Raw genomic sequence first — 72,089 nt, forward strand, 5'->3', positions numbered from 1 at the left:
TTAACCTCTGTTCATATGGCAAGTGTCCAAGGCTCCTAACCATCTTCGTAGCCCGCTTTTGGACTTTCTCCAATACGTCGATATCTTTAGCAAGACTGGAGCTCCATATAGATGCACAGTATTCCAAGCGCGGCCTAACATATGTCTTATAAAGAAACAGAAATAGGTCTTTTGAAATGTTGACAAATGTCCTTCTAATCATGGAAAGAATTAACTCTCATGGCAGATGCCACTGCCTTAGAGCAATGCAGCAGAGATGATTTAAGGTCACTGGTAATCCAGACCCCAAGATCTTTCTCTTGGTCAACTTCTGTCAGCTTAACATGTTCACCAGAATTGTCACACAGAACATATTCAGCAACAATGTGAGAATACCCCACGTGCATAACTTTACATTTCAGTAAATTTACTCTTAATAACCATATATGACACCAGTTTTGAATATATTACGTAGTTGTGTATTAGGGATCATATACAAATTTATAATCTGCTACTAATACCTTCGGACAAGCATAACTCGATGATAGCAAGAGTTTGCAACTAAAGCTACAGGTTTGATTTTTCACTGCAGTACATACAGTACATGCATCCTGGACTTACCCATTTTATTTACATGCTGCACAAAGTGTTGATTTGTGGTAGTGCATTATGGCTTCTCTGTGGCTGTGCTGAAGGCATGTATTAATTGCAGAGACATTTCTTATGCTGTTCTTTGCTCGTATATAACAGGCTGAACATAACTGAAAATGAAACATAATGGCCTCTTAACTTCTCAGTAATTGATGGTTGAGACACCTTTTCAGATGCTAAATTAATTTTATAGCATGGCTAACAACTATATACTAACTAACATTGATTCCTCAAAAGTGAATTAAAGGAGAACAAGATCAGTTTTTTTTAATCTGAGAAGTATCTTTGTGCAGGCCTCGTGCTTTTTGGTGAAACCTTGTCACTGCAGAGATGATTAGGGTAGCACTGAAAGATAATCTAATAGAGCAGTCAGATGTTTTCTAATAGAGCAGTCAATACTACTCTAATAGAGCATTCATAATATTCAGAAATTATACAGCTAACTAAATGTAAGACTGACTTGGAATTTAAACTAAGCTAAATCTTGAACTTTTCATTTCAATTTGGATCACTACAATATCTGACCAGCCATAAACATTTAGGACTTGAAGGGAACCAAGCATAGCTATATTGTACTATATCCATGAAATCATAAATCTTGAAGCATTTTAATGTTCAAAATCTATCAGCAGCAGGAACCCCAAACTCTTGTCCATTACCAAACATTGGTGGAAAAAATCGAAAGCTTCGTGTGCCCATAAATTTAAATAATGCATGCAGTTATTCATTATTAATATGTTATATGACTGTTTAGCATCATTATTCATCCTCCATTAACTGATGGTGGTTGTTATGGTTGGTGTACAGGATCCCAAAGTTATCTTTGTGACCATCATATCACTTATGGACTAAGTCTAAAGGATTTGGAGAATCCTAAGTTGAACTAAACAACTAGATTTTTCACTTTTCATAAATAATAAATAATGTTCTCGAAAACTACGAGGTCTAGAGGCATGAACTAACCGGGGATAGATTCGCCTGTGAATGAAGGCACAAACGTATAATCGTCGTTCCTGTTCGTGCTGATGACTTGACCATACATGTAATCAAGACACACGGTAGTGTGTCGTGCGGCCCAAGAAGCCGGCGCGCCACACCGTGAGTATATTTACAGGAAGAAAGAAAACGTCATTTTCATACCTTTGTATCTCGGTGGTCCCTTATCCGATTGGAACCATATTTTCAACAGAGTTGCCCGCCAGCCAGGGGAGTCTACATTCCAAATTGGAAGGAAATCGCTCCAGCCGTTTCCGAGATACGAGCTGCCAAAGTTTCGATTTTTTTTCTTCGTTTTTTTTCTTCTTCGTGTTTTCGCACACTTGCAAAAATTGCTATAAAACGCAAACGCGTACTTCGATCGCCTTGAAATTTGGCACACAGAAAGGGAATCCAAATGCGAATCCTAGCATCAAATTTGGTGCAAATCCGATGAATGATTCAGGAGTTATGACCGATTATTCGCGTAAAACAAGATCGATATGTTGTCACGCCTACAGGGTAAACCGCTTCATGCAATGAGTTGAAAATTGCTATGTAGATGGAGTAACCATCGTAGGAGTGCCTTTTGGTGGTTTGAAAGAAATCGAGATAAAGACCATGGAGATATGACACAAACCCCAACCTGTGTCACAATTACGCGATCGATTTTTATGAATAAAAAAGTATTAGTTATTACGCCTACTAGGTAAACCGCTTAGAGCAATGAGCTGAAAATCGGTCCATAGCTGGAATAATCTTCATAGAAAGTCCTTGCAGTAGTACAGAAGAATCGGAGTACAAACCACTGAGTTATGATTCGAAAGCCAACTCCGTGTAGCAAATGCGAGATCGAGATACTCTAATAGTACAGTCACCCTAATAGAGCATTCGGCTAATTTGTTTACTCCATTATAGAATTCTATTACATTACAAGTTATTCTGTAGGGAGTTCAGCTGCAAACAGTTAATCTTATAGACAGTTCAGCAAGAAGCAAGTCACCCTGTGGGGAGGTAAGCTACAAATATATCACTGTAGAGATTCAGAACATTACAAGTCACACTGAAGAGAGTTCAGCTATAAACAAGTCATGCACCCTGTAGAGAATTCAGCTACAATTAAGTCACTCTCTAGAGAATACAGCTACACACAAGTCACTGTGGAGAGAGTTCAGCTACAAACAAATTACCCTGTAGAGAGATCAGCTACAAACAAAACACTTTGCAGAGAGTTCAGCAACAAACAAATCAACTTGTAGAGAGATCAGCTAGAAACAAGTCAACCTGCAGAGAGATCAGCTACAAACAAATCAGCTTGTAGAAAGATAAGTTACACAAATCAACCTGTAGAGAGATAAGCTAGAAACAAATAACCCTGTAGAGAGTTCAGCTACAAAAAATCACCCTGTAGAGACATCAGCTAGAAACTAGACACAATGCAAGGAGTTCAGCTACAAGCAATCACCCTGTAGAGAGTTCAGCTAAAAACAAATCACCCTGAAGAGAGGTCAGCTACAAAAAATCACCCTGTAGAGAGATCAGCTAGAAACAAATCACCCTGAAGAGAGGTCAGCTACAAAAAATCACATTGTAGAGAGATCAACTACAAACAAAACACTTTGCAGCGAGTTCAGCTACAAACAAATCAACCTTTAGAGCGATCAGCAACAGACAAATCAACTTGTAGAGAGATTATTTAGAAACAAATCAACCTGCAGAGAGATCAGCTACAAACAAATCAGCTTGTAGAGAGATAAGCTAGAAACAAATAACCCTGTAGAAAGTTCAGCTACAAAAAATCACCCTGTAGAGACATCAGCTAGAAACTAGACACAATGTAAGGAGTTCAGCTACAAGCAAATCACCCTGTAGAGAGTTCAGCTAAAACAAATCAACCTGCAGAGAGATCAGCTACAAACAAATCACCTTATAGAGAGTTCAGCTACAAACAAATTACCCTGTAGAGAGATTGGCTACAAATAAATCAACCTGCAGAGAGATCAGCTACACACAAATCAACTTGTAGAGAGATCAGCTACAAACAAATCACCCTGTAGAGAGATCAGCTAGAAACTAGACACAATGCAAGGAGTTCAGCTACAAGCAAATCACCCTTTAGTGAGTTCAGCTACAAACAAATCAACCTGCAGTGAGATCACCTACAAAAATGCACCTTGTACAGAGTTCAGTTACAAACAAATTACCCTGTAGAGAGATCAGGTAGAAGGATTCACCTTGTAGAGAGTTCAGCAACAAAGAAACCACCATGTAGAGAGTTCAGCTACAAACAAATCACCCTGTAGAAAATTCAGTTACAAACAAATCACCCAGTAGAAAGATCAGCTAGAAGAAGTTACCTTGTAGAGAGTTCAGCAACAAAGAAACCATCATGTAGAGAGTTCAGCTACAAACAAATCACCCTGTAGAAAATTCAGTTACAAACAAATCACCCAGTAGAAAGATCAGCTAGAAGAAGTCACCTTGTAAAGAGTTCAGCTACAAAGAAACCATTATGTAGAGAGTTCAGCCTCACCCTGTAGAGAATTTAACTACCACAAATCACCCTGTAGAGAAGAAGTTACCTTGTAGAGAGTTCAGCTACAAAGAAACCATCATGTAGAGAGTTCAGCTACAAAGAAACCACCATGTAGAGAGTTTAGCTGCAAACAAATCACCTGTAGAGAGTTCAGCTAGAAACAAATCACCCCATAGAGAGATCAGCTGGAAGAAGTCACTTTGTAGAGACAGCTACAAAGAAATTATCATGTAGAGAGTTTAGCTGCAAACAAATCACCCTGTAGAGAGTTCAGCTACAAAAAAATCACCCTGTAGAGAGTTTAGCTAGACGAAGTCACCTTATAGAGAGTTCAGCTACAAAGAAACCATCATGTAGAGAGTTCAGCTACAAAGAAACCACCATGTAGAGAGTTTAGCTGCAAACAAATCACCTGTAGAGAGTTCAGCTAGAAACAAATCACCCTGTAGAGAGACCAGCTAGAAGAGGTCACCTTGTAGAGAGTTCAGCTACAAAGAAACCATCCTGTATATAGTTCAGCTACATTTCAAGTCACCCAGTAGACTGAGAGATCAGCTGCAAAAAAATATCCTGTGGGGAATAATGGTCATGTAATAAATATATGTGTATAATTTGTATAATTATTAATAAAATCAAAAATAATTGAAGTATTAAAAATCTTCTTTAAGTTCTTTTCTTCTTCCTGTGGTAAAGAAAAAAAAACACATGGGTTAAAAAAGCCCCAAAGCCAGCCATAGGCCGGCTTTGCAGTATACAAATACAAAAAGAAGTGATATCTAAGGCCACTCCAATTGGTAATTATGCTTCTGGTCCACCGCCCGCATCCTTTTTGGAGAATGTGAAATTTCAGAAATACATGGGAAAAATGCCCGCATCAGATTTTTAAAAAAGCCAGATTTCAGAAACAAATATTGGGCTGGAACAAAGATGCTAAATCAAACTGTTTAAGTATCATAATTTTCCTTTTATCACTGAAAACCTGCAAGAAATGGGCATAGTGCATAGTACAGATCGATATACTCTAATAGAACAGTCAGTAAATCATAAAAATAAAACTCTAATTGAGCAGTCACTTCATTGTTGCTTTGTTGCTGAATTCCGCCCGCCCGCACCTAAAACTAAACTTCAAATGACCAGAAACATAAAAACAAATTGGAGTGGCCTAATCAAAAACTCTTGGCACAAAATTCACCTGAATTGTCGTTATTAAAATTTAACCATTAACCTACCATCACAGCCATTTCTTGGCAGCCACTTTGGATTTCACATCTTTTTTTCACCATGGCCTTTTTGGGGGCCGCACCTTTTTTTACAGCTTGGCTGATTTTGATTAGATTCTATATAACGCCCAGTACCACACCCTTCCTTAATTATTTACAGATTGCGCGAAGGAGAAGATTAGCGATGTCCGTGCAGGAGAGCCAGACGCCACTTTACGTATAAAGAGGAAGATTACAAGTAATTTTTTATGTTTGTAACATCTCAAGTCTCCATGCCAGCTGCCAGTGGATTCATTCGCGTAAATAACAAGAAAACATTAAAACATATGCCACGCTCTTTACAATACAAGTAAACAATTTTGTCTTGTGCAGCTGGCATGGCGAACTTCCTTTGTGTTGGTGTCAGGTAATTCAATACGTGCTTGATCTTTTTGCCTTCACCTGGCTTAGCTACTAGACTCTGGCTGGCTTGGCTGGCTTTATCTGGTTCATCTGGCTTGCATACTCCTACAGTATTGTGTAGCTATCTCCTGCAAGTTGTGTATACATAATTATAGTGTGTCACCCATCACTGTGCCATTGCTACACCACTGATGAACCCTATGTAGCTCTAGTTGATGTTGATATACTTTGGCTAATATTTTTTATCTGGTGATGTTGCCTATAATATATTGCTGCATACAATACTGCAATAATGTATAGTTCTCTCCTGTATGTTTTGTATACATATACTTTGTACACATCACTGTGCCATTACCACACCAATGATGTGCTGGCACTTAGCTACTGGTGGCCTTTAGTTGCGGTGCCACTATTGTGTTATATCTGTCACTACTGTGACATATTGAGATGATTTGGGGATCGTACCTTCACCACCTAATAGCCTCACCGGGGGGCTGTCACGTTGGTGTATGTACTTGGTTGTATGTGACGCGGTCCTAGTAATAATAATAATAATAATATAGAGAGAAATGTGACAATGCTTTTGATGATGTTATAGCAGAAAACTACAGGGTGTGGCAGTTGTAGTTATCACATGATATAGTGGCTGCACCTTTTACCACACTATTGCAGTCTCACTGGTAATGGAGGTTTAACATATTTATTTATTTGTTTGTAGCTTTATAGCATGCTTGCATAAATCACAATCAATGTTGAAGGCATGCCAGCAACTGCCGTCTCATGCTGGCATGCATGAGTGCATGACTAAACACAATGACAAGTATTAAAGTTGGTCGGAATGGGTTAGCCGCAGCAGCAGTAGCATGGGCACAAAACGTGAAATGTACGGGATTGAAATTGTTAGTAAAGTGATTCCATAAGGCCATGCATGTATTGTTAATTTTATGTTTCAGATCCCCCACAGCACTGCTATGTCTCACCACCTAAATTCATGTAGTTTTGACCATGTTAATGTTAAAACCCAAAGCTGGACAGTTTTGAGTTAATAGTTAATCTGTTCTAGATGTACTATACTCTGTATGGCTGCCTTTAAAACATTGCCATCTTGCATATGCACTTAAACCATCATTCAGTAAAGATCTGAATTTTGTTCTACAGGATATAAAATAAAGAAGTATTATCCCTCTGCCAATATCATATGCAACCAGAGAGTTAAGACATAGCACACCATGGTTTTTAAGGTAATGGAAAACAGGTCCACTTTATCAAAGATACTTTTGCATGAAAATTTTGATGCATAGCTGCAGTAAGGACTCTCAAGTACAGTAAGCCATATATAGCTGCAGTGATGTTGATAGGTATACCAGTATAGTCAAAACTATATACTCAAGTTCCATATGGGACCTGATTGTGTCACAAATTAGTGCATGCATGAGGGCATGTATAACTATATACTATCTGCATGGTTATATATACATATATCTTCTGGGTATCATAGTCTAATAGCATACATGCAGCTGTAGTTTATATGCATTGAAGCTTTCAGATGTCACCTCTTGAAGTACTACAACAATGTGTAGTTATAAGTCACTAACATCAGTAAACACTTAATCTATAATCAAGTAGATATATAGGTATATAGTGCCTAAAAATTAAGTAGCTATATAAAAGTATACACAATTTATATTATTTAATACCTATGAGAATATATACATGCAGTAAATATATTTGCTATTAGCTATAATATGCCTGCTTGGTTGTCACAAGTTACAAAGTTATCACTGAGCTGCACAGTTGAGAGGACGTATTTTCATTTCTATCCAACTTGGGTTATAATAACTGCCTCCAAAGCTGATTAATCCATACCGAGCAGGATTATACTGAGAGTTGAGATTGATGTTCCGACATTGGTTATACCACCATCCTCCATTACCAGTAGCATTACCAACTTTCATTGCACAGTTCTCTTTCTATCTGTCATTGTCATTATCATATGTGTTGAACTTCATCCCATTGAGATGATGAAGTGTTGAGAATGGATCAGTAGGAGTTTCACCAGTAAACCCACCAATAGTCAGTGGGTATTCTTCACTGACACTTCCTACTCTAAATAGATTGTAGTGAAGGTAGGATTTGGTCCTGTTGGAAAATTCAAAATCAACTCTTAGTTCCCATTGGCCAGTTTGGGTAAGACAGTTCATAGCCTTGAGCCCATACCAAAATTCACCATTCAGGTCTCCAAATCCTTTCTCATAGTCAGCCCATGATCGGTTAAAATTCTCAGATCCATCTTTCCTCCTCTGTATAACTGTCCATCCTCCATTTGCTGTTATAGTGTCACAGTACATACCAACTATTGACAGTCTCTTACTACACCAGCTGTTCATTTTGTATACACCAGATGGAGATTGGTCAAAATGATCCTCCTTAAAACTACAGCAGTTGTCTGAAGGTGGAAAACCTTGGTGTTTTTCTGTATTTCTCTTGATTTCATTTATTTGTTGGTCACAGTATGTACTAGCAATTATTCCAGTAGTGAACAATGAGATGAGGATAATGTAAAGTGTTGTTACCATTGTGTATAGATTTATCTGTAGAATAATAGGATTCACATGTATAGCTTATCTTCTGTGGTACCATTTCTGTATTATGCAGTCAGCTATATTATAGTTGAGCTCAGTATTCAACACTATAATAGTTTACAAACTGTTGAGTTATACTGATACCAATGGACAAAGCAAGTATCTGTATCAGCTGCATGCTAAGCCATGCATTAAACACTTTTTTCCTGATGCATGCAATGCTGGTGGGCAATTTAAAACTTTTCCTCAAGAGATATGACATACCATGAATGTAAGGCATCAAGCTATACCAACCCAAACCTGGCGAGGCTGCTTTTTTTCTTTGTGTATGGATGGGGAGGAGCCCACACAAAGGAAAAAGTGATATAAGACTAACAAGTACACACCCTAATTCCCTTATCATCATCAGTAGCTATGCTGCAGCCAGTTATATATCAAACTTGATAGGGTGTCAAACTCACAGATGAATGGTTGGTATATATAACTTTTATTATTTGATATGCATATCTGTGTGCTACTACCGGGTGCTTCTTAGCAGGAATAACACTACACACAAAGTAGTGTAAAGGAGTATGATGCCATTGGTTCCAATTATTTTTTTCACTAAACCTCCCAATCCATATAGTTAGCTGTATAATAACTCAAACCTTCTGGTTTATTACATCATAGCAAGGTACACAACTCAATAGACCCTTAAACTTTATAAACAGAGCCTCTTAGATACAGTATTAATCTCTGTGTAGCTGCTAACATGCACCTGCTGGCTTTAACCAGCAGTTACTGTTATACAGGCTATATAGTACATTTACTGAACAATCTAACAACTGTTGGAACATATCTCAAGTGTATATACATGTATGTATGTCTTACTCTTTTTGTAAGATACTGTGGTAGCTTTATTATCCTATATAACTATATATTACATCAACTCACAGATGCTGACAGAAAAGTTGCTGGGATAAGTTTTAGTAGATATGTAGATGAGTGTAGTCCAGTTGACTATTAATGACAATACTGCACTATTTATAGGTGTATAAGGTTTATCTTATGGTGACCTTATAGAAAACTGAGGCCTTGCCCTATACGCATGTCCGACTGCCCATTGTCATTTTGGTGACCTTACAATATGGTGTATTGTATTGGCAATCAAATGAAGTTTCAATTTACAGTCTTATTGATACACATTCAGTAAGGGGTCGTTCTCATAGTTATAACCTTTAACATCATGAGATACGTAGTCGGGGAGGAAATGAATACATGGGGAGTATACTAGGAAATGAACACTTTTATTCACAGAATGTGAGTAACTAGTCACAGCAGATACAATAAACATATGAGAGTAAATTTTAGAGGGAAAGTTTTTGCCAAATAACAAAGAATATAGCTATGTGAACTGGTTTGTGTAGTGTAAGAGTGTACACTAGATGGCCACTGAACATAGTCATATCATGTTGCTTTTAAAGAGCCAAGAGTGCTGCATTAAAGGCATGCCATGCATATGTACATCTCAGTAGCTAATGTGCTTATTGAATTAGCTAAAAGATGCTCATGTGTGTCAGTACAGAACCAGTATTTGGTATATTGTGGAATGTATTGGAGACAACCCCACAATGCATGGTCTTTGAAATCTGCACTAGGTAGCTATACTGAAAACCTTCTCTTGTTACAGATGATCATACAGGGTATGATGGTGTGGTATAGGTATAAGCTTTGGTCAATGATATAGTTCCACAACACATCGTAGTTTATCATATGACATCATCTGTAATGACATACAAACTGTTAATGTAGCCTATAAAGCAACAATTAATGTGTAAAAATCTTCATCTTCCTGATCAGTTCTTGATGCTAACCTGTTACATAATCCCTTTCATGTTTATTTTTTTATCATATACAATAATAGTTATCTCTGAGCTGTGTGATGAAAAGCATTATAATTTGACAATGATAAAATGTTAAATGGAATATTGTTCCAGATAAATGTTGTATTGCCCAAAAAAGAATACCAGAGTGGTGGACTGCAGTGGGAGAATGGAAAGTGAATGCCATATTGTACAAGAGGACACAAATGAACAAAAATCACTAAATTTAACAGCATTTTTTTGTTAATAATATCATAAAAGAGGTTGACTGAGAGATTAGAGTTACAAAGAATTAATTTAGGATGTAGCAAGGGTGAATGTATAGAACATGGCTGAATGATTAAGATTCAATGTTACAAGTTCATTAATAATTGTAGTTAGTTGCATCAACATAAATTTTATTATTGACTGCTTCAGATATCAGTTGTTTTGGTTGCCAGTTACTTTTATTCACCTGTTTTACACAGCCAAGCCTGAGGAATTCTTGTATGGATTTGGTAAAACTTTTGATAATCATAGTTAATTGTAGTAACATTGATTCTTGGCCGCTCCAGATATCAGCGCTTTCAGTTGCCAGTTAATTTCATAGCCGGAGTCTTTTTCTATACAGCTGAGCTGCTTTTACATTGGGTTATAGGAACTTGTAGTTTCTTGGGCACACTTTTTTTTATAGCAAAGGTGTTTTGGGGGGATAATATATACACACTCCTCTGTTGTATGTGATAAGGAGATGATAATTTAGCCATAATGTGAACTATACCACTGATCACATACCCCACAGAAAGAAACATGTTTTTTTTAGCTAATTACTCTGTATACATTCTTTTGCTATTAAATAGCTGACTTTAAAATTACTAACTTTGGTATTATTCCACAGTCCTATAGAATGATTTGCTGGAAATCATAATGGTATATACCATACTTTAGATTGCCAGCTATCTACAATCATGCAGAGGCTGATCCGGTACATGGGGTGGATTGGGTGGCTAGGCATGGCCTTGCAGCCACTCATACATGCAATACTATATATGTTGAAATAATTTCTATAATGCTAACCACAAATAACATCAGATAATGGCAGTATTAGCTACTACTAAGTCTATGGACAAATCACACTTTCTTCTCTTCCAGCAAGCTTTCTGGTGCATAATATTAGCACAACTTCAATATTATTGCAACATCATGCATGTACAAATTTTTAAAATTCAAATTAATTACTGGGCAGGCAGTGTTTTGGCCAGGGAACCAGCATGAACAAAATATTTATACATATACATGCATGCATAAATTTGTGATAATCAAAATCATAGATAATATATACCTATTATCTATGTCAAAATTAAGTTACAATTCTATGCAGGGAATTTGATTTAACGATTCCGAGAACGATTCTGATAAAGAGATTGTTGCAATCATGGATTGGAGTGAACAAGGAAAGTAACTGAATTTGTGAATGATTTTCAACAGATTGTATATAGTGTAGATAACTATAAAGAGCAAAGAGTAATGCTATAACTGATTTTCATTGGCACTTCATCAAATATTTCATCATATTCCTTAAAAGAGACAGTATTCTCTAGGAACAGGTGGATCTCAGATAAATTATTTACAAACACCTTTCTGGCATTTTTGGTTGAGGTTTGCACATGTACAGGTTACAACATATGACTGTCTTTAGCTAGTGTAGACTTGACCTCTTGATAGTGGCATACGTGTATTGCTGATTCTTTTGAAACAGTAAGAGGCATTTAACACTCACCATTAAATAGAATATTCAGGTATAACACCAAATAATGGCATAAATCAGAGAAAGCCAAAAACTGATGTGGCAGGAGACCAGAAACAGGATTACCACTTGGAATGGCCTAATAAAGCAGTCACTCTATTCAAAGCAGCAGTGTAGCAAACTATGCAGTTATAAGTACTTTAACAGAGAGTTGGTGGAGGGATCAGTGCCATTGTAAACAGGCGGTTACCTTTTTTCAGCCCTGAGAGTCTAGATACGTCACTGCACATGTGTTACTTTAAATGCTTGCAATGCTTGTTACCTTAAATTTTTGCATTCTGAGATTGATTTTTTTGCCAAAAAACTTTAAAGCTGACATTTTAAACATATGTTAGGAATTTTTTGCTATAAACTGTTTATATGCTTGCTTCTGCTGGTATCAGGAACAGACTATATAAAGTGTTAAGAGGTGGAGCTAAGTGAAGTACAACATATACATGGGTGCCATTCTGAATACCTAATTTCTTCATTATACTTTTTCTTAATACTCGTCATTTTGGAACACTTAATTTCTAGCAACAGCTTTATTCACAAAACTCACACTGTGTCATAAAGTACAAACATATAGTAGAACTCAAATATCTACCAAACCTTGTTGAACCTCTTCATTGATACTTTTGTACAATAACCATTGGCTCGTGTGAAATATTTTCCAGCATTGCTAAAGTGAATTGCATAATGTATATCCCCCTCTTAGAAAGGGGAGGTAGGACAAGCCCACTTTAATAAAAGGTATTGTTACTATCTGGCTAATATATTGAAGAAAAAAACGAAATATAATATATATATATTTTGTGTGGGTGCCAAATTGCCAATGATTATGCTATCTAGCTAAGTTTATCTCGTGTTGTGTTTGTTTTGCTATGACCAAGTTGTTTTGTATTCGAAAACAGGATGATGCTCATGAGTTTTTGCAATATTGACTCAATGTTGAAAGATCTCCCTACAAAGTATGTCTGTGTAGTGTATGTGCATGTGTGCATAGAGTTTGGGTGTGTGTGTGTGTGTGTGTGTGTGTGTGTGTGTGTGTGTGTGTGTGTGTGTGTGTGTGTGTGTGTGTGTGTGTCACTGTGTGTGTCACTGTGTGTGTCACTGTGTGTGTCACCGTGTGTGTCACTGTGTGTGTCACTGTGTGTCTGTGTGTGTGTCACTCTGTGTGTGTGTGTGGTGTGTGTGTACGTGTGTGCTCACTATATGCATTCACATTTCAACTGGGTCCTCTTCTTGTATGTGTACACTCAATCACTGCACACACCAACTCCTTTCTATTGAACTTCTAGGCTTGATCAATACTCAAAGGTGACTACTCTAGCTCATCAGTTGTTTGGAGGTAACTTTTGTAGTCAAGGTGAGGATAATCCTCATGTAAACATAAGTACATTTATGGACTGAAAGTAAACTTGTTTATACAATGCAACATTTCTAATAAATATCACACTAGCATGCTAATGTGTGATCTAGGTATGAAACAGTACAGGTAACACTATATTGTGTGTTGTCTTTAAAAGTACTACAATCTGTTATTGCATTTTGAATTGAATGGTATACTTGCAGACAGTGATACAGAAAGTGACAATGATAATTACCAAATATATTAAGTAGACTAGTACCACAATTTCCAAATGCCTTAGATGATAAATTCATTGCATGCTATTTGAATCTTGCATATACATGATGTTTAGCTTAGTTCATAGCTAGTTAGTTGTTCTAAAGAGTTTTGGAAGCATGTATCAGGGGCAGATCCAGGAGCTGGCAAGGGGAAGGAAATTGTATTGCTGCCCACTTTGGTTGAGGACTCTGCTCAGGTCTTCCTGCAAGTGCTGATAGAAATGGTGGTGCTGAAAAAAAAATGGTTGAGAGGCTGTAGTCAGCTTGCCCAGAAATTGAGACACAGTATGACCCTGTACTTTGACATTTGCTGTAGTCTTATTGCTCCTGCCCAAATATACATGCCCTGGAAGGTTGATCTGCATGGTTGTTGAGTCTACCATTAAACCCAGGAATTCTAGTCTCTGGAGCGGAGTGATGATTGACTCTTCTCCATGTTCAATGCAAACTCCAGGTTCTCCAGTATGAATTGGAGGGCCTTCACATATTCATTCAGTTGTATTGGACTGTGGACTGTCTGCTGTCAGCTATGAGCATGTCATCTATATAAATTACAATGTGATTCCTTTGTGCCTGAGAAATACCCATAACTGGCTTCATGGGTTTTGTGAAGGCCATGGGACACAAGCCAGTCTAAAAGGCAGGCACATCTTTATTTTAATTTATATATAAAGCTGAAAAGCTGTCTGTATGTCTATTTGTCTGTCTGCTTTGTAATGCCGCTAATTTGACAACCAAAGCACATATCAAGACACGGGACTTTAACGAAATTAAGTACTTATTATCTAGCAACTCCAAGTTTGTTGTTATAAATCACTACCTGCTTCCGTTCATTCTCTATAAAGCGGTGAAGTAGAGGAAAACTTAGTTACATTCCAGTCAAAACCATGTACGAACAAATAGTGATGTTATGTGTTTTTGCTTTGTTTTTGTATTATTTATTGTGGATTGTAAATGTGTATGTATTTATACCTCTGGCAGGGAAGAACAGCTATTGCCAACTGTTTGGAGTTTAAATCATAAATCAAAATCAAACAGCCCGCAGAGCATTTGCGCATATAACTGTTACCCAAAGGTCCAGGGTTTGATCCCTGCCTATGACAACTTGATTTTCTTCTCAATCCCACCTTTTAGTGACATACTTTTTCATATGTCATGCTTACTCACCAATTTGTGCACATATCAACACAATTCACACACTAAATAAAATGCTCATCATCTGGCTTTGTCACAAAGTTTATTGCAAGCTTCTACACACTTTCTTTTGTCTGCTACAGCACGTTGAAGTTTATGATGCAGAGAAAACTTTAGCTACATTCCATAGCAACTACAGGACAAACAGTTCTGCACTTGGTCTAACACCTCCCTTGGCTCCCTGAAGTTGTTGTGGGTGTAGGCTGCGGGTTTGAATGCACAACTTTTCCATTTTATCTATATTTTTGGCACTTAATTTCCTAACTTAACTTTTTTTGCTCATATTAGTTTATAGCATCCTGGTATTGCCTAATACATGATTTGTTAGTGTGGAATGTGAAATGGTCCTGCATGAAGAGCAGGTACCAATGCTAGTAACTGGTAATTGGCTCCCTGTACTGAGAATTTTTAGGTACTGTTGGTGTTTTTGGCACACTGGGACCATGAAGTATGCATCCTTCAGGTACACTATTGCTATCCAAGTGCGTCCTGCAGTAGAAGTTCTGGAGAGAGTGAATTCCCTCCATTTTGAGTGATCACCCTGCTGTTGTTCAGTTTATAATTGGCCTTTTTCTCCCATCTTTCTTTGAAATCAGGAACAGGGAATAGAATCCTCCTCTCCTTCTGACTGCATCTTTGCCATTCATATATAGCTAGAGCGGGCGTAGTAGGGAGTCTCACTGCTGGCTTGTCAATGGAGCCCTTTACTGTCTCCCAAACCCATTGGTCCCCCATTATTTCAATAAACTTCCTGCCAGGGAACTCCACTCCCAGTAGCATTGGGAATAATTCTCAGCTTGTATATATGATATATCATTTTTCAAGTACATAAATGAGTACAAGGAGTACTTTTTGGTCAACTCTTTGGCTTTGTCTTCCAGTTGTTACCTCCTTTTCCAGTCTGGAAACTGTGTCCCCCTCTGCCATTGTAAGGAGAGTGCCTCCTGTGTAAGAAGTAGTTGTTTAGACCCCTTCCCCCCAGCCCTGTTGTGTCACTTGAGGAGGGCTTGGAAAATCCCTGACTGTTTGGAGCTTTAACCTTCCTGAGTTCAAGGGGCTTCTCTTTGATTTCTGCTCCAAGCAGATCAGGAGCTTCAGCCTGTTAGGTTTTGGTGAAGCTTTGACCAAAATACATGAGGCCCTTGTAGAAGTTTTGCACAACCTTCAGCCTTGTGGGCATTAATACTGGCTTGAAGCATTTTCTGGTACAGAAAGAGTTGCCTTAGCATGCTTCTCCGCATCATCCATGGACAATAGCTGGCCTATGTTGATGGTCTTTGTAATTCCATAATGGGCCCTAGTATAAGGGTTGCCTTGTAACAACTGCTGGTCGTGGGACATTACGCCCTTGTAGCATTCTGTCTCCCACACTTTATCAAGCCTTGGAGTCAGGAGATCTTCTGCATTATTAGTCAGTACCTTGAATGTCCCTTTCAAGAACACCTCTGTGGGGGCCGACACAGTAATGAGGCAAACTCTGTCACGATTGTTTGATGATACCTTAGTAGCACTCTGCATCCTCCATCCCAGTTGAAATCATCTGTTTTGCTGGGGTTAATCTGCTACTGTTAAGACACTGTTATTCTGCCATGTTTCACTGTCTTGCTCAATACTCTGTACCACCTTAGGGTTTTGTTGGTATGATCTGAGAATGCCTTCACCAGAGTATTCACATTGGCCCATACCAAGTTTACTTGCTTCTGCTACATTAGAGAAGGTCAGCCAGTACTGACCTTCTCTAACATAGCTTCAGGCATTACAATGGTGAATGTGAGATGCTACAATAGAGCAGTCAGTAATTCCACTATATAGAACAGGACGCACAATTATACTACTTTATTAGAGCAGTCACATAGAATAATGAAATGCTCTAATATAGCAACCAGTATTAAATAATAGACTATTTGAAGCAGAAATATCAATGTAAATAGCCTAATGCACTATTTAGCTAATGCTCAATTATGAGCAAAATAGTCTTATGCCTAACGTGTTGCAGAGTTACAAGGAATTCACAGAATTACTTACATACGTATTTCATTTTGAAGACCCTATTATCAGAAGGCAACAGAACATGTACTTAATATTGAAGTACAGTTGTCTTTCAGTAAACGAATACAAACAAGCAAGGGTCTTTTGTACAACTTTATTGTGTACATGTACCACACTTTAGCTCATGTAGTAAAGCCAGCCAGGAAAATCTACTCCAATCCTGTTATGTATAATAAGATGGTCTAACCTAACCTCATTATCATATATACCACAGTTGGAATAAAAGTTGGATCATGCTACCATACTGTATATTAGGGATCATGGTGTTTTCTTTCCCTTCAAAATCACCTGAAAAACAGTATCAGGTTTAGCCTGGCAATATTGTATAAACATAACTCAGCCCAACAATACCAGAACAATCCCAAATCTTTCCAGCAAGTTTCTATGGAAATTTTTAAATTCTTATTGTATTGAATTTCTAAAGCCAAGCATAACTAAACAATGCATAAAGAAAGCTACACTGTTTGATGTTGCTTTGATTTTGACCTGAGACATGCCTTTCATCAACAGCAATACATACGTACCGGGGATTTCAGTTCCATTTAAAAAACAGACATTTTGTGTGATGATGTAACCACGTTGTTTTAAACTTGTTGACGCCATCACACAAAGAGTACAATTTTCAATGGAACTGAAATTCCCAGTACAATCAATTGCAGAATTCTTGAAAAACATATGCTGTACTGTGAGTGTTTCTGTAAAGTTACTTGTGAGTAAATTTTGTTGACCTCGTCATGGATTCAACAGCAATTGAACCACACTAATCTTTTTCCTCAGTTTAGCTGATCTGGTGTCACTACAAATAGTTTTCCACCCACGGAATGCTTATGGTATGGGTCTTAGTCTTCAATTTGTGTTTGACTTGCTTTGGTGAAGTTGCTTCATTAAAATCTATTCAAGTATGATAAGGCCTTTATGTAGTGACCTGGTTTCATTATGCTTTTGCTAGGCAATTAAAGGACGTATTATTTAATTAATTGTTTTGTAACTCTTGCATCCCCATTTAATCTATTACAGTTCAATGCCAGAAATGTTTCAATACATCAGACACTTATGATCCACTGCTGGACATCAGTGTCATGGAGACCAAAACTGCCCCACACTTTTATTATTATTATTCTTTACAGTGACCAGCACTGAAAGTCTAACAGCAACATGTGCTGCAGCCTTCGGATTACCTAACCTAATTTCAAGGACTTAGACTTAATGACTTGACTTAATGACTGATTTAATGACTGATAAGGTGTAACAGAAGAGGGGCCAAAGTAAGGAAAAAAATCCCTCTAACCCCAGGATTCGAACTGCAGGTCACCCAATATCTAGTAGGGGCCACACTCAGTCTTCCTCCAGGAGGGATGGATTTTCTTCCTTAAATCTAAAGTATTTATTATTATTATAACACTACAGTGACCAGCACTGAAGGTCTGACAGCAACATATGCTGCAGCCTTAAGATAACCTAACCTAATTGGTAAGGCTCCGAAGAAGATCACCAAATCAGACATGCTTGATAGGGACTCCTGCCCCAAGTGAGCTGTGTAGTGTTTCATCATAAAAGGCATGCATGCTTATTTATTGGTAGTGCTTACTGCTAGGATGTACTGTTATTGTGTGTGCAGTATCACCGTTCTGTTTAATGTTTATGCTGGGAGTGCATGCTCAGTGTTACAAATTTATAGGCTGTCTGATTGTTTGTTTGTTAATATTTGGATTCACCATTAGTAAAGGGTTGCGGTACAAAAAAAAATTATAATAAGAGTACTGAATAAATGAACTTAGCTGTATTTGTAAATATAGTGCACACTATATACAGATTAGTCCCTTGTATCACTGCTTTAATGGCATGATTATATTCTTACCAGTATTCAAGTTTTTATTACACTCCCATTTAAAGAGTTACTACTGAAACTAATAACAAGTAGATAGTTTAGAAGTTATATTCGGAGGATTTTTAATTTCAGACTACTTTGTGATGTTTTTGTTCAGTAATTTGACCCCTAATGTTGTCTAACACTGCAGTATTCCCCATTGATATATATGACTGAATTTGACAAAACCCGGTTTCGACGCACAAAGCTTCGTTAGGAGATATGGCGATTTTCAGTAATCATTGTGTAATAACTTCCCAGTCAGTGCCTACAGCTGTGCAAACACAATTTGCACCAAGTATGCATCTATTTACTAGCTATCACTGAGTGGGTGTATACATTTCTGATACTCAAAATTAGCCCTGTTTTGGGCAGCTTTTCTCGAGCGGGTAATAATATCACAGGTAGTAGTAATATAGGGGTATAAAATGAAGCAAGAAGGCGATTGGAATCCAGAGGCCAAGTTTGGGCTCTCCATGGCCCTCCATGGCCCTCCATGGCCCTCAAATCACTCCAAATTGACTGAGAACACTATTGGCGAGCTCTCTGAAGTCCCAGCTCACTACACACCATTATCACAAAGCCATGGCCATTCAATGGCACCAATCTCCCACTCATGGCTTTGACAGGGTCGGAAGAAAGCTGCCACAGAAACCAGACTTGCCAGTCCTGAAGGAAGTACAGTGTGGAATATGATAGTGTATTAGGCCAGCAATCCATTTCTGGTAAAAACGTAAGTTTGATTTTGTGTGTGTGGAAGCCTTGTTATGTGAAATCCGGTCACAATTGAATATTAAGAGAGGCATCACGTGAGATCACGTGATCTAACAATAATACAGATTGCTTGTTTGGCTGCCTCTTGTTATTCCTTGTGTTCCATGGGTTGGTAATAAAGTGTGGGCCTGTTTTCAAGCGTCAATTGGTAAGTTACACTTTATATGGGCTATAATGTATTCATGACTATGTACACATGTAGTGATGTCATTGTTGTTATTTTTCAGGTGTAAAATAATGAAGGTGGCTCAGAAGAAGTTTACCCTTCACTCTCTCCCCATGGTACTGATCATTCAATTGAAGAGGTAGTCACTTTCATCAAGAGTAAATAAAGGAGATAATAACTCCTCCATTATTTACTCTTGCTGTCATGTAGCAGGGAAATTTTGATGGTGTTAAATTTCTGAGAAAATTGCAAGTGGCTTTAGAATACAACTTAGTGCATACATTGTAGAGAATAGAAGAAACTCCCATAGTAATGTCAAAGTTTCATGGGGTATATGTAACCTCTTAAATGAAAGAGCCTCTACAAGTCTATTAGAGGTTCCTTTGTCAGATGATTGTTTATAATTACACTATACATTAAACTTGAACTTAAGCACCTTCATACTCACTCAACAGTTAAAAATTGGTCTTATTTATTATGTGCTACTTCTTCCTCCAGGTTCAACTATAACAACTTCTATTGCACAAAGATCAGCAAACATGTGTCCTATCCTGAGTATATCAATCATCATCCTTATATGAGTGAAACACAGGTAAGAGCTGGATAGTAGTTTGGTTTGCTGGTTGTTAACATGTGCTGTGACTGCAGTCATGTTATATTGCATGTGTGTAATGCATGCAGTGTAATGTGTGTGTGTGGTGTGTGTGCATGCGTGCGAGCTTGTGTGCGTGTGTATGATGTGTGTATGATGTGGGTATGTCGTGCAATATAATGCACATATGTCATGTGCGTTAGTATCTTGATGTTTATAACGCATGCATGTTTACTCAGTCATGTACACCAATAAATGTGTATTTTGCTACATGAGATGTTTACACAACATAGTGAAGATCGACCAACCAATCATTAATGGTATTCATGTTCTGTAACATCAACACTGATTCCTGTGGCTATTATCTGTGGCCATATATGTAATCCTAATCTGGGGAAACCTGTATCCGTTCCCAATCCTCAAGTTTGACAAAAAATCATTTGATGACATTGTACCATCTCACTGTGGTATGCAACATTTTTAAGCTTACTGATTTTCAAAATGCTAAAGTGTGTACCCTATCCACAACACTAGGCACGTGTGATAAGTTGTGCTAATTGGATTGATGCAAGCCACATCACATAATCAGTCAGTTGACCACTTTGTGTTAGTTCATGTACAAATTTGGTTGGTAACAAAAATTTCTGTGAGTGCCATGAAAATATTTTACCACAAAATTTTGTTAGCTACTTCAGTCCAGGTGTAAAATTCATTGTGTTGGTTTGGGAAGGTTCTCTGTACTACATCAAAGAGATACTTGCAGTGCCTGAAAGAAGTACCCTGACATATTGTCAGAACAGCATGTTGAGACTTTTCAACTTTGGTCAGTCATCATCAGAATCTCACATGGGAGTACTTGTTGCTACACATACAGTCACTATTCACTGTTACACAGTATGGAATGCAGTTTTATTTTTATAGCACGCTACATTTTTTGTTCTGCCATACCATGATCTCACCTTATCTTTCAACTGGAATTTTAGGGTAAAATGTTTTGTGGCACAGTTTAGCTGGTATGTCAGATCAAAATGGGACTTGGTTCAAACAAATTGTCTGGTGTATTCCTGTAATACAGGCTCTACACTTGCTGCGTGTTTCTTGCTCAGTACATGCATACTTAAACTTGAAACTTGTATAACTTTGTTGTTTAAAAAAAGGAAAATGACAAAATTGAAATGTACATGTAAGAGTAATATAATCTATCAAACTGTATCTGTAATGTAATACTTTGAAATCACTCACACAAATAAGTACCAATGCTATTTACAATGTAGGAACATAGTTCTTGTATGCAAACACACTAGAAGAATATATAATACTTTCTTACTATCATAAATGTCAGACTTTCTAGTGAAGACAGTTGTCATTACAGTAGGCACTTAAAGGGACGGATTTTCATCTCTATCCACCTGGGGTTGTAGTAAATGCCTCCAAAGTCAATAGATCCGAATTGAGCAGGATTGTACTGAGAGTTGAGATTGATACTCCAACATTGATTATACCACCATCCTCCATTACCAGTAGCATTGCCAACTTTCATTGCACAGTTTCCTGTCCTCCATCTATCATTGTCATTATCATATGTGCTGAATTTTATGCCATTGAGGTAGTTTTGTGTTGAGAATGGATCAGTAGGAGTTTCACCAGTAAACCCACCAATAGTCAGTGGGTATTCTTCACTGTCACTTCCTACTCTAAACAGATTGTAGTGAAGGTAGGATCTGGTCTTGTTGGGAAATTCAAAATCAACTCTTAGTTCCCATTGGCCAGTTTGTGTAAGACAGTTCATAGCCTTGAGCCCATACCAGAATTCACCATTCAGGTATCCAAATCCTTTCTCATAGTCAGCCCATGATCGGTTAAAATTCTCAGATCCATCTTTCCTCCTCTGTATCACTGTCCATCCTCCATTTACTGTTGTAGTGTCACAGTACATACTAACTACTGACGGTCTCCCACTACACCAGTTATTCATTTTGTATACACCAGATGGAGATTGGTCAAAATGATTTTCTTTGAAAACACAACAATTGTCAGAAGGTGGTAACCCACAGGGATATAGATGTTTTTCTGTATTTCTCTTAATTTCATTTATTTGTTTGTCACAGTATGTACTAGCAACTATCCCAGTAACAAACAGCGATATGATAATGACATGAGGTATTATCATTGTAAATAGATTTGTCTGCGAGTACACAATTACATGTAAATTTACCATAAGGCTACTATTTTAATGATTTTCTGTTTTTCATCAGCACCCGCCTGTATTGGATTTCCCCATTATTAAAGATTTAACTATTATTTCATCTGATTAACCAAATACTGAGGATATGCAGTTCAGTTTTCGAGATTGCTGCACTAATACAGTAGACATTGTAGCTAAGCGAATGTGAAAGATTGGTGCAATGAAGTTTACAAGTAAGAAGTTGATCCTTGAGTGGAACTGATCACGTGACAAAGGATGTAACTATGTAGCTACATCTAAAGAGGATAGCTGCGAAACTAGCTGCTAAGTTAGCGAATTGCAGAGAGTATTAGGCCCAGGAGAGTATAGAAGTATGAAAACAAGTCTAGCTAGCTATATGGTGGCAGGTACTAGGAATAATGGTAGCCCGTACTCTACATTTGGAATTTTCTGATGAAAAACAGAAAATCACCCCTAATACTATTATTGCACAATATCATGGGATATGTTATACTGCATGTAATAGCTACCTGTTTAGTGTATGATGTGACATGCAATTTAAACATAACAGCTGAACCTTAAATAAGTGTACTAGGGATAGAGGCTGTATAGATAACGTGTATTCAGGCAGATAAGCTTCAGACTTTCTTTCTATGTTATCTTTGCTCAGTGTCCATATAGTTAAAACAACCAGAAATTATGTAGAAAATAGCTTATTGTGGTCCCAAGAAACAAAAGGGTTTAAACTGTAAAGCAAGCCAGGGCTTCCCAGAGAAATTAAGGGGCCCGGGGCAAAAAGTTAAAGTGGGGCCCCAAGGTTTCCACTCTGAATCACATGCTGTAAATCGAAGACCAAAAAAAAAAAAAAAAATGGCTGTTACATACTGATAATGACAATAGCTACCCCTCACCAACCATATCTCCTTATTTATAAGCTTGCTACGCTGCTTCTCTGAAGAATACTGTGACTGCTCTATTAGAGTATCTAGATCTGATTGCTCTATTAGAGTATATCAATCTTTTATTCAAGGGGCTGGCCTCCTGGAGCCCCTTTCAGGCTGGGGCCTGGGACAAAATGCCCCAGTTGCCCCCCCCATCCTGTGGGTGGCCCTGAAGCAAGCTTGATATTATACTTGTCTAAGGTTATCAGTCATTCTCATTCAACATCTTTGAAGTCTAAAGTGATAGTCATTATGTGCGTCAACCTCACACTAATTGCAAAAAAAGCAAACTCAACAGATTTTCTTTCCTTATTATGTCCTTACTGACAGAGAAAAAGTCCTAAGGAATCTTCGTGGGGGAACAGTGTGAAAATCACTGAAATAAAAATCCACTTTTTTGATTTGATGTTTTTACAGTATTTATAGTCATATCTCAGCTAGGATACTACTTATATCAAAACTTATTATACCATTAAAAAGTTCTTGTAAAGACGAATCTTTTGGTACTAAATTTATCACTTTAGGAAAATGTGTTAATAAATTATAATCAAATATAATTAATAATATACAGCGCTATCAAAGACTGTAGCAAATGCCTTGTATGACTACTCAAGTGTGTCAATGCCATTGTTGTGAGATGTGTTTGTGCAGCCATGTCCCTTGCAGTTACCACAAGCGGAAGTGCACTCAACATTGTGCTTCTTGCATGAGCATCTTAGTGTACTGCAGTCAGTCTGGCAGTTGCATCTGATCACCCAAAGCAGATGTTCAGGACCACGAGGTATATAGTGATGTTTGAAGTGGCACAAACCCCTCTTCACACTCTTGCCATCCCCAGTCTCTGGGATGAAATTCTGCAGCTGATCCTTTCCATTCTTGAATTTGAAGGCACATGTGAAGGATGTGGTACTTTGCTGCTGCTGAAGTTGGTGGTATATAAGCATTGTGGGATGTTTTTGAAGCCACATTTTCACAGAATCATTTATGTTGGAGGGAATCTAGTGTGTCAGTAACATTCTATTGTAGACTAGTACTAGAGCTTTCTCTCCTGCATCTATCACATCACGTGTGGAGGTTGAATCAGAATGGAACACCTTTGCCTACTCACGGAACATACTGCTTGCTTTGAACTTGCTAAGGGATGTCCCTTTTCCAATCACATAGAGATGTGATGTTCCCAAGAATAGCGTGGATGAAGAGGATGTTGTTGCAGATGTCTTGACCAAGCTTTTCTTTTGTGGCTCTGATATTCCAGATGCAGAGCTTCTTTGGCTCAAGATGAAAGAAGATGTCATGGGAGTCGAGACTTGTGTGGTAGCAGAGCAGAACAATACAGTGTCTTTACCAACTAGCACAGTGGTACTGGTGGTAGCAGATTGAACAGCCTTCTGAATAATCAAAAGATCAGCATCTCCTGGTGCATCGTGAGTTTTGTAGTTACTCTTGTATTCAGCATGAAAACAAATTGCTGCTCATTTGTTTGGTTGGACAAAAAAACTGTTCCTTCTTCATTGTGGTAGTCATGTTAGCAGCAACTGTCACGGTTGCACCAGCCTTTCCTTTTTGATTGCCTCTGATGTGTCATATCTTTTGTGTTCATATTCTCATAGCTATCAAATGCAACTATGGCATCCTTGTACTTTCTTGCTACATATTCTGTGTACTGGTGGCAGTGTATCCATATGTAGAACCACAAGGCCATGCATGGGATGCATTGTAGAAGTGTTCCACCATCCAGGATATACTGAATGCCATCATCTGGGATATCTGCTAGGACACCACTTTCACAAATCTTCTATATTGCATCAGCAAGTCTGCTTCATAGAGCAAAAGAGAGGAATCAAAGAAAGCAGGTGGATAACTGCACAGCTCATGCTTGAAGGCTAACTCCAGATCATCTGATGATTGCATGATAGTAGTAAGTCTCTGATCTGAAAGAGGAGCAGTGGATCAACCTGAATCCCTCCGAAGATGACCAAAAATCTCTCCTCAGATGACAAAACTACAGGTCTGCCATTGCTTGATGTGCTTGGCATTGGCTCCTCTTGGTTGGTGTCTTTCACTATTTGATGTGGGATGCAGTATTTGCGGCAACATTGCTGATATCTACTTCCCAGGCATAGTACAAATGCTGTTGTTACTGGCAATACTGACCTGGTTGATGGTTGAGCTACCCTTTGCTGTTAGAGTAGAAGATGGGACATCTGTGTCTGTAGAAATCTTGCGGATGGCACAGAATACAGGTTGTACATCCATTGCTGGAAGAAGAATTGAGAATATTTAAGTGAGCTGGAATACTGAATGATCAACTTACCTTTATCTAAAGGTCCCTGGTTCATTCTCGGGTTTCAGCACCTAATGTCAAGATTGTACAAAGTTTTCCCTGGCTTGTTCAGTTAGTTAGTAAGTACTCTTCTCATGCTATCACCAGCATTAAAAACCACTACAACTACTCTGCGTTATATGCCATACGATGTTGGGCCTGATCATTCTCATTGGTAGATGCGATATTTTGCATATCCACAACATAACCTTTCTCCTGCCAGTTGAAAACTCTCAAGCTCACTATAGTACTTAGTATGCATGCAAAAACATGCATAAAGGCATTACTACAGTAGTTACAGTTGCAAAACATGTACATTTACAAAGAGTTAGCAAATCCAGGATATAACTCATTAACACATTTTCCTAAAGTGATAATTTTAGTACCAAAAGATTCATCTTTGCAAAAGATTTTTAATGGTATAATAAGTTTTGATATAAGTAGTAACCTAGTTGAGATATGACTATAAACACCGTATAAACATCAAACCGTTAAGGAGCAAAAAAGTGGGTTTTTTTATTTCAGTAATTTTCACACTGTTCCCCCATGAGGATTACTTAGGACTTTTTTCTGTCATTGAGGACATAAAAAGAAAGCAAAGTCTGTTGAGTTTGCTTTTGTTGCAATTAGTGTGAGGTTGACCCAATATTCTTGGTAAAATGCCTGTACTATGACGTTTGGACATCAGTTTACCTATCGAATTCACATCGTAATGTTTTTGTGAATATGCTTTATAGTACAAATGATACCATGTCTGTTATTTGTACAGCTGTGTTATAGCATTCCATCTGCATCTCTTTAGTAGAGCAAAGAACAGTAACAAGAAAACACAATGGACTGACAACAGTGTATAATATTATGTATATGCAATCTGTGCATTAATTAGAATAACACCACTAAAAATAGCTAACAATGTCTAAGAATTATCCTGCCTGTATAAATATACACTTTACTTACCCTTTATTCTGGAATCTTTTTTATCATACAGCACAAGTCTACACTGAACTGTAATGCTATAGTTGATGCTATGTGTGTGTTTCTAAAAATTATGACCTTATTTGTGTAACAAAGGAAAGTGTGGTGTCTGCCTTATTCATGTTGTTACCATAAGAAGTTGAAACTTTATATGAATGTAATTATAGTAAAACATGATGGTTGTGAATGCCATTATTAATGACTTGGTCTTTTAGGCTAAAAATAAATGAAAACAGCAGCAACCATGACAGCAATAGTGTTAATACAAAAATGTAGAGGGTCCTTTAAGAGAAGCTCCAGTGTAGTAGTAGAGCAAGCATTCTCACCAACTCCAAAAGATGATGAGTATCCTGCCTCTTACAGTTAAACAAATTCTATATCCTTGCAGGTATTGTTTATTTCTTTCCCATAATAGAGCTCCTCTGAGTTCTCATCACTATTCTACGTATGTGTGTTCCTTGTTTTACTATATCAAGTTTCCAAAATTCCAAAGATATGGGTGCTGCTATATAAGGTGGCATTTTCTAATAATTCAGTTGTAATTACTTAAACATGCATGGGAGTTTACAGATATTAAAGTAAGTCCCTGTCAAGATTTCATCCAGATTGTGTGAAGATTTAACTTCATAGCTACCAGAGAAACACTACTGACACACTATATACTGGCTATAAACTATGGAGATCTTTATTTCCCAGCTGGTGGTGTCGGTGACTAGTTAAATGTTTCACTACATTATCTTGTCGATGTCCATCCCACTTCTTGGATCTGCCCTCCCATCTATCTGAACTGCTGTCATGTTCATATTTATCAGAACTGCTATTTTGTCGATCTGACCCACTAACATGCCTGTGTAACCTAGCCTCAGTCATTTCAGAGTTACTTCTAGGACAGTCAGAATTACTTTCATGTCTTCTGTGGCTATCACATCAGCCCTCATGTTTATCTTCTTGTTTACTTGAAATACTGTCACGTTTCTTTGAAGGTTTGATTATTTGTCTACTATGATCAAAGCTACTGTCTCGTCTGATGCTGCTCTCTTTATGAGTAGTAGATTTCTTGTATCGAGCTACTAATGAGAATAGTGAACAAGGGTCACTGAGAGAGGATGTGTTTTCATTCCAATCCACCTGAGATTGTATCAAACACTTCAACAAATCTGTAGTGTATTGGTAGGGTTGACCAGCAATTTAACTGTTACTCTTACTGTATTTAAGTTTGATATAGTGGCCGCACCTTTTACCACTCTGGTGCAGTCTCACTGGTAATGGGGGTTGAGTGTTGTATAGCATACATTTATTTATTTATTTGTAGTTTATACAGCATGCTTGTATAAATGTTGAAGGCATGCCAGCAACTGCCGTCTGGTACTGGCATCCATGAGTGCATGACAATGACAAGAATTAAAGTTGGTGGGAATGAGTTAACTGGAGCAGTGGTAGCATGGGCACAGAACGTGAAATGAAATTGTTAGTAAAGTGATTCCATAAGACTATTGTTAACTTTATGTTCAGATATACCACCGCACTGCTATGTCTCACCACCTAGTTTTGAGCACTATGTTAATGTTAAAATCCAAAGCTGAACAGTTTGATAAATAATTAATGTACTTTGCATGGCTGCCGTTAAAACAATGCTATTGTGCATATACACTTAAACCATCATCCAATAAAGAATCTGAATTTTGTTCCACAGGATGAGAAATAAAGAAGCATTATCCCTCCATTAATATTATATACAACCATAGAGTTTTGTTAAGACATAACACACCATGGCATGATTTAAGGAATGGAAAACAGGTTCACTATATCAAAGATAAGGTAAATTAATACTTTTGCATAAAAATTTAGTATATAGCTGCAGTGAGCACTCTCAAGTGTACAGTAAACCACACAGCTGCAATGATGTTGCAATTGGTACGTAGGTAGACAAAACTGTATTATACTCAAGTCATTATATTTCCATATGGGACCTAATTGGCTTGTGCAAATTAGTGCATGAGGACATGTATAATTATATACTATCTGCATGGCTATAAAAAATATGCATTTATCTTCTGGGTATTATAGTCCAAACTAGTTGCATGCATGCAGCTATTGTTCATGTGCATTGTATCTGCAAGCTTCAGATGTCACCTCTTGAGGTACTACAACAATGTGTATAATAGGTATAGGTCATTGATATCAATTTATTTTGTTAAACACTTAATCTATGCAAGTAGCTATATATAGATAAATAAATTGAAAAAAAATTATATGAACTAGCTTGGTATATAGTACAGCCTAAAAGTCAGGTAGCTATATATATAAAAGTATACTTATTTAATACCTACTTAATGCAATACATGCTGTATATATATTTGCTATTATATGTAATATGCCTGCCTGGTTGTCACAAGTTTAAAGTACAGTTATCACTGAGTTGCACAGTTGAGAGGACGTATTTTCATTTCTATCCATCTGGGGTTATAGTAATTGCCTCCAAAGCCAATTAATCCATATTGAGCAGGATTGTACTGAGAGTTGAGATTGATGTACCAACAGTTGCTATACCACCATCCTCCATTACCAGTAGCATTGCCAACTTTCATTGCACAGTTTCCTGTCCTCCATCTATCATTGTCATTATCATATGTGCTGAACTTCATGCCATTGAGATACTGAAGTGTTGAGAATGGATCAGTAGAAGTTTGACCAGTAAACCCACCAATAGTCAGTGGGTATTCTTCACTGTCACTTCCTACCCTAAACAGATTGTAGTGAAGGTATGATCTGGTCTTGTTGGAAAATTCAAAATCAACTCTTAGTTCCCATTGGCCAGTTTGTGTAAGACAGTTTATCGCCTTGAGCCCATACCAGAATTCACCATTCAGGTCTCCAAATCCTTTCTCATAGTCAGCCCATGATCGGTTAAAATTCTCAGATCCATCTTTCCTCCTCTGTATTACTGTCCACCCTCCATTTGTTGTTGTAGTGTCACAGTACATACCAACTACTGACAGTCTCCCACTACACCAGTTGTTCATTTTGTATACACCAGATGGAGATTGGTCAAAATGATTCTCCTTAAAACTACAGCAGTTGTCAGAAGGTGGCAAACCACAAGGATATTGATGTTTTTCTGTATTTCTCTTAATTTTATTTATTTGTTGGTCACAGTATGCACTGGTATTTATTTCAGTAGCAAACAATGAGATGAGGATAATGTAAAGTGTTGTTACCATTGTGTATAGATTTATCTGTAGAATATAGAAATATCACATGTATAACTTATCTTCTGTGGTACCATTTCTATTATGCAGTCAGCTATATTATAGTTGGGCTATTCAACACTCTATATAGTTTATAAACTGTTGAGTTATACCAATGGACAAAGCAAGTATCTGTATCAGCTGCATGCTAAGCCATGTGTTAAACACTTTTTTCCTGATACATGCAATATTGTTGGATAGTCTAATCTAAAACTTTTCCTCAAGAGGTATAATGTATCCATCTAGACCCATGAATGTAAGTGTACTTCATGCATCAAGTTGCTTTTTTTCTTTGTGCATGGATAGGGAAGAGCCCACACAAAAGAAAAAGTAGTCTAGACACTTGAGACTAACAAGCTATTTCCCTTATCTTCAGTAGTGATGTTGCAGCCAGTTAATACTACTAATTATCAAACTTGTTAAATGGTACTCACATGATGGTTGGTATAACTAGCTCTTATTATTTGATATCTGTGTGCTACTACTTCTACACTAGGTACGTATATACCACTTAGTAGGAATAACACTGCACACAATGTGGTGTAAAAAAGTGTGATATAAACTATTTTTTCATTAAACCTCAAATTCCGTACGGTTAGCTGTAATAACTCCTTCTGGTTTATAATATCTTTTAGTTAAGAGCAAAGCATACAACTCAATAGACCCTTAAGAGCCTGATACAGTATTAATCTGGTGTAGCTGCTAACATGTACCTGCTGGCATAACCAGCAGTTACTGTTATAGCCTATATAGTACATTTGCTGAACAATCTATAGTGACTGTTGGAACATATCTCAAATGTATATACATATCTTGCAAGATCTTGCTCTTGTATGGTATTGTACCTACCCTATATAGCTATTGCATTAACTCACAGATGCTGACAGAAAAGTTGCCAGAATAAGTTCTAGTAGATAAGTAAATAAATTATTTTAAAAGTAGTCCAGTTGACTAGTAATGATAATACTGCACTATATTTATAGGTGTATAAAGGTTTACCTTATGGTGACCTTATAGAAGATTGAGGACTTGCCCTATACATACATCAGACTGCCTATCGTCATTTTGGTGACCCCTTAATGCTACACAATAGTAGTGTATTGTATTGGTAATCAAATTCAGTTTCAGTTTATAGTCTTGTTTACATACATTCAGTAAGCTGTCAACATCAAGAGATAGTTAGGGGAGGAAATGAAGACATGAGGAGTATACTTCTTGGAAATGAACACTTTTATTCACAGAATGTGAGTAACTAGTCACAGCAGATACATTAAAACCTTAGCATAATGTATGAGAGTAAATTTTATAGGGAAAGTTTTTGTTGAATAACATAAAGAGAGGGGCCATGTAGCTATGTGGACTGGACTAAACATCTAGTGTTTGTATAGTGTAAGAGTGTACATTAGGTGGCCACTGAACATATTAAAGCATTAATGAATAAACTAGTGTCCATTTGGTTCTACTTGGGGTACTTTGAGATAATGAGTTACTCTCTAGAATTCCTATGGATATAGTTACATGAAAATAACAAGGAGAAAACATCCTGACCACCTGGTAGACTCCTGTAAGTGTTCGAGTGTAAAGCGGATGGCTGCAGGTTCGAGGCTACCTAGGTCCAGTCATAGATTTTTTCTCCTTTCTCCAACTTTTCAAACACACCTTAGGTATATAGCTAAAGTCTTTGAGCAGGCTGTAGGACCAGGTGCCCTACAGACCTTCAGCACTTGTGCTGTAAAGCATTAATAAAAGAAAATAAATAAATAGACATCTCATGTTGCTGTATATACTATTTTAAGAACCAACAGTGCACTTCTGCATATAGGCATGTCATACGTATGTATACATCTCAGTAGCTAATGTCTTATTGTGCTTATTGAATTAGCTTAAATATGCCATATGTACACAGAGCCAGTATTTGCTGTGATGTGGAATGTCATTATTGGAAGCAACTAGTATAACTATCCAAAAACCTTTCTTGTTGTAGTGATCATGCAGGCATGATGGCGGGCTATAGGTAAGCTTCAGTCAATGATAGTGCCACAACACATTCACTCTATATGAAACCAATGATACAGTGTCATCCGTAGTGTCATACAAACAGTTCAATGTGTATAAAATCTTTCTTTTCCTAATCAGTTCTTGTTGATCACCTGTTGTATTATCCCTTTCATGTTTATCTTTCTATCATAAACAATAGGTTATCTCTGCATGGTGCAATATCCCAAGTATCTTCAAACAAAAGGTCCATATCAACTATGCAGCTATTCATATAAACATGGTATTGGCTAACTGCTATACCTAAGATCACTAAAAGACTAGTTAAAGTACCCAACTATGTGTCCAATTCATGGCCACAAAGGTGTTGTCTATTTATTTATTTATCGATTGATTGATTGATTGATTGACTGACTGACTGACTGACTGACTGAATGATTGATGCTGAGCAGTCAGCACTACTGGTATACTCAGGAAAAAAACACACGCATGTTCATTGCAAATTCAGAGGCGTCAGAGTAAGTGATAATGATAAGTCCTAATGCTGCCAAAGGCAACTAGTCTAGGGATCTGAGGGCATGTTCCCCCTTAGAAAATTTCTCACTTTGAGATGCTATCTGGAGACAAGTTTAGACCATAATATTGTGTGCAAGTTGCTAGCTGTCTGACAAGTGTGTGTTCAATGTTAGAGATAGACACTAAACATAAAATCACCTCTGTAATACTGTTAAAATGTCTCCCAAGTAGCCACAAAGAAAAACAAAGCCAAAGCTGAATCAATAATTATTTTAGAGGTGCTTAATATGGACAGAGTGGACATAAAGCTGTTCTGGGTGAAAGCATAGATAACAGAAAGGGGCACAAAATGCATACGATCTGCTTCTATCAGTTGTTGCACATGCTAAATACTGCATGTTCACTATACTACTATAGTTTTGCTTAGTTTGCTTCACATCAAGTTTGACAGCTATTTTTTTGTTTCACCTAAAAAGTGGTGAAGCGTTGCACCTACTCTGATGCCCTTGGTGATGCATGGTGTACATGTGTATAGACTCTTAGACTATGTAAGCTGTACTCATTAGCTTTTGCATCTTGCAGATATCAACACATTTTATAGACCCTCTGTGGGAAAGCCTCACCAAACTGTGTTAAGTGAGCCTTCCTGTGGTCTATAATTTTATAGGATTTGAAAAGTGAAAAATCTAGTTGTTTACTTCAACTTAGGATTCTTCAAAACCTTTAGACTTAGTCCATAAGTGATATGATGATCACAAAGAAAACTCTGGGATCCTGTACACTGACCAAAACAACCACCATCATTTGATGGAGGTTGAATATTTTTAATTGTGATGTTTAAGAGCTGAATGTGAGCTGCATCAGGGTCGGATTCAGACTTATGGAAAGGGGGGGTCAAAAATGAACTGAGGCACTACATTGTCTCTGGTTTGATAAGGTGAGGCCAAAAAAAAAAAAAGGTCACAGCCAGCTGACAATAGCTGCCCATTTCACCAACCACGCATTTATAGCTGATAAAGTACATAAAAATCCTTAAATAGCTCACCACACACTGTTCTAATACTGTGACTGCTTTATTAGAGTGACTGCTCTATTAGAGTATCTCGATCTTGGTATACTAAAAATTTTTGGAGGGGGGTCAAGAGCCCCCTTTAACCCCCCCCCCCCCCCCCGTATCCGCCCCTGGGCTGCATCATGAGTGCATCATTAAAATTTATGGGCACGGCCTTGATTTTTCCATTGTGGTTTCTAGTTTGGTAATGGACAGAGGTTTGGGGTCCCGACAGATTTGAACATCAATAATACTTCAAATTTCATGGATGTAATATATACTATTTTCAATATACCTATGCTTGGTTCCCTTTAAATCCTAAATGTTTATGGCTGGTCAGGTATTAAAGTGATCCAAATTTTCTCCTATTGAAATGAAAAGCTCAAGATTTAGCTTAGTTTGAATTCCAACTACATTATTTCTAAAGTATACTGTTGTATTTTGTATTCCATTATGAATGTTCTAGTAGAGTAGTCTTGACTGCTGTGTTAGAATAGATCTCACTGATTATCTTTCAGTTCTATCTTTGTTAACTGAATCTCCACAGTGTCAAGATTTTACCAAAAGGTAGAGGCCTGCATGAGGGTGCTTCCCAGATTACAAAAACAGCTACAGACAAAAAAAACTCGCCCTTGTTCTCTCTTAATTTAATTTTGAAGAATCAATGTAAGTTTCTTATTACACAGTATATAGGTCTATTGTCCTGTCCTGCTGGTCACCCTATTCTGTATATCTGACAATTCTCATAATTTCACCATGAGACTCGAGTTTTTAGGCCTCTTTACTTTTCAAGGTCTCATGGTCAGATACTAATTTCTCAAAGCCACACTTTGGATTTCAAGAATTCTTGGATTTCAAGGTTTTCAGCTGGAAACACAATGCAAACCCAAATATTTAATATAAGAACTCTCAGTCTCTAAGCAGCCTATATCCACCTAGTTTTGAGCATGTTAATGTTAAAACCCAAAGCTGGACAGTTTTGATAAATAGTTAATCTGTTCTACATGTACTTTGCATGGCTGCCTTTAAAACATTACTATTGTGCGTATGTATACTTAAATCATTGTCCAATAAAGAATCTGAATTTGTTCCACAGGATGAGAAATAAAGAAGCATTATCCCTCCAACAATATTATATACAACCGTAGAGTTTTGTTAAGACACAACACACCATGGTGTGATTTAAGGTAATGATTCTAATGAAAAACGGGTCCACTTTATCAAAGATAAGGTAAATTAATACTTTTGCATGAAAAATTTAGTACATAGCTGCAGTGAGCACTTTCAAGTGTACTGTGGTATGGCACAAGTTAGTGCATGAGAACATGTATAATTATATACTATCTGCATGGTTATATATGCATTTACCTTCTGGGTATTATAGTCCAAGCTAGTTGCATGCATGCAGCTGTAGTTCATTTGCATAATGCATTGTGTGCAAGCTTTCAGATGCCACCTCTTGAGGTACAACAATAAGTTATTGATATCAATTTATTTTGTTAAACACTTGGCTATAAATAGATAAGTAAATTTAAAATAATGAACTAGCTATAGTAGCTATATAAAAGTATACACAATATAATGTCTATACCTATGAGAATACATGCAGTAAATACATTTGCTATTAGCTATAATATGCCTGCCTGATTGCCACAAGTTAGCAAAATTATTACTGAATAGCACAGTTGAGAGGACGTATTTTCATTTCTATCCATCTGGGATTGTAGTAAATGCCTTCAAAGCCAATTAATCCATATCGAGCAGGATTGTACTGAGAGTTGAGATTGATGTGCCAACAGTTGTTATACCACCATCCTCCATTACCAGTAGCATTGCCAACTTTCATTGCACAGTTTCCTGTCCTCCAACTGTCATTGTCATTATCATATGTACTGAACTTCATGCCATTGAGATGATAATATATTGAGAATGGATCAGTAGAAGTTTCACTAGTAAACCCACCAATAGTCAGTGGGTATTCTTCACTAGCATTTCCTACCCTAAACAGATTGTAGTGAAGGTATGATCTGGTCTTGTTAGAAAATTCAAAATCAACTCTTAGTTCCCATTGGCCAGTTTGGGTAAGACAGTTCATAGCCTTGAGCCCATACCAGAATTCACCATTCAGATCTCCAAATCCTTTCTCATAGTCAGCCCATGATCGGTTAAAATTCTCAGATCCATCTTTCCTCCTCTGTATCACTGTCCATCCTCCATTTACTGTTGTAGTGTCACAGTACATACTAACTACTGACGGTCTCCCACTACACCAGTTATTCATTTTGTATACACCAGATGGAGATTGGTCAAAATGATTTTCCTTGAAACTACAGCAGTTGTCCGAAGGTGGCAAACCACAAGGATATTGATGTTTTTCTGAATTTCTCTAAATTTCATTTATTTGTTGGTCACAGTATGTACTAGCAATTATTCCAGTAGTGAACAATGAGATGAGGATAATGTAAGATGTTGGTTCCATATGTATAGATTTATCTGTAGAATATAACACATGTATCTTCAGTGGTACCATTCTATCATGTAATCAGCTATATTATAGTTGGGCTATTCAACACTATATAGTTATAAACTGTTGAGATTATATGATACCAATGGACAAAACTAAGCCATGCGTTAAACACTTTTTTATCCTGATACATGCAATATTGGTGGATAGTCTAATCTAAAGCTTTTCTTCAAGAGACATAATATCCATCTAGACCCAAGAATGTAATAAGGTGTGCTTGCAATCATCAAGCTATAGCTACCAACCCCAAATTGCTTCTTTTTTTCTTTGTGTGTGGTTGGGGAAAAGCCCAAGAAAAAAACATTCTATACACCTGAGACTAACAAGATCACACCCTAATTCCCTTGTCATCAGTAGCTATGTTGCAGCCTACTTGATGGGATGTCAATTCAATGAAGTTAAGTAGTACTCACAGATGGTTCTAGGTAGGTATATAGCTCTTAGCAGGAATAACACTACACACAAAGTGGTGTAAAGGAGTATGATATAATATTGGTTTCAATTATCTTTTCATTAAATCTCAAATTCCATATAGTTAGCTGTAATAACTCCTTATGGTTTATTACATCATAACACCTTCTAAATATAAAGGGCACACAACCCTGAACTTTATGAACAGAGCCTCTTAGATACAGTATTAAATTCTGTGTGGCTGCACCTGCTGGCATAACTGGCAGTAACTGTAATATAGCCTACTGTATGTAGTACATTTGCTGAGCAATCTAGCTACTGTTGGAACATATCTCAAGTGTATCTTGCTTTTTTATAAGATCTTGCTCTTGTATGGTATTGTACCTATCCTATATAGCTAATGCATTAACTCACAGCTGTTGACAGAAAAGTTGCTGGGATAAGTTCTAGTAGATAAGTAGATAATTTAGTCCAGTTGACTAGTAATGGCAATACTGCACTATTTATAGGTGTATCAAAGGTTTATCTTATAATGACCTTATAGAAGATTGAGGCCTTACCCTATACATATGTCAGACTGTCCATTGTCATTTTAGCGACCTTACAACAGTGGTATTGTATTGACAGTCAAATGCAGTTTCAATTTACAGTTTTGTTGATATACATTCAGTAAGCTGTCATTCTCATAGATACCCTTTAACATTATGAGATAGTTGGGAGAGGAAATAAATACGTGGGGAGTATACTAGGAAGTGAACACTTTTATTCACAGAATGTGAGTAACTGTAGTACCAGCAGATACCGGTACATTAACCTTGGCATAATGTATGAGAGTAAATTTAGAGGAAAGTTTTTGCCAAATAACATTAGGTGTGGACTGGACTAAACCTCTAGTGGTTGTGTAGTGTAAGAGTGTACATTAGATATGGCCACTGAACATAGGCATCTCATGTTGCTTTTACAGAACCAAGAGTATACTGTATTATTATAGGTATGTCACATAAATTATGTGCATCTCAGTAGCTAATGTATTATTATTATTATGCATGCTTATTGAATTAGTTAAAAGATACTCATGTGTGTACAGAACCAGTATTTGCTATGATATGGAATGTATCGGAAGCAACTCAATGGTCTTTGAAATCTGTACTAGCTAGCTATTCTTCTCTTGTTGTGATCACACAGGAGTATGACGGCATGCTATAGGTAAGCTTCAGTCAATGATGCATGATAGTGCTACAACACATTCACTTGTAGCTTATCATACAGTACTGTTAATATAGTATAAAGGGTTAATCAATGTGTGTAAAAATCTTCAATGTCCTAACCAATTCTTCTTGATCATTTGTTGCATAATCCCTTTTATGTTTTTCATCATACGTGATAGCATCTCTAGTGCAATATTCCAAGTATCTTCAAAGAAAAGGTCCAGTTCCATATCAACTATGCAGTTATTCATATGAGCCTCAAATGGTATTAACTGCTATGTCTATAATTTTGAGATTACTTAAAGACTAGTTAAAGTACCCGCAACTATGTGTCCAATTAATCCATGACCACAAATTACTGTACAGGTGTCACCGTCAGATTGACTGATGTATTTATTGATTTATTGATTGATTGATTGATTGATTGATTGATTGATTGATTGATTGATTGATTGATTGATTGATTGATTGATACTGAGACATACTGGTATGTTCAGGAAAAATACCACACATGTACATTGCAAATGTCAGAGTAAAAGCGAAAGTGGCAGGGCTCAGTCCTAAGGTGTTGCCTAGTCTAGATATGCTCCCCCAGAAAGGCAATTTTGTAATACTGTGCATGTGTAAGTTGCTATAGCTAGCTGTCTGACAAGCAGTTAGAAATAGGCACTGACTAAAAAAACACCTCTGTGATACTGTTTAACTCTTAAACATTGTAATGATGAGGTAAACTGTAAGGAATGTTTCCACAAAGAAAAACAAAGCTGAATGTAACAATAATTATTTTAAAGGTGCTTAATACAGACTGAGTGGACATGAAGCTGATCTGCATGGGTGAAAGCACAGGTAGCAGAAAGGGCTACTATCTATGGCAAAACACAGGTTACAGTATAGGGTTGTTTTTATCAGTTGTTGCCATTAAAACAAAATACTGAATGTTCACTATACTTTTGGTTAGTTTAGCTTCATAATCACTTTTGAGAGTTACTTTTTAAAATTTCAGCCAAAAGGTGGTGAAGCTCTGTCACACCTACTCTGATGCCCTTGATGATGGTGCATACATATGTGTATGGACTCTAATTATGTCAGCTGTATACCATTAGCCCTTGCACCTCAACAGACCATCAGTCTAAAGACTGTGGGGAAGCCTCACCAAGCTGTGTTAAGTGAGCCTTCCTGCGGTCTATAATTTAACAGGATATGAAAAGTGAAAAATCTAGTTGTTTAGTTCAACTTAGGATTCTCCAAATCCTTTAGACTTAGTCCATAAGTGACATGATGATCACAAAGATAACTTTGGGATCCTGTACACCGACCATAACAACCACCATCAGTTAATGGAGGATGAGTACTTTTAATTATGATGCTAAAGATTCATATTACATATTAATAACGAATGACTGCATGCATGCATTATTTAAATTTATGGGCACATGAAGCTTTGATTTTTTCCAATGTTTGGTAATGGACAGGAGTTTGGGGTTCCTGCTGCTGATAGATTTTGAAAATTAAAATGCTTCAAGATTTACTAGATTCATAATTTCATGGATATAGTACAAAATATTTTCAATATAGCTATGCTTGGTTCTCTTCAAGTCCTAAATGTTTATGGCTGGTCAGATATTGTAGTGATCCAAATTGAAATGAAAAGTTCAAGTTTAAATTCCAAGTCAGTCTTACATTTAGTTAGCTGTATAATTTCTGAATAATTATTATGAATGCTCTATTAGAAAACATCTGACTGCTCTATTAGAAAACATCTGACTGCTCTATTAGATTATCTTTCAGTGCTACCCTAATCATCTCTGCAGTGACAAGGTTTCACCAAAAGGCATGAGGCCTGTACAAGGATGCTTCTCAGATTAAAAAACTGACCATGTTCTCCTTTAATTCACTTTCGAGGAATCAATGTAAGTTAGTATATAGTTGTTAGCCATGCCATAAAATTAATTTTGCATCTGAAAATATGTCTCAACCATCAATTACTGAGAAGTTAAGAGGCCATTATGTTTTATTTTCAGTTATGTTCAGCCTGTTATATATGAGCAAAGGACAGTATAAGTAAGAAATGTCTCTGCAATTAATACATGGCCACAGAGAAGCCATAATGCACTACCACAAATCAACACTTTGTACAGCATGCAAATAAAATGGCTAAGTCCAGGATGCATGTACTGTATGTACTGCAGTGAAAAATCAAGCCTGTAGCTTTAGTTGCAAACTCTTGCTATTATCGAGTTATGCTTGTCTGAAGGTATTAGTAGTAGATTATAAATTTGTATATGATCCCTAATACACAACTACGTAATATAGAGAGAAATGTAACAATGCTTTCGATGATGTTATAGCAGAAAACTACAGGGTGTGGCAGTTGTAGTTATCACATGATATAGTGGCTGCACCTTTTACCACACTATTGCAGTCTCACTGGTAATGGAGGTTTAGCATATTTATTTATTTGTTTGTAGCTTTATAGCATGCTCGCATAAATCACAATCACTGTTGAAGGCATGCCAGCAACTGCTGTCTCGTGCTGGCATGCATGAGTGCATGACTAAACACAATGACAAGTATTAAAGTTGGTTGGAATGGGTTAGCTGCAGCAGCAGTAGCATGGGCACAGAACGTGAAATGTACAGGATTGAAATTATTAGTAAAGTGATTCCATAAGACCATGCATGTATTGTTAATTTTATGTTTCAGATCCCCTACAGCACTGCTATGTCTCACCACCTAAATTCATGTAGTTTTGACCATGTTAATGTTAAAACCCAAAGCTGGACAGCTTTGATAAATATATAGTTAATCTGTTCTAGATCTACTATACTCTGCATGGCTGCCTTTAATTGCCTTCTTGCATATGCACTTAAACCATCATTCAGTAAAGAATCTGAATTTTGTTCTACAGGATGTAAAATAAAGAAATATATATGTATTATCCCTCTGCCAATATTATATGCAACCATAGAGTTGAGACATAACACACCATGGTGTGATTTAAGGTAATAGAAAACAGGTCCACTTTATCAAAGATACTACTTTTGCATGAAAAATTTGATACATAGCTGCAGTAAGGACAGTAAACCATATAGCTGCAGTGATGTTGATAGGTATACCAGTAGTCAAAACTATATACTCATGTTCCATATGGGACCTGATTGTGTCACAACTTAGTGCATGAGGATATGTATAACTATACACTATCTGCATGGTTATATATACATATATCTTATGGATATCATAGTCTAATAGCATGCGTGCAGCTGTAGTTTATATGCATTGGAACTTTCAGATGTCACCTCTTGAAGTACTACAACAATGTGTATTTATAAGTCACTGACATCATTACACACTTAATCTATATACATAGTGCCTAAAAATTAAGTATAGCTATATAAAAGTATACACAATTTATATTATTTAATACTTATGAGAATATATACATGCAGTAAATATATTTGCTATTAGCTATAATATGCCTGCTTGGTTGTCACAAGTTACAAAATTATCACTCAGTTGCACAGTTGAAAGGACGTATTTTCATTTCTATCCAATTTGGGTTATAGTAATTGCCTCCAAAGCTGATTAATCCATATTGAGCAGGATTGTACTGAGAGTTGAGATTGATGTTCCAACATTGGTTATACCACCATCCTCCATTACCAGTAGCACTGCCAACTTTCATTGCACAGTTTCCTGTCCTCCAACTGTCATTGTCATTATCATATGTGCTGAACTTCATGCCATTGAGGTAGTTTTGTGTTATGAATGGGTCAGAAAAAGTTTTACCGGTAAACCCATCAATAGTCAGTGGGTATTCTTCACAAGCACTTCCTACTCTAAACAGATTGTAGTGAAGGTAGGATCTGGTCTTGTTGGGAAATTCAAAATCCACTCTTAGTTCCCATTGGCCAGTTTGTGTAAGACAGTTCATAGTCTTGAGCCCATACCAGAATTCACCATTCAGATCTCCAAATCCTTTCTCATAGTCAGCCCATGATTGGTTAAAATTCTCAGATCCATCTTTCCTTCTCTGTATCACTGTCCACCCTCCATTTGTTGTTGTAGTGTCACAGTACATATCAACTATTGATAGTCTCCCACTACACCAGCTGTTCATTTTGTATATGCCAGATGGTGATTGGTCAAAATTATTCTCCTTAAAACTACAGCAGTTATCCGAAGGTGGCAAACCACAAGGATATTGATGTTTTTCTGTATTTCTCTTAATTTCATTTATTTGTTGGTCACAGTATGTACTAACAATTATTCCAGTAGTGAACAATGTAAAGTGTTGTTGCCATTGTATAGTGAGATTTATCTGTATAGAATTATAGGATTCACATGTAGAGCTTATCTTCTGTGATACCATTTCTATAATGCAGTCAGCTATATTGTTGAGCTATTCAACACTATTATAGTTTATATAAACTGTTGAGTTATACTGATATCAATGGACAAAACAAGTATCTGTATCAGCTGCATGCTAAACCATGCGTTAAACACTTTTTTCCTGATGCATGCAATACTGGTGGGCAATTTAATATTTTTCCTCAAGAGATATGATATGTCCATCTAGACCCATGAATGTTAGTGTACTTTATGCACAAGCTATACCAACCCCAACCTGGCGAGGCTGCTTTTTTTTTTCTTTGTGTATGGATGGGGAGGAGCCCACACAAAAGAAAAAGTGGTCTAACACTAACAAGAACACACCCTAATTCCCTTATCATCACTAGCTATGCTGCAGCCAGTTAATACTACCAATATCAAACTTGATAGGATGTCAAACTCATAGAGGAATGGTTGGTATATATAACTCTTATTATTTGATATGCATATCTGTGTGCTACTACTGCTATAAGTAGGTACCTCTTAGCAGGAATAACACTGCACACAAAGAAGTGTAAAAGTTCCAATTATTTTTTTTTCACTAAACCTCCCAGTCCATATAGCTAACTGTAATAACTCAGGTCTTCTGGTTTATTACATCATAGCAAGGTATACAACTCAATAGACCCTTGAACTTTATACAGAGCCTCCTAGATACAGTATTAATCTCTAACTGTGTAGCTGCTAACTAGCACCTGCTGGCATAACCAGCAGTTACTGTTTTATAGCGTATATAGTATATTTGCTGAACAATCAAACAACTGTTGCAACACATCTCAAGAAGTGCATATATATATCTTGCTCTTTTTATAAGATCCTATGGTAGCTTTATTATCCTATATAACTATTACATTAACTCAAAGATGCTGACAGAAAAGTTGCTGGGATAGATAAGTAGATAAATGTAGTCCAGTTGACTATTAATGATAATACTGCACCATTTATAGGTGTATAAAGGTTTATCTTACAGTGACCTTGTAGAAGATTGAGGCCTTGCCCTATATGTATGTCTGACTGCCCATTTGTCATTTTAGTGACCTTACAATAGTGGTGTATTGTATTGGCAATCAAATGAAGTTTCAATTTACAGTCTTGTTGATATATCAGTAGGGGTTGTTATCATACTTATAACCTTTAACATCATGAGATACGTAGTTGGGGGAGGAAATGAATTCATGGGGAGTATACTAGGAAATGAACAATTTTATTCACAGAATGTGAGTGACTAGTCACAGCAGATACAATAAACATATGAGAGTGAGTTTTAGAGGGAAAGTTTTTGCCAAATAACATAAAGAGTATAGTTATGTGAACTGGCTAGTCTTTGTGTAGTGTAAGAGTGTACACTAGATGGCCACTGAACATAGTCATATCATTAAAGAACCAAGAGTGTTGCATTAAATGCACACCATGCATATGTGCATCTCAGTAGCCAATGTGCTTATAGAGATGCTCATGTGTGTCAGTGCCGAACCAGTATTTGGTATAATGTGGAATGTATTGGAAACAACTGAATGGTCTTTGAAATCTGTACTAGGTAGCTATTCTGAAAACCTTCTCTTATTACAGATGATCATACAGGATATGATGGTGTGGTATATAGGTATAAGTTTGGTCAATGATAGTGCCACAACACATTGTAGCTTATTATATGACATCATCTGTAATGACATGCAAACTGTTAATGTAGCCTGTAAAAGGACAATGTGTAAAAATCTTCATTTTCCTAATCAGTTCTTGATGATAGCCTGTTACATAATCCCTTTCATGTTTATTTTTTTATCATACACAATAACAGTTATCTCTGATGTACTAATCCAAGTATCTTCAAACAAAAGATCCATATAGTTCCATATCAACCATACAGTTATTCATATGGGCTTCAAATGGTATTAACTGCTGTGTCTATAATTTTGAGATCACTAAAAGACTAGATAAAAGATATTAAAAGCCTCACTATTTATTTTTATTATGAACACTTGGCAATTATGTGTCCAATTAATTCATCAATTCATGACCACTAATAGCTGTATACAGGTACATGCGTGATCTATTTATTGATTGATTGAAAGTTAAGTTACCTAGTCAAGGGGTCTGGGGATATTCTCTTCCAGAAAAACTTTAGACATTTCAAGATGATATCTGGAGGCAATTTTGGACTGTAATACTGTTGCAAGTTGTTATAGCTAGCAGTCTGACAAGTGGTTAGGGATAGGCACTGACCAAACAACATCTTTGTAATATTGTTAAACATTATAATGAAGAAGTAAACTGTAACCACAAAGAAAAACAATGCCAAAGCTGAATATAGCAATAATTGTTTTAGAAGTGCTTAATACAGACTGAGTGGACATGAAAATGCTCTGGGTGAAAACATAGATACAGAAAGGGGCACGAATTGTGTACTATCTATGATGTAAGACAGGTTACAATTGTGTTACTTTTATCAATTGTTGTCATTAAAACAAAAATACTGTATGTTTCCTATACTTGTGGTTAGCTTGGCTTCATAATCAAGTTTGACAGTTATTTCAACCAAAAGGTGGTGAAGCTCTACTCTGATACCCTTGATGATGGTGTATATATGTATGGACTCTAAACTGTATGCTGTTACCATTACCTTGCAAATATCAATAGACCATCAGTCTAAAGGTTGTGGGGAAGCCTCACCAAGCTGTGTTTTGTGAGCCTTCCTGTGTGGTCTATAATTTCATAGGATTTGAGAAGTGAAATATCTTGTTGTTTACTTTAACTTAGGGTTCCCCAAAGCCTTTAGATTTAGTCCATGAGTAATATGATGATCACAAAGAAAGGATCCTGTACACTGACCAAAACAGCCACCATCAGGTTGAATACTTTTAATTGCCACTGACAGATTAGAGCTTCAAAATTTACTAGACTCATGATTTCATGGATATAATATAAACTATTTTCAATATAACTATGCTTGGTTTCCTTTAAGTCCTAAGTGTTTATGGCTGGTCAGGTATTGAAGTGATCAAAATTCTCCAATTGAAATGAAGAGCTCAAGATTTAGCATAGTTTAAATTTCAAGTCAGTCTAACATTTAGCTAGCTATATTATTCCTGAAAACCCATCATAAAATTGTATTCCGCTAGGGATGTTCTATTAGAGTAGTCTTGACTGCTCTATTAGAATACATCTGACTGCTTTATTAGAGTATCTTTCAGGTTGATTAATCTTCTCCGCAGTGACAAGGTTTCATCAAAAGGTTTGAAGCTTGCACAAGGGTACTTCCCAGATTGCAAAAACAAGTACAGTGTACAGATAAAAAAACTGCTCTTGTTCTCCTTTAATTCAATTTTTTGAGGAATTAATGTAAGTTTCTTATTACACAGTATATAGTTCTACTGCCCTGCCCTGCCCTGCCGGTCCCCCTATTCTGCATAACTGAAAACTCTCACAATTTCACCAAGAGACTCAAGTTTTTGGGCCTCTTGACTTCTCAGGGTGTCACAGTCATGTACTAATTTCTCTAAGCCACACTTTTAATTTCAAAAATTCTTGGTTTCGACTGGCTCAAACCCACTACTGAAAATATTTCATATAAGAACTCTCAGTCTCTATATGCAGCCTATATCAATCAATTCCTAACATATGTTTAAAATTTCAGCTTTTTGAGTAAAAATTCAATTTCAGAATACATAATTTTCCTGGGGAGTGCCCTCAGACCTCCCTAGCTAGTTCATGTGTATGTGCATGAGTCCCACCAAATGATTGTGGGGCTTATTTTGTAGAATACATGCTGCTGGGAATCATGCTTGGGTTGTCTCAAGGTTAACTTTCGTTCCAAATTGAGAGGCCTGATCTGATAGTCTAGTGCTCCTGCTGCAAGCTAAAAAGTTAAAAGGGGTTTCCAGAACCTCAGGTAACCTCCAAATATTCCACTGTTAGTTTATGATCTGTAATCCAACTTGAATTCCTTATGCTTGTTTGTTTACCTTTTATGGCTGGTGAACATACGCAAACTGCATCAAATCAAAGAACAGCGCTAGCCATGTCAAAAATTAATTTTGCATCTTAAAATGTGCCCCAACCATCAATTACTGAGAAGTGAAGAGGCCATTGTGCTTCATTTTCAATTATGTTCAGCCTGTTATATACAAGCTAAAACAATACAAGAAATGTCTCAGCAATTAATCTAGTCAAATACAGATGATAATTCCCACAGACTAATGCACTACCATGAATCAACACCTTGTGCAGCAAAAAAAAGGGTATGTCCAGGATGCATGCATTGTATGTACTGCAGTATGCCAAAAGGCAGTGAAAAATCAAACCTGTAGCCTTAGCTATTATTGAGTTACTGAAGACATTAGTAAGTTAGCCAGCAGATTAAAATTTTGTCCACGATCCCTAATATACAGCTACTATAGTGAGAGATGCTGCTCAATGACAATGCTTTTGATGACGTTATATATAGAAAACTACAGGGTGTGGCAGTTGTAGTGATCACATTATATAGTGGCTACACCTTTTACCACTGTTTGCAGCGTCACTGGTAATGAGGATTGAGTGTTTTATAGCATATATTTATCTGTTTATATTTTTATAGCTTTACAGCATGCTTGTATAAATTACAATCCATGCCAGCAACTGCCGTCTGGTGCTGGCATCCATGAGTACACAATTTAACACAATGACAAGTATTGAAGTTGGTGGAATGGGTTAGCGGTAGCATGGGCACAGAATGTGAAATGTGCAGGATTGAAATTGCCATTAGTAAAGTGATTCCATAAGGCCATGCACTTTTATGTTTCAGATCCTCCGCTACACTGCTGTGTGTCACCAAATTTTGACCATTTTATTGTTTAAACCTAAAGCCGGACAGTTTGATAAACAGTTAATCTGTTCTACATGTACTTTGCATGGCTTCCTTTAAAACATTGCCATCATGCATATACACTTAAACCATCATCTAATAAAGAATTTGAATTTTGTTCCACAGGATGAGAAGCATTATCCCTCCATATACAATCATAGGGTTTTGTTAAAACCTAACATACCATGGCATGATTTAAGGTAATGGAAAACAGGTCCACTTAATGAAAGATTAATACTTTTGCATGAAACATTTAGTAACCACATGGCTGTAGTGATGTTGATAGGTAGTCAAAACTATATGCTCAAGTTATTATATCTCCATATGGGACCTGATCAGCCTGTGGTGTGGCACAAGTTAGTGCATGAGGACATGGATAAGTATAGACTATCTGCATGGTTATACATTTGTCTTCTGGGTACAGTATTATAGTCTAGTTACGTGCATGCAGCTGTAATTCATATGCATTGTGCTTGCATGCTTTCAGATATCACCTCTTGAGGTACTACAACAATGTGTAGTTATATAGGTCATTGATTATTTTGTTAAACGCTTAATCTATACAAGTAGCTATAATTACATTTAAATTATTATTATTTAGTGTCTATGAGAATATTATACTATTAGCTATAATATGCCTGCCTGGTTGTCACAAGTTAGCAAAGTTATCACTGAGTTGCACAGTTGAGAGGACGTATTTTCATTTCTATCCAACTTGGGTTATAGTAATTGCCTTCAAAGCCAATTAATCCATATTGAGTAGGATTGTACTGAGAGTTGAGATTGATGTACCAACAGTTGTTATACCACCATCCTCCATTACCAGTAGCATTTCCAACTTTCATTGCACAGTTTCCTGTCCTTTGTTTATCATTGTCATTATCATATGTGCTGAACTTCATTCCATTGAGATGATGACGTGAAGAGAATGGATCGGTAGGAGTTTCACCAGTAAACCCACCAATAGTCAGTGGGTATTCTTCACTAGCACTTCCTACTCTAAACAGATTGTAGTGAAGGTAGGATCTGGTCTTGTTGGGAAATTCAAAATCAACTCTTAGTTCCCATTGGCCAGTTTGTGTAAGACAGTTCATGGCCTTAAGCCCATACCAGAATTCACCATTCAGGTCTCCAAATCCTTTCTCATAGTCAGCCCATGATCGGTTAAAATTTTCAGATCCATCTTTCCTCCTCTGTATCACTGTCCATCCTCCATTTGCTGTTGTAGTGTCACAGTACATACCAACTATTGACAGTCTCCCACTACACCAGCTGTTCATTTTGTATACACCAGGTGGAGATTGGTCAAAATGATTCTCCTTAAAACTACAGCAGTTGTCCGAAGGTGGCAAACCACAAGGATATTGACGTTTTTCTGTACTTCTCTTAATTTCATTTATTTGTTGGTCACAGTGTGTAATAGCAATTATTCCAGTGGTGAACAATGAGATGAGGATAATGTAAAGTGTTGTTACCATTGTGTATAGATTTATCTGTAGAATATAGAAATCACATGTATAGCTTATCTTCTGTGGTACTATTTCTATTATGCAGTCAGCTATATAGTTGGGCTCTTCAACACTATTATAGTTTATAAACTGTTGAGATTATTAAGTTATACTGATACAAATGGGCAAAGCAAGTATCTATATCAGCTACATGCTAAGCCATGCGTTAAACACTTTTTTTTCTTTGATACATGCAATATTGGTGGATAGTCTAAACTAATTTTTTCTCAAGAGATATGATGTATCCATCTAGGCCCGTGAATGTAAGATGCATCAAGCTATATGTACATCTAGTCACAATGTCTTGTAGGACTTGCAAACTGCTCTTTTCTTTTTGTGTGTGGATGGCAAGGAGTCCACACATAAGAAAAAGTAGTCTAGACACTTCAGACTAAGAACACATGCGCCCTATAATTCCCTTATCTTCAGTATAGCTATGCTGCAGTCAGTTAATACTACTAATTATCAAACTTGACATGGTGTCAAACTCAATTAAGTTAAGTCGTACTCACAGAAGATAGGTATAACTCTTATTATTTGATATCTGTGTGCTGCTACTATACAGGTATATACCTCTTAGCAGGAATAACACTACACATAAAGTGGTGCAAACCGATTCCAACCATTGTCACTAAACCTCTAAGTCTATCTAGTTAATAATAATTTAGCTCCTTCTGGTTTAAAAATCATAACACCAGTTTTAAAATAGAAGTCATTATAAGTCAGTGATGCTTCAGATATGTATTTTGAACAGTTCACAGACCCTCAATCTTAGATACAATATTAATCTCTGTGTAGCTGCTGACACGCACCTGCTGGCATTACCAACACATCTCAGCAGTTACCGTTATATAACTACATAATACATTTGCTGAACAATCTAACAACTGCTGGAACATATCTCAAGTGTACATGTATTGCTCTTTTTATAAGATCCTGCTCTTGTATGGCATTGTACCTATCCTATAATTACAACTATTGCATTAACTCACAGATACTGATAGAAAATTGCTGGGATAAGTTCTAGTAGATAAGTAGATTAATTATTTTAAAAGTAGTCCAGTTGACTAGTAATGATAATACTGCACTATTTATAGGTGTATAAAGGTTTATCTTATGGTGACCTTATAGAAGATTGAGGCCTTACCCTATACATACATCAGACTGCCCATTGTCATTTTGGTGACCTTAATGCTACACAATAGTAGTGTATTGTATTGACAATCAAATGCAGTTTCAATATACAGTCTTGTTGATACACATTCAATATCTAAGCTGTTATTCTCATATAGTTAACCTTTGAGATAGTAGGGGGGAGAAATGAATACATGTATATATGGGGAAATGAACAGAATGTGAGTAAGTAGCTAGTCACAACAGATAAAATGACCTGTATAAGAATAAATCTTAGAGAGGGAATTTTTTGTCAAATAAGGGGTTGTGTAGCTATGTGGACTAGACTAAACATCTCTGTACTGAACATAGGCATTGCAAGTTGCTGTATGTACTATTTTAAGAACCAAATTAAGAGTGCACTTCTGCATAATATAGGCACACCATACATTTCAGTTAAAGAAATATTGTGTATGATCTGATGGTGGTTGAAAATCTGTGGCTTTCTTTATCTTGTTTCACATCCCTACTCAGATGTAAAATTTCTACACTTGCTTGTTTACCTTTCTTGTAAAATATGGTGGACCACATCAATACACTTCCATGTGTACAGGACCAGTATTTGTTATGATGTGGAATGTATTGGAAGCAACTCAATGATCTTTGAAATCTGCACTATAGCTGGGTAGCTATTATGAAAACCTAATGATGATGGTATACTATAGGTATATAAGCTTTGGTCAATGATAGAGTCATCTGTAATGCCATGCAGCAAACTACAGAGGCGAATCTAGGATTTTTAGAAGGCAGTTTCCAGTGGTAATAGATGGGGGTCTGGGAGCACAGCCCCCAGATACTGACAAGGTTTTAAGTTTACAATGCTTTAATGAAACTTACTGAATATTTTACAGAGTTTCTGATCTACTGATGCTTACTAGCATTTAATATGTCATGTTTTCACCGATAGTTATGTAGTTAGCTATGATATAGATTGGTCTACTGAATCTTTATGATTAGCTTCAAGTGTATTTAGCTAGCTTTATAGCTAGTCATGATCAACTCTTTGCTTCTTCATAGCTACTTGGCATTTCTGCTTCATTATCACTATTACCATCACCTTCTATATCTTGCTCTGTAGTCTTGGAAGGTTTACTGCTATGTCAATAACAGGGGTGGAGAACATTACTAAATAGTACTCTAACTAAGGGGGAAGGGGGAGTGGAGGAAAAGTCACATGGGGTGGTCAAGATTCAGGAAGTATCTAAGAATCATTAACTGCACCTTAGTGTGTAAATCATAATATTAGGGCATATATAATGTGTACATTAACATTAAACCCTGTTGGGTGATCGCTAATTAACAAATAAATATGCCTCACAGGAAAATTTTGAAAGTTGAGGTTTTGAGAACAATTTCAATGGTGCTTGCGTACATGAATACAGTATTCTTCAATGACTGTCATTAAGTACTGTACAAGTAGATATCAATAAATGAAAGGCCTTTGAAATACACACATAAATTTGTAAAGATACATCTCTAATAGCAGATAATTTTGGTTAAATTGCATCCTAAAAACGAATAAATTGCGGAACTAGTGTCATGTGTAATGTTTCAACTGAATGTTCTATTAGAAGAGATGACTGTTCTATTAGAGTATCTCGATCTTATGCTAAATACTTGTGAGCCTTGAGTTTTACTGCAAGAATAGTGAAAGTATCAGTTAGCAGATGAGCATTGGTGCATGAGTATGATTCGTGTGTTTACTATGTCCTATGGGTTTATAGTTGTACTAGTTAAGGAAGAATCAGTATAACATGAGGCATAGTATTAGTTGCCTAATGGCTTGACAGCTGTTCTGAAGTAAGTCCAGGGTTTCTGGACTTCCCAAAAACTCCCTAAAATTGCCCCTGATACTATTATAAAATGTATTTTATTCACAGTTATTTAAAAAATCTTCCTTTTCCTAATCAGTTCTTATTGATTACCTGTTACTTACATAATCCCTTTCATGTTTATCTTTTATCGTTATGTTATTATTGTTATTCATATACAACAACAGCTATCTCTGATGTACTATTCCATGTATCTTCAAACAAAAGGTCCATATAGTTCCATATCAGCTATGTTATTCATATGAGCCTCAAATGGTATTAACTGCTATGCATGTCTTTAATTTTGAGATCACTTATAGACTAGTTAAAGTACCTAATTACTTGTCCAATTAATTCTTGTCCACAAGTAGCTGCACAGGTGCCACTGTCAGATTGACTGTTATTGATTGATACTGAGCAATCAGCACTGCTGGTATGCTCAGGAAGAAAAATTCCACACACGTGCATTGCAGATTCAGGCCAGGGGTGTCAGAGCAAAAGTGAGAGTGGTAAAGCTCAGTCTTAATGCTACCAAAGGCAACTCTGGCAGCATCCCCCCCCAGAAAAAATTTGAAAATTTCACACTTTGAGATGCCATCCAAATATCTGCTTTCTACATTGATTAAGAGTTGTATAGGGATAAATTACAGTCATGGCTAGTTCAGCTAGCTTTAGCTATAATAAAGAATGGCATACACAAGTCCTTCATTTGCAAAATATCCTTATCAGGCTAAATGTGCCCATGCATGGGATAGTGTTGCTAGTTTTATTATACTCAGTAGCTATGGATAAACTCCTGCACATTTTATTTCAAATTCACCTGAAACCAAAGTGAACTAAAGTCAAACTAGCTGTGAAATTGTCACCTAGCATCTTCATGCGTACTAAGCGCCTCTAAAATAATTATCTTGTTGCTGTTATTTAAGATATTCAGAGCCTTCACACAACCATTCAAAATGACAAAAATCAACACTGAGACACTATTTGCTGCTTCAAAAATACAGCACTGAACTAGAGAATCTGGCTCTCCCCAACCACCTACAACTTAGCCTGTTTGTGCCCCTCTCCTTGCCAGCTCCCAGATTCACCCCTGTGTATGTACTATTTTAAGAACCAAAAGTTTCACTTCTGCTGCATAATATGCATGGACACATCATACATACAAATTGTGCTTATTGAATTAGTGTAATGTATTAATTGGAAGTAGCTCAATATTTGAAATCAGTACTAGGTAGCTATTCTAAAAAACCTTCTCTTGTAGTAGTAACCATACAGGGGTATGATGGAGTGCTATAGTTAAGCTTTGGTCAATGATAGTTCCACAACACATCATAGCTTATCATATGGTGTCATCTGTAATGCTATACAAACAGTTAATGTAGCCTATAAATGGATAATTTTTTATTAAACAACGTGTAAAAATCTTTCTTTTCCTAATCGGTTCTTGTTGATCACCTCTCTTTCATGTTTATCTATACAATAACAGTTATCTCTGATGTACTATTCCAAGTATCTTTAAACAAAAGGTCCATACAGTAATATAGTTCCACTGATGATATCAACTATGCAGTTATTCATATGAGCCTCAAATGGTATTAACTGCTATGCCTATAATTTTGAGATCACTTAAAGACCAGTTAAAGCAAGAGTTCATAAAAAAAGATAGTAGCTAAAAGCCTCACTATTTTTTTATTATGAATTCTTGGCAATTAATTCATGACCACAAATAGCTGTACAGGTATCATTATGCAGGTTGACTGATCTATTTATTTATTGATTGATTGATTAATTAATTAATAATTGATTGATACTGAGCAGTCAGCACTGCTGGTCTGCTCAGGAAAACACACACACACACACACACACACACACACACACACACACACACACACATGTACATCGCAGATTCAGGGGCATCAGTGAAAGTGTCAAGGCTCAGTCCTATAATGTTACCTAGTTTAAGAGTCTGGGGACATGTTCCCCCAGAAAAAATCACACTTTGAGATGGTGATTTTGTAGTGTAATACTGTGTGCAAGTTGCTATAGCTAACTGTCTGACAAATGCACGTTCCACTGTAAAAATGTTAGAGATAGGCACTGACCAAAACACACCTCTGTAATACTGTTTAACATTACATATGCTTGGTTAAATAAATATAAAAGTGGTGGTACATGTTATAATGATTTAATCAGCTGTGGGGGTATAGCTACCTAATTCAGATCACAGCTTTTAATTAGTGCAGGTGACTAAAAACCTGAATTAACTACATTAATAGCTGTACAAGTATAGCACATTTCAAGCAGAAGTGATGTTGATTGCAAACAGTGAAGAAATCAAGCCTGTAACCTTAACCATATAGTCGAGTCATGCTTGGCTAAAGGAATCAGTTAGTCAACCATGTAGTCAGTTATGTATTTTAAAAAAAATCATATAAAAACTGGCATTTTTGGGTGAGCCAATACTGCCAAGCTGATGTAAAGGAAAAGTGAGGCTAGTTTTAGTGATATTTTTAGGCAGGAAAGCCCAAATCTTCATGATCCCTACTATACTGTACAATTTTAAGCCGTATGGTCTTTATCAATCTCTTACCATTAAGGAAGCAGACCGCACTGTGGTGTATGCTGTGCTCTCCTGTCACATATCAGTGGCAAATGCATTAAGATTCCAAGGGTTCCATATACAGTGTAGATTCCCAATCACTTTATGGGTAATTTTTGATGAAACCAAATTTATCAATGAAGTAAGTAGCTACCGCCTATACTGGTAATCTTTCATAACCTATGATACAAAACCAATCTCCAAAGTGCTTCTCCGAGTACACTAAGTGACTTTAAAATAATTATCATCTTATATGTTGAGGTTTATATAAATGTAAATAAAGTTTCAAAATACTTCTACAAGTGTCATATTTCAGCAGTGAAAACAAATGTCATTGAAAAGTACATGGGTTCTCTGCAGACTGTAGCTACCATGCTCTTTGGATTGGAATCCACCCTTTCAAAGGTCTGGATCTACTGTTGATTATATTAACACAAAAATTACAAAGTGATACTTGAAACATGCATGTATGCATGCATGACACATGAAATCTACGCACTTATAGGCTAGTTACTTTAAGATGAGACTGGTGAGTGGCAGTTGATGTGATAACAGAAGAGGCATGTCAAATATTTCTGTTTAAATGCTAGAACATGTTTGTAGTGTACATAAAATTCTTGCCTATATAGTCAATTGTATAACCTATAATTCATAGCATTTTATTATAAAACTCAATAAATAAACTTGAAGCTATACATATATGCATGCATGTGTACATACATGTGATAATTATACATATATATGCCTACATTATACTGGGCCACTTCTGTTGTTAATAAGTTAGTACAATATCACTGAGTCGCACAGTTGAGAGGACGTATTTTCATTTCTATCCAACTTGGGTTATAGTAACTGCCTCCAAAGCCAATCGATCCATATTGAACAGGATTGTACTGAGAGTTGAGATTGATGTTCCAACAACTGTTATACCACCATCCTCCATTGCCTCTAGCATTGGCAACCTTTGCTGCACAGTTTCCTGCCCACCATCTATCATTGTCATTATCATATGTGCTGAACTTCATCCCATTGAGGTGATGATGTGTTAAGAATGGATCAGTAGGAGTTTCACCGGAAAACCCACCAATAGTCAGTGGGTATTTTTCACTAGCACTTCCTACTCTAAACAGATTGTAGTGAAGATAGGATCTGGTCTTGTTGGGAAATTCAAAATCCACTCTGAATTCCCATCGGCCAGTTTGGGTAAGACAGTTCATAGCCTTAAGGCCATACCAGAATTCTCCATTCAGGTCTCCAAATCCTTTCTCATAGTCAGCCCAGCGCCGATCAAAATTCTTAGATCCATCTTTCCTCCTCTGTATTACTGTCCACCCTCCATTTGCTGTTGTAGTGTCACAGTACATACCAACTATTGACAGTCTCCCATTACACCAACTGTTCATTTTGTATACACCAGATGGAGATTGGTCGAAATGATTCTCTTTGAAAACACAACAATTGTCAGGAGGTGGTAGGCCACAGGGATATAGATGTTTTTCTGTATTTTTCAGTATTTTTTTAATTTGCTGATCACAATATGTACTAGCAACTATCCCAGTAACAAACAGTAATATGAGAATGACATGAGGTGTTATCATTGTAAATAGATTTGTCTACAGAGTACAGAATTACATGTAATACTACTATTGCACATGTCATGGGATATGTTATACTGCAAGTGTGTGTACAATACATAGTAGGGCTTTTAGTATGTGATGCAACATTTAATTTAAACCTAACACTGAGCCATACATTTTATTGCTCAGTCACAACCTTAATCAGTTGCTATGTGTGCAACTTAACTTGTATTCATAAACAAATAATGTATGTAAACATTGTTCCCCTACCCCATAAACATGTATCTGCTGCTTGTTTACCATGAGCTGATATGCTATACACACCCTATTTAGGAAATTCTGATGTCTAACTCTAGGTAAGTACATATGTGCTTCAGCCATACTAGCCTATATATATATTACCTGTTCATTTAGAAATCCTGTTATATAATGTAGTCTAACTGTATAAACCCATATATGTATAATGAATGAGTTGTACACTCAGCTTTTTAAAACTGCATGTAAATGTCATATATATAAAGTATGTATAGGTGTACTAACAACTATTATAGTTTTAAAACAATACTGTACACACATGAATAAAATCAGATCATTCACTTTAGCAGAACCAGACAATAATTGAATTATACATCACCAATCTATTAATGTCTATATCTTTAACCTAGCTAGCAATCTGTTGTTTCACATCACTGTCCTTGGACTATTGTATCACAGTGTTCATGAGCACATACACATTGGTAAGATATCTACTGACATAGTTATAGTAATAAACTCACTTATCAAGACTGACAAGACACCTCCACAAAATTATAAGCTCACTACAAATAGATTATTAGATTATTAAGTTGAGTCCAATTGGCTGATGAATGTTGACACTGTGGTTGCTGTGCTATTTATCTCAGTGACCTGATAGTGATCTTAGATTTATTATTAGAAGAGTCAGGCATTACCCTATATATGTTTGCCTGGCTGTCTATTGTCACTTAGTGACCTTAATACACAATGGCAGTGTATTGTGTTGACATTTCATTGTGGTTTCACTTTACAGTTTTGTACATTCAGTATATGTCAATAGTCTATACAGTAGCATAATATGCTATTAACCTTTGCCATCACGAACTACATAGGAGGAAATGACTACATTGGAAGAGGAAGCAAATATTCTTCAACATAACATGATCATATTGTGTTCTTATTATAATTAAAGTTAGTGTGTAAAGTTAACTAGCTATATATTTCCTTTCTAAGCGATAACTTTGTCTAAAGGATACCCTCTCTTGGCAACAGAAGTGCAATGCCTATTCTACCTGTCAATGATTAGTAATAACTTTAACACTATGTATAGTTTTATAGACACATGTATTAGGTTAGTGTCTACTGAGCATTATAGTACGTGTACAGTAATCACAGAAAGTGTGATATTGTAAAAGTATATGATAGTAGCTGTGTGTAATGTATTCATTTTTTTAAATCAATTAGATTCAACAGTTTTAAAAGTTAAATTAATAATAGCAAGAATTCCCCCCATAATATTGTGAACTCTTGATAATAAATGTATTGATTAATTTGGAAGCACATGTTGCTATTAAGAAGTATGTCTGAGTACTTCACCATGGGAACTTTGATTTAAGATAAGCAATCATGATTCTTACTACTTGTATGCATATATAGATTTTACAGAAATACACCACCGCTTTTCAAACAATATGCTATATACATATACTCTACCATTAATCCTCTGTCGAACAGCGGAAAACCGTTGCTCTGTGGGTGCATTCCGGCACTTGTACACTACACAGTAAAACCATGCAGGCTGGCAGGCAGGCATTCATTTCTCCCTCTGTCACCATAGCAGAACCTTCTCCACTATTAGGCCACTCCAAATAAATTCTCTGTTTCCCGTCCTGGACTCAAGCATATGTGCATGCGGGCGGTCGGTCCATTTCCATTATTCTTTATAAGATTAGCAGCTTTTTAAGCCATTATTTGTCTAGCACAACCATAAAAAGCTGTATAAAAGCATGCTTAAGCTTATTCCTTCCTTTTTAAGCAGCAAAAATAACACAAACGTGAAGTTTGTGCCAACTTGATAGCACTGCTGACACGTGAGCTGATATGGTTTCAAGTGAGCCTGTCAGTATGCAACAATAACCGGAAAATAATGAAAGAATACGGAATAATGGAATATTTATAGCTGACAGTAACTAGATGCGGGCGGTGGACGGGAAACAGAGAATTTATTTGGAGTGGCCTTACTCTAGCACTTTAGCAATATCCTATTATTCAAATTTGAATTTCCTCCACACCAACAGTCTATTTGATATACACCATATAGCTGGGAAGTTTAGTAAAGGAATGAAAAGCCTTAAGGCACAGCAAGTTGATATGGTATAGTATTTGGTTGCTTGATGGTACACTTTTGTTTGAGGTTATTAGCTGCTATTTCTAATTTCCTGAATTATATGAAGTTAGTGAGGGACAGGTCCAGGGGGTAACAGGAACTCTATCCATGTCTGTATTTCAGGAACTATGCATCACTACCAACACAAATAATGTCTATGTAACTATACCCATTGTTCAACTTTGTTCCAGAAGAGTATAGCTTCCTTTTCCTTCAAAATACAGGTTTCGATTGTGGGTTGCATAAAGTTTTAATTGTGGGTTTTGTATACTATTATTCAGATGATTAGTAGTGTTTTCCATTATGGCTATAAGAGGTGATTAGTGTGGTTTTAGGATTCAAAAAGTGTTAGTTGGTTTAACTGGTTACAGTTATCAGCTTCAGTATAATATGTAGCTACCAACTCAGCCATTTAGCAAACTGTAGTCATAGTCTCATACGGCAGCTATAGCATATTCACCCACTTTTGACTATGAATGTAAAATTTGTATCAGTTACCTTCTGATTTGACCCCATGCATGCTGTGGGTTATGGTGCGGGCATTTTTAGCTAGCTATAGATCAGTCTTCGTAACCCAGATCTAGAAATAAGTTGACTATCATAACAGCAAATTCAGAAAGCCCATAAATGCAAATACATAGTTGCACTTTGCTAAGGATTGCCATTGGACTAGCTAATAGCTACCAGTACCCTTCACTGCATTCTGCTTTTCATTGGTGTTAAGGTAAACAAAGTGTCACTATAGGCTAAGGAGCATGCATACTAATAATTGTAACGTTCAACACCACTACTACTTAGCTATACATATGTTTCTGCCTCTTAGATTTAGCTGATTAGAGCATATGGCTAAGAGGAGCTGATGCATTATGGTATATAGCTAGCTATATCTAAATGCTTTGCAGCTATTAATGAAAAGATTATCATGCATGCGTACATGATAGCTACTCAATGCATATTGCAATCAGTCTTGATTTAAAGGAAAAGTTAAATTTAATGATATAAACTGACATTCCATTATCTTCCACTGTAAAACTGCTAAAAACACTCAGATTCACCTTCAGAGGGCCTACTTTTCAAAAATTTCCTGGGGGGGTAGCATGCCCCCAGACCCCCCTAGGTGGGCTCGCACATTAATGTAGCCATTATTCCAAATAGCTAATTTGACCATGGATACTACATGAATCTTACCACTAGGGCCTTGTGAGAAGGCTTGGTATCTTCTAATGCCTGGCTCAGTAGTTACCTATGTCCCTGTCCAGTTAGCAGTTGTTATAGTGATCAAGGAGGCTTTGTATATACATTTAAGGAACACTGTGGTGTCTGCCCTTGCAAGCATAGGTGATGGAAACTTATGCTTATAACAAAAGATCAAAATACTCTAATAGAGCAGTCACATTTCCATGAAAACTGTGTTAGTTACTTAAAATCTGAATACCACACTGCATTTAACATTATCAACTTTCAGTTTCAGAATCCATGTCTAGTCTGTCTACCCTTACTGCATAAATTAATAATCTGATCAAATTCTTAACACCATTATTGGTCATATCATGGTCTAAGTAGTCAGCAGATCCCATACACTCACGCACTACAGTGAAACTGTCCTTCACATATTTTACCACCATCAACACTAATATCTTTGCCTTCATGTAGTTAAGTTCTGGTACATAGTATAATGGTTAAGACAAATATCTTATATACCAACTCCTAATATAAATCTATTGCAAAAATCAAAAAAGAAACTGTTGCCAATGTTCATCAAGTCTTTTCTTAAACAAAAAAAGCATTGGGTGACTGTACAATGTCTCTTGAGAGGCTATTCCAATTGTTGACCACTCTTTGAGAAAAACCATGTTTCTTGATGACTATACTATTTGTATAGTTTAAATCCATTGTTTCTTGTAGACATAGATACAATTATTGATGGCAAAGAAGTTCTCAAAGGGATATCTGCTTATGCCTTGAACCATCTTATAATATCCATTCTACATCTTCTGTACAACAAAAGACTAAGAGTGCTCAGCCTTTCACTATATGGGGCATCCTTGAGTTGCAAGGCTAGTCGTGTTACTTGTCTTTGAACCTGCTCTAACAGATGTATACCACCCAACTGATAAGGATTCCAAATCACTGATGCATATAGTTTAGATTACTATTATTGAATGAGCGGTTACCATAGCAGTACCAGTCTGCTATAGGTTAGGCCGCAGGCCTTTGAGTATGCCCATATCTAGATTGAGTCCAAAAATCATCTAGGCATTTCTTAAAAGATGAGGATGGATTAACTGGTATAAAATGTCCAAAGCATGTTAGAGTCAAGAGACACGTATTAAAATTCCAGTAAGAGCATCAGCCAATATTCGAGATGTTTAAATCAGTTGTAAAGAAAGTTTGTTCTCCATATGTCCTTGTAATAGGAACAACACTATCTCCAGTAGTCATTGTATAATTGTAAGTGTCAGGGGAATGCCCTATAGACTTAACATAGTATTTCTGAAAGCTAAAAAACAACTGCCATCCCCTAGACCAAGATGGTTATCTACGCCTCACTGCAAAATTAAATGGTCATCACTTCTAATTGGTCAATATAATTTTGTGTCATCTGCAAACAGAGATAACATAACATCCAGAAGGTCATTAACAAATAGAATAGGTCCCAGTATACTACCTTGTGGTACGCCATGCACTAGTAATATTTATCCACTCCGAATAGGATCCCCGAATATTGACTCTTTGCTCTTTGTCTAGAAAATCTTGTATCTATAATCCACTAAACTTTCCTTTTAAACCTTATGTAACAGTTCAATTTAGATAATAATCTACCATGAGGAACTCAATCAAAAGCTTTTTGGAATCAAAATATCAAACAGTACGGTAGTACTATTTAAGTAGGGATTCCCAAAAATGACACACGCCACCTAAAATGCTGTCTTAAAAAACACATTTTACATGACAAAAATCACCTTTACAGAATAATATTAGTCCATCTAACATCAATTACAGCATTAAAAACAAGAAAACACTTTCAGGTGGCTGGATATAGAATTTTTAAAAATCACCAAAACTTGAATTTTCGTCAGCCTGCCTGCCTGACCACAGTTGCAAAGCTGGAGGTCAAATGAAACAGTGTATGGTCACCATTTTATGCCACAATAACAAACTCACCAGTAGGATGTGCAATTTGGGGTTCCAACGAGTGTGCCCTCTGCACCTAGTCTTTCCTTTTATCTTCAATCAGCTGGTCTTAGGCCTTCTTCATGCAAAGAAATCATATTGAGGTGTTAATTTTCCCATTCAACACTTTCCTTGAGTAGCATATTTAATATTATTTAAGCAGCACATGTTGCTGTCAGACCTTCAGTGCTGGTCACTGTAAAGCTTTAATAACAATAACAAAAGTGCTTACACTTGGTAGATACCTGTAACTTCACGATAGATTCATACCACGCCTACTAATGTGATCTTGGTTGATTAATCATAATGATGCCTAGTAACTGAACTATGCAATGCTGGCTTACTCAATTATTTTTCTTTTTAGAGAATGCTTAGCCTAATTAAACCAACATGCTAAACTCAAACCCACAATGCAAAACTTTAAGCAGCTCTATATAAAGAATCAAAGGGAATGAATTGATGCTTTGTTACTACTTAAGCACCAAAGGCAGTTGTGGTCAGGGCTAGATCATGATATCATCCTAACCACAGGGCAACATCATGGCAAACTACCATGATATCCACAGGGCAACACAAGAAATATAGCTCTATGGTTTCCTTTGATCTAAGGTGTCAAAGTGGTATATATCATGCTAATTTATTCTAAGAAATCCTCAGATTTCTTTGATGTTCTTTGCCATCTCTTTGTGTGTTATATAGTTATACATCTTGAGATTGACTGTGAGATTAAGGTTCTTGGTACTATTGTGAAAGCATCCAAATGAGCCCCTTTGTCTGAAATGGAGTACAGTGAGTTCTGCTTGATAAGTTCTAGACACCTGTCTCAATGTTACACAATGTGCTAAATATATTGAGCCATTAGAATAATCTGGCACTGCTCACCTCTTCGCAAAAAGTAAGGGTCCAGATACCATATCATTTCAAAAGGAGCTCAATTAGATAACGTATGTGATGCTGGTTACGTCAGATGATTACCCTTCAATTCATTGTGTTGCCAAGGCGATTTGCATGCGAATGTGATTGGCACGCATAAATTGGCTACTGCAGAATTTCAGAATTAGAAATGATTTAGTAGACTATCTGTATTTTACAAGACCTTTACTTTGTGTGAAGGGGCGGGCTGCACCAGACTACCATTAGCAGTTAAGTGGTATTTATGTGCAACTGTAATTTTATTCTTTATTCACGATCGTTATGGTGAATAGCTACCTACTTACATATAATATGTTTGAACTCAACCATTGACAGCAATGCCTTGTTGTTATTCTTACATTGTTTCCAGTGTCTTGTGCCCACTATCAAAATTTACATGGCCCAAAATAAATGAAGCATGCCAGCAGTTTCCCACATGTGTAGGTGATTAACCCACATGGCACATATTAGTTATACCACGGGCACTCATGCTTTGCCTTATATATGCATACTTGCACTTGGGCCTGTAGCCCTCGTACAAGTGCGTATATATCAGGATGGAATTTATTTACAAGTTGTTTTGCATAGTAGCAATGTATCTACACCATCTATTTATGCTATCTCATGCTTTGCCTTATATATGCATACTTGTACTCAGGCCTGTAGCCCTGTATATATTGGGATGAAATTTATAAGTTGCTTTGCATCTCATTTTGCGTATATAGTAGTGCATATATATCTACACTATCTATACCATGGGTATGAGTACTTTGCCTTATATATGCATACTTGCACTCAGGATTACGGCCCTCGTGCATGTGCATATATATATATATATATATATATATCAGGCAAAGAGCTTGTGCCCATGGTATCGAGCTTGTGCCCATGGTATCACTGTTACATATAGATAGTGTAGATATACATGCGCTACTATGCAAAACAACTTATAAATTCCATCCCGATTGTGACAATATAGATTGTGTCAATATATTGAAAATTATCAGTTGTAGTCAATCGCTATTACATGTGTTATTGATCCATTGAAAGAGTATAAAGACAGCAATATCAAAATACATACCTTTATTAGTGTAGGGTATATAGTAGAGGTACACATTTTCACCACTGCCCTTTTATATTATACTTTATATACTGCATGCATCATGTGGTACCATAGTAATTCTTTAAGTATGCATGCATAGCATAGCAAAACAGTATATAGTCATCAGTGTTGTAAGGTAGCTATAAAACTAGCTAGTCTGTTGACAAGGGACTCAGATACTTGCTGTCATTGTAACTGAATGATGATATAAAAAGCTCTTTGGTCACTACATATGCTCTGTATTAAGGTATATACTATATATAGATAATTTAGTGCATGCATGTGCAAGCAGATGTTAATCATATATGCATACATGCAGTCTTAATGATCAATTTGGACTTTAATAGAATGAGTGCATGTGCTGGTTATAATATAAATTCCAATTAACTTTGTATGTATAGTTACATGCATGCATGTCTATGACCGGATCTGTAAGATTCGCACAAGCCTATAATATAGGTAGCTAATCATGCGTAAAATACTTATACATTTTGAGCACCTCCCTCCCCACAGTGCTAGCTGTTTGTAATCAAGTGGGGAGGTCAGTAATGGATAAAGCCTTGAAAGCAAGAGGAGTTTAATAATATTTGTTTTGTGCCAGTTCTCTCCAAGAGTTAAGACGCAAGATAGCTAATGATCTTGATATTTGTATTTTTAATGATAAAGGCTTGTGCCTGTACATCCATATAGACAAATTATGTACTTAGCTATTCTAATTACCATACAAAATCTTACTGTAATGTTACTGTTTTAAAATCATTGACAGAGGGAGAAGAATGGGGGTAATGAATTCCAGTCATTGATTATTCTGTTGCTATAAATATTAGATCTTGTATATGAATTTTCTAACAGGGCACAGAACAACTTGAAAAGCTCAAGTTCTCAATAAGCTTTCTACAGATCTTTATAAACAGAATGTTATACTGCCTGATTTCACATGTAAAATGCCTTTGAACAAGCATAATTCAATAATGGATGTGCTGTTTTTATTTAGCACACTTAAATTGTCATGCCCGTCAGTCATTGATCATGCATTGTTAGTTAGCTAAGAATTGGTAGTTACATGCAGGAGTCCATATAATAAAGCTATTCATACCTTTAAAACAAAATAAAACTTTAGTGGTATTGTTTGTTTGTTTGATTGAATACAACACTGTGATAGCTAGTCAGGTTTGAAAATGTTTCCTTCCCCTTTTCACAATGTTAATTATCATGTATACCTTCTCATCACAACTAGTATATGAATACAACCTACAAGGGAAGTTTTACAGTCACATTGCAATCAACACCAAATCAGTGTATATGCCTACATTCTTACTTTTTATACAATTAATTAACACTGGAAGAACGACGTTATTTTCATACATACTGCTGTGTGAGGGTTTGATTTTATGCATTACCTTTGTCCAGAGTATGTAATGCTACCCATTTAGCAAGTATAGGGTCTGAATACAAGCGAATTATAGAATCATCAGAATTCAGGTCCTTTGCAACTTGCATACATAACATGCAATATGAGGACGTTATGTGCATGGTGTTTTTAGAAGCAGTGTAATTTGACTGTAATAATCCCCTATAGTAGCTAAGTTATATATACTTGTGTACATCTGTGACATTTCCTTGTGCATGGACTTTGCATGTTACTGTTATTATTATTGATTATAACTTATCAACAACATCTGCATGACTAAATATACATGCACTACTCATACATGGTGACTTTTGTGAGTGCATGGAACTACTATAGGATATATAATTGTAACTAAAAGTGGAATAAGTGTTCTGTTTGGTCTTATTGATAATTTGATATACACTTATATTAAATGAAGTTTTAAATTCAAATGCCATGGAATCCGATGCCAGTTTCCTCATATTTGTGATACCTCAGACATGCATGTCATGTACAACAGAATTCATACATACATGGTGAAAATTACCAGGTGCGATAATAATGGTAGGCCACATAGAGGCTGTATCAAAACATATGGCTGAAGTGGTATATATCTGCTTCCACTGAAATGCTTCCAATGAGTTTTCTACAAATATTTTAAACAGAATTTTTACTGACTGACTATACTGCAAATGCCAAGTGGCATAATGACTATGCACTAAAAATGTTTTATTTAGTGCACATAAAATAATGTCTTTCAGTAAACTTGGGGTTAATAATGCTCTATTCTAAATATTTGATCATCCAGATCAATAATGGGAAAATTATTTAGTGACTCAGTAAGTCTGGATCATTACATGGAATCTGGCAATGGTACTGAATATAGTATTCTTCATGTTGTAAGAGTAACCTTTTTTTACAAATTCATACAATTAAGAATTATTTGTAGCTATCTTATCTGTTTGCATGTTAAAACAAAGCAATACTTTCATGATATTGTTTGATTAAATAAAACTGTAATTTAGTTAGCTAGGTCAGCAAATTTTTCCTCACACCTGTTGTGATATACAAAGATACATGAATTTCTCATCACAAAAGTGCACTTAGAGGATTGCTATATTTTTCAAAAGTTATAGCACTTTGCACATCTGTGACAGTACAGTGTTAATTTGCAAGGAATCACATTTCAATGTTTTCACTCCAACACCACATCAATCTAGCCAGACAGACTGATGCCCACACTTAGGTCCGATTTAATTATTTTGTGTGGTTTCCTATGTGTCATAAGGCTCACCCCCATGCACTATGTGAGAAAAGCTGTGATTTAAAAAGTGTAACCCTAAGTAAGCTTTATACTATCTCAAGAACCTATTACATGGATAACTCTCCCTTGTCCCAAGTTGACAGTTGCAAGTACTTAGGTGTCATCATCCAATCAGACCTAAAATGGAACATGCATGTCAACTACATAACAGCTAAAGCCAACAAAACATTGGGATTTCTCAAACGTAATATCTCATGTGCCTCAATCCATGCTAAGAAATTAGCATACACCGTATTTATTCGTTCCCAACTCGAATATGCTGCAACAGTGTGGGCACCCTGGCAGTCTACCTTAATATCCCGGTTAGAGCAGATACAACGAAGAGCAGCCCGGTTTGTGACCAATACATACACACGTGACCCTACTGTTAGCGTAACTAACCTTATGGACCAGCTGGACTGGGAATCACTTGAAAGCAGACGATTAAAATTAAGATTATCCATGATGTACAAAATTATCCACAATGAAATTGATATCCCATTTGATTTGTATACTAACTTTGCAACATATTCCAGTACAAGAAATTATCATCCTTTTAACCTCCTATCATTGCAAGCATCAAAGACCTCATATCAGTCCTCATTTTTTCCATCAACAATTTCACTTTGGAATGATTTACCTAACCTAGCTAAAGACTCTAATTCACTTGAAGTATTTAAATCTATAATTAAATTATAATTTACTTATTGTATTGAATTATTATTATTATTTTTTTGTGATTTGTCTGTACATTTTTCTTCATTTCTGAAGTTGTACAGTATAGGTAAATAATAATAATAAAATAATAATTTAGGTGCTTGATTGTTTACTTGGATGGTATCTCCTTCGCGATCTCCTTATATAGGATTCCGCCAATAAGCCACTTAAGTGTTAACTAAACGATTATCATGGCTTCACTATGGATTTTTTACTCTGGCGTTCTCACTAATTCCTCATTCTGGCCTGTCAAGCATGATAACTGGTGGTATGTGTAACATTTGTACAACTGTACATGATGTTGCAGCTGTTGTATTTTATACAACAGCTGAAAAACCACCTTGAAAAGTATCCTTCAACTCAAAACAATTCTCCAGTGGTTCTTTGCAATGGGTATAAGTCCACTAGTAAGTATCAAGTGAAATGGAAACTGAGGTAGCTAAGTGTATTTCAGACAAAACTGAAATCTGCCCGTTTGTCAGGAGAATCCTGGGATAAAAAGTAGCAAGGCTTGCTGAATGGATCATTGTGCGTGACCATGACCTATTTTTTATTTCGTTTTTGGATGAAAACAGCCCAAACCGGGCCGTTTCTTCTTGCCAAAACGCCATTACGCTCGAGAAGCCATACAAGATCGCGCTCATAGTTAGGTTTTTTGGTGTGCGCTGCTTGTGGCTAATAGAATCTGTCTTTATTGAACTCAGTATAGGCAATTTGTGCTCTGAAGACTTGCAAGGTGGTTTTTTCGCTCCGTGATTATTTGTACGTGGGCGGGTTATCCAGATTAAGTACTCTAATAGAGCAGTCACGTAAATACTCTAATAATGCAGTCAAGTGTATAACAATAGTCCTTGCACTGAGTTTGACAGCTATTAAAGGCACTAGTAATGTAAATTGTAGCTCATATTATTAGGAGACTCTCAGTCTGTATACACATTAGAATTTCATCAGTTTCATGTTTGTACTGAAACGTTGACAGTGTTACAATGCAGGATGTAAAATTACACTATTTACCACAGTCTTCATTATCAATCAAAGAAATCCATAATCCAGTACTGGATTAATAAATAAAAAAAAGAAAATTTTAAGAGGGAGAATAGGGATCGCTGAAAAAAGCCACGAAACAAGAAGGGATCGCTGGGATGGTAACAGGGCCGCCCAGAGAAATTAAGGGGCCCAGGGCAAAGAGTTAAAGTGGGCCCTTCACCCAAGCTGTAAGTTGAAGACTAAAAAAAAAAAAAAAAAAAAAAAAAAAAGGTCACAACTTACTGACAATGACAATAATTACCCATCATCAATCATATCTCCTTATCTATAAGCTTGCTACACTGCTCCTCTGAAGAATATACTGTGACTGCTCTATTAGAGTATTTAGATCTGACTGTTCTATTAGAGTATATCGATCTTTTAAACAGGTATTCAGGGGGCCCTTCATGGGGCCTCCTGGGGCCCCTTTCAGGCTGGGGCCTGGGGCAAAATGCCCCAGTTGCCCCCCCCCTCCCCCCCCTGTGGGCGGCCCTGGATGGTAATGTAAACCACAAATCCTCATTTCAAAATGACAGAGCATGTAACTAAAGATTTATGACAGAGAGTCAAAATAGGGATTTGTGGTTTACATTACCACCCCAGTGATCCCTTCTTGTTTCGTGGCTTTTTTCAGTAATCCCTATTCTCCCTCTTAAAATTTTCAATTTTTATTCATCTAGTAATATTTTAACTTTTGATGGGTTATCGTTTAAGTTGCCAAGGTTTCCACTATATAATATATATGATCGTATCTTCTTATTATTTCAATGCCCTTCAGCACATGTTCTTTGCATGTGTAAGCAAGCCAAAAGACCAAATCAGTTGCAATATCTAAATGAAAGCATTTGTGAAGTGAGATACTCTCTTACTGTTTTTGCCAAATGTGTAAAAGGTAAATAAGAACATGTCTCTGGAAATTTTAGAAGTTCTGATATTGGATATTAATATTAACAAGCACAGTAAATCCAATGCTTTAAACTGACTAACTGTCAGGACAAAAGTAGCTGTGATTGCTCTATTAGAGTAGTTACCTGACTGATGTATTTTAGTATTTTAATGTTTTTAATAAAGTGGGAGGCAAACAGTAAAATGTTGTTGAGGGTTTAATAGGTATAGCTATAGTAAGTGTTATTTAAGAGCAATAGTATGCATGCTACTGAAATACATGCAGTGCATGGTATTATAGCATTTTTGCCATGATAAATTTTCTCATACAGATATAATATGAAACTTAGAGGTAACATATATTGATTAATTAACTGCATGCAGTGAACAACTATCCAACTAGTCATTGTTCCACACGCAGAAAGAGGAACCAAATGCAATTAACATTAAAAGAGGCACATTAACAGATTTGTAAAACTTTAAAGAAACTATATTATTGGGAAATGAGATGAACTTTTGATTTAGCCAGAATACCAAGATCACCTCTAGCTAGAACCATGTTGATAAAATTTCTATGGAGCGAGAATCTGCTGAATCTCATCTTAGACTATGAGGGTTACATACATAGCGCACCCAAGTCTACAGAAACAAACTGCCTTCCGTGCATTTGTCAACTACTTGTCTCAAATATCCGGCATACTGTCATTATATAAGTGATGATACTCTGCATGCATGCATGGACAACTGTACTCTATCAATGTGTGGAGACATAACAGAAGACATAACATATTTTATGCAGGAGTGCAATGGCTACCAACAGGTGGATCCTATACAACAATAATTTTGTGATATGTTGCTGTCATCGCACACTACAAACATACAGCCACATTTTTGCAAATATATGCAGTACATCTTGATACAAATTGAGGCTCTTCCATTACATGTATATACAACATCTTATCGACAATTATGATGAGAATATTACAGTATACAACTGATGAGATAATTTACAATAATTATTTAAATTTGCATTAATGCATAATATTCATACACTCACATTGACACACACTTGCTCAGCCTGTCGTAAGACAATGGCAGGGTCCTGGATCCAAAGAACTGGACCACAAAGAACAATACTATCATCACTGGTGATGAATGAGGTCATGTGTGATAGATTCTGCTACTCCCATGGTTGAATAGACTACAAGAAAACAAGTTGACTATATGGTCCTTAAAGACTAACAGTGGCATAATGATAGTGTTCAAGTAGATTGAAATGTTGTACTATAAACAGCAGGGATATATAACATAAGCTTCCTTTAAGCGGCCACCGTGATAGTAAGAGAGTGCTTGTTGAATGTTGTGTGTTTATGTGTGTGTGTGTGTGTGTGTGTGCTCTGTGTGTGTGTGTGAGTGTGCTGAACTGCCACAACCTGAGATCCATTGACCAACCTGTTTCAGACATTTTAGAAGAGAATATGATAAAAAGAGACATAAGTGTATTGATGAACCAGACTGTGTGTAACAGGCCTAACAGTACACACATGCAGAATATGGAGTTATTCTATTTGCCATTTTTATGGCTTGCTTAACTGTTCAACGGCAGCAACAGAGCAAGGCAAGGCAAAGCAAGGTGTGTATGTGTATGTGTGTGTGTGTGTGTGTGTGTGTGTGTGTGTATGTGTGTGTGTGTGTGTGTGTGTGTGTGCACGTGTGTGTGTGTGTGTGTGTGTGTGTGCACGTGTGTGTGTGTGTGTGTGTGTGTGTGTGTGTGTGTGTGTGTGTGTGTGTGTGTGTGTGTGTGTGTGTGTGTGTGTGTGTGTGTGTGTGTGTGTGTGTGTGTGTGTGTGTGTGTGTGTGTGTGTGTGTGTGTGTGTGTGTGTGTGTGTGTGTGTGTGTGTGTGTGTGCATGCATACCAACTATAGCTGCTCCTCCAGGAGTACATTGTACAATCAAAGTTGAGGTGTGATTCTCAAGATACTGTTCCTGTGATGACTTTCTGGTGCTGCTTCAATGCTAGAGTTGGAGTCCTGGGTCCTGATGAAGAGTCTTGGAGGTACCCTCTTTGCTGATCATGAAAACTTATAGCTTAGTGCCAATTAAGAGATGCCTTGTGCCAAGTCTTGGAGTGGTCTAGATCTGGTGTTCCTCCTCAAATGTTGTTCATTATAGGTCCTCTCCTTTCATGGAGATATGCAGGCTGAAATTAGGGTTGGTTTAGATGGCCTCTGGCAACGATGCACCCTGACACCATGTTCAATATTTATTTTATTGTTTACCTACCCAGAGGAATGATTGTCATGAAGTTGGCATTAATGTACTGGCTTGATCTAGGAGGAAGTTGGTTGGTAATTGGACAGCCAAATGTCAACTAAAAGTTGCTGATGACTAAGTTTCTAGCCTTGACAAGTTAGAAAGTGTAACTACAGGATTTTTAAGTATAGGACAGCTGACTAGTAGATGGGGATCTGACTGTTAGTGTAAGTGTTCCTATACGTAGGTAAAACCAAAGAGATGGGATGGCTTTTGGTGATGGTTTGAGTTGACTGCTGCTAATACTACCACTCCATTACAGACTGATGGTGGGGAGATTGAGATGATAGTGAACAACTTCTGACTCAGTGGTATCTATATAGTGATGGTGAAATCTCTGAGGATATTAAGTATATAGCTAAAGCTTCCTGTGTTCTTGGATGTTTGAGGCATGATCAGGCATCAAATCTTTGCTGATTCTATTTTGTCCTTGAGGGCATGCAATATATGACAATGTTAGCTGTGCTGCTGTAATTGTATGGGGCTGAGTCATGGACTCTTAATTAAGGCTCTACATGTGAAATGTTTGACTGCTGGATTTCCACAATAATTATGTTTATAGGTGTCTCCCTTGTAAGTGTGGAAGAACCCCAGAAGAGCTGGAGATTGTACAGGATATCAGAAGTATATACTGCATTTCAAAAGCGTAGATTAGGCTTCATTATCACACTTTCCATATACGTAGTTACTTGTGGATAACTTGAGGCTGAGGTGTGTGTGTGTGTGTGTGTGTGTGTGTGTGTGTGTGTGTGTGTGCATGCGCGTGTGTGTAGTGGCAGCAAGATGTTGTGGGTAACACCAATACATATTACAGTAAAATCTCTCTAATCCAACACCTCTGTAATACCTCTATGATTTGACACTGTTTTCTGTACCAAAAAGACTTTTCTACTTTGATAATTCAACATCCTTACTAATCTGACACATTTTTGTGCCAATGGATGTCAGATTATAGATATATTATGTATTATTAGTTCAACTTTACAATCATGTTTACAGTCACAAGACATGCAGAGTTGACATATACAAGAGCTGTATAGTAAGCACAACATTCATGTGTTATTTTCTCTATTATACAAAGTAGTTATAGTAGCATTCTTGCACTAAGACGTTTCATGTTAATCTTCTTTACATGTATATAATTTTTGTTGCATCATCTGCTGAATTCATCTCTAAATCTTCATCTTCTCCAATGGATACTTTGTAGTCATGATGGTAATTTGTCAATAGCGGATCCAGCATGAGACATTTGAGGCAAATGCTCTTTCCCTCCCTCCCTTTCACGGTGCAGCTCTTATATGCATGATATCATACAGGGAATCTACAGAGAAGCTGTATATAC

General features: G+C 36.7%; 7 protein-coding genes and 1 long non-coding RNA gene across 9 annotated transcripts in view; 1 reads left to right on the forward strand and 7 right to left on the reverse strand.

Moving 5' to 3' along the window:
- Positions 1–7,733: 7,733 nt before the first annotated feature.
- LOC136248403 (fibrinogen-like protein A) lies at positions 7,734–8,339 on the reverse strand. Its single transcript, XM_066040186.1, has one exon. The coding sequence runs from the start codon at positions 8,337–8,339 to the stop codon at positions 7,734–7,736; it is 606 nt and encodes a 201-aa protein (XP_065896258.1).
- A 13,049-nt stretch (positions 8,340–21,388) lies between these two features.
- LOC136251827 (fibrinogen-like protein A) lies at positions 21,389–26,755 on the reverse strand. The gene is made up of 2 exons (XM_066044236.1): positions 26,650–26,755; positions 21,389–22,428 (listed from the first exon to the last, which is right to left on the reverse strand). Exon 2 carries the CDS (start codon positions 22,411–22,413, stop codon positions 21,610–21,612), a length of 804 nt encoding a protein of 267 aa, XP_065900308.1. The 5' UTR covers positions 22,414–22,428; positions 26,650–26,755; the 3' UTR covers positions 21,389–21,609.
- A 2,323-nt stretch (positions 26,756–29,078) lies between these two features.
- LOC136248404 (fibrinogen-like protein A) lies at positions 29,079–29,888 on the reverse strand. Its single transcript, XM_066040187.1, has one exon. The coding sequence runs from the start codon at positions 29,886–29,888 to the stop codon at positions 29,079–29,081; it is 810 nt and encodes a 269-aa protein (XP_065896259.1).
- A 5,258-nt stretch (positions 29,889–35,146) lies between these two features.
- LOC136248405 (fibrinogen-like protein A) lies at positions 35,147–35,758 on the reverse strand. Its single transcript, XM_066040188.1, has one exon. It carries the CDS (start codon positions 35,756–35,758, stop codon positions 35,147–35,149), a length of 612 nt encoding a protein of 203 aa, XP_065896260.1.
- Positions 35,759–41,128: 5,370 nt separating this feature from the next.
- Positions 41,129–41,992, reverse strand: LOC136248407 (fibrinogen-like protein A). The gene has a single exon (XM_066040189.1). The coding sequence runs from the start codon at positions 41,990–41,992 to the stop codon at positions 41,129–41,131; it is 864 nt and encodes a 287-aa protein (XP_065896261.1).
- Positions 41,993–47,523: 5,531 nt separating this feature from the next.
- Positions 47,524–48,333, reverse strand: LOC136248408 (fibrinogen-like protein A). Its single transcript, XM_066040190.1, has one exon. It carries the CDS (start codon positions 48,331–48,333, stop codon positions 47,524–47,526), a length of 810 nt encoding a protein of 269 aa, XP_065896262.1.
- Positions 48,334–54,495: 6,162 nt separating this feature from the next.
- LOC136251828 (uncharacterized) lies at positions 54,496–56,401 on the reverse strand. Its single transcript, XR_010699213.1, has 2 exons — positions 56,300–56,401; positions 54,496–55,559 (listed from the first exon to the last, which is right to left on the reverse strand). It is a non-coding gene; the product is annotated as an uncharacterized lncRNA (long non-coding RNA).
- Positions 56,402–63,234: 6,833 nt separating this feature from the next.
- Positions 63,235–72,089, forward strand: part of LOC136251829 (heparan sulfate glucosamine 3-O-sulfotransferase 1-like) — an 11,216-nt gene continuing 2,361 nt past the window's right edge. The window contains exons 1-2 of one of the 2 annotated variants that reach the window (XM_066044238.1): positions 63,289–63,359; positions 71,955–72,089. The exon at positions 71,955–72,089 is cut by the window's right edge and continues 68 nt beyond it. Coding sequence is in view for 1 of the 2 variants with exons in the window: in XM_066044237.1 (XP_065900309.1) it covers positions 63,345–63,359 (15 nt within the window). In the remaining variant the exon portion in view is untranslated. Of the gene's footprint in view, positions 63,360–71,954 lie in introns of both variants that reach the window. The other variant, XM_066044237.1, reaches the window with a different exon arrangement.

Source organism: Dysidea avara, chromosome 3 (assembly GCF_963678975.1).
Source record: "Dysidea avara chromosome 3, odDysAvar1.4, whole genome shotgun sequence".
NCBI lineage: Eukaryota > Metazoa > Porifera > Demospongiae > Dictyoceratida > Dysideidae > Dysidea > Dysidea avara.

What these genes read in the sequence shown, in the direction of transcription:
- LOC136248403 (XM_066040186.1), bottom strand. Translation starts at nt 8,339, where the DNA reads ATGGTAACAACACTTTACATTATCCTCATCTCATTGTTCACTACTGGA.
- LOC136251827 (XM_066044236.1), bottom strand. Translation starts at nt 22,413, where the DNA reads ATGATAATACCTCATGTCATTATCATATCGCTGTTTGTTACTGGGATA.
- LOC136248404 (XM_066040187.1), bottom strand. Translation starts at nt 29,888, where the DNA reads ATGGTAACAACACTTTACATTATCCTCATCTCATTGTTTGCTACTGAA.
- LOC136248405 (XM_066040188.1), bottom strand. Translation starts at nt 35,758, where the DNA reads ATGAATAACTGGTGTAGTGGGAGACCGTCAGTAGTTAGTATGTACTGT.
- LOC136248407 (XM_066040189.1), bottom strand. Translation starts at nt 41,992, where the DNA reads ATGGTATCACAGAAGATAAGCTCTACATGTGAATCCTATAATTCTATA.
- LOC136248408 (XM_066040190.1), bottom strand. Translation starts at nt 48,333, where the DNA reads ATGGTAACAACACTTTACATTATCCTCATCTCATTGTTCACCACTGGA.